This window comes from Meles meles, chromosome 7 (genome assembly GCF_922984935.1).
Source record: "Meles meles chromosome 7, mMelMel3.1 paternal haplotype, whole genome shotgun sequence".
Taxonomy (NCBI): domain Eukaryota; kingdom Metazoa; phylum Chordata; class Mammalia; order Carnivora; family Mustelidae; genus Meles; species Meles meles.
In genome coordinates this window covers 9,048,603-9,108,460 of record NC_060072.1, presented here as the reverse complement: position 1 = coordinate 9,108,460, position 59,858 = coordinate 9,048,603, and the positions used below count along the sequence as shown (strand labels likewise).

The 59,858-nt window shown below is 57.4% G+C and overlaps 1 protein-coding gene across 3 annotated transcripts; it reads right to left on the bottom strand.

The window, feature by feature from the left end:
* Positions 1–12,190: 12,190 nt before the first annotated feature.
* PDGFB (platelet derived growth factor subunit B) lies at positions 12,191–31,817 on the bottom strand. 3 transcript variants are annotated; one of them, XM_046013793.1, is made up of 7 exons: positions 31,687–31,817; positions 23,612–23,708; positions 21,232–21,324; positions 19,842–20,047; positions 18,346–18,490; positions 14,137–14,290; positions 12,191–13,772 (listed from the first exon to the last, which is right to left on the bottom strand). In XM_046013793.1, the coding sequence occupies exons 1-6, from the start codon at positions 31,747–31,749 to the stop codon at positions 14,163–14,165; spliced, it is 732 nt and encodes a 243-aa protein (XP_045869749.1). In that variant the 5' UTR covers positions 31,750–31,817; the 3' UTR covers positions 12,191–13,772; positions 14,137–14,162. The 3 variants fall into 3 exon arrangements, with proteins under 3 accessions (XP_045869749.1, XP_045869750.1, XP_045869751.1); XM_046013794.1 differs by having other exon boundaries at positions 12,191–13,630; XM_046013795.1 differs by having other exon boundaries at positions 14,137–14,287.
* Positions 31,818–59,858: the final 28,041 nt, after the last annotated feature.

Below are 59,858 nucleotides of genomic sequence, written 5' to 3'. Positions count from 1 at the left end.
AGCCTCCCCTGTCATAGGCCCCTGTTCCTCCCAGTATGCTCCTTTCTAGAATGGGGAGGGAAAAAAATCCTGTCCCGCAAGCAAGAGGGCTAGGGTTCGACCCCACCGGTTACTTGTAAGACTTTGAGTCTGTTCCCGCTCCCTTTATGGCTTCTGTTTCCCCATCTGTGAAATGGAAACAGGGTGATGACCTTCACAGTCCCTTTCACTACCAACCATATGATCTCCCCAACTGGCCTTCAGCTCCCCAATGTCTGTGTCTCTCCCCCACTCATGGTCCTCACGTGCACACAGTAGGTCTTCGGGAAACAGAGGCAGGACGCGGTTTCCGGGTCACCGACCCTGTGGCCATCAGGACCTGGTCTTAGAGCAAGCCGGTTTTCTCTGGGAGCTCTGGCCACCTTCATGGCTCCTGGGCCCGGACCCCTGAACCACAGGCAGGAGCTGCGTGACCCCATCACACCGTTCTGGTCCAGGGCGTGCCCAGAAGATTCACAACCGGCTCAGGGCCAGGAACCCTGCTGAGCTGACCCCGAGGTTTCTCTTCTAAACCCTCCTCTGTTCTTGCCTCTCCCAGTGTGGCTCTTGGACCCGCAGAGCTGGCGTCACCTGGGGCTTGTTAGAACACAGAGAACCCGAGTTGGTGCTTGGAGTTGAAGTGCTCCTCCTGAGTCCTCACATACCGTCTGTGTCCTTGTCCGCCCTGGAGGTCTGCCAGGGATTCTGTCCAGCTGTCCAGCTTATATTTTCTGGTATCTACATTTCCCTTCTTGTCAACATGTGGAACATTTGTCTGCTGACAGCCTCTGGCTCCGATCCCCTCAGAGGTGACGGCTGTGGTTCCGATGCCCCGGCCGAGTCAGAGGCTGCCTTCTGACAAAGCCCCTAGGGGATTCTCCCACACATTGAAGGTTCGAGAAGTGTCGGTTCGCAGCCAGGAAGCCCGAATCTGTCTACCCAGCCTGACGTATTTGTTCAGTCACTTAATTAATCCAACAGTGATAGATTTGCTACGTGAATTCCAGCACTTTTCACTGCTGGGCTGTCCTGTTGGGGAGAGATCTAGCACCTCCCAGATGAGCATCCAAGAAGCTGCCGGGCTCCCGTGTTTGCAGGGTCAGCCCCCACGGGGTCAGCACAGACCCAGGACCCAGACCTTACCCATCTGCTCCAGGGGACTGACCCAACCTGGCTGTGACAAAGTGGTCCCATCAGTTGGGGTCCAGCTGCAATGAGCTCAAATTTTTAGAGAGCAAGAGGGAAGGAGAGCACGAGTAGGGGCAGAGGGAGAAGGAGAAGCAGGCTCCCCACTGAGCAGGGAGCCCGAAGCAGGACCACGAGCCAAAGGCAGACACTTAACTGACTGAGCCACCCAGGTGCCCCAAGCTCTTTTAAAGGCCACAAAGCCAAGACATGTTTCCCCATCTCAGCTGAGCCTCCTCCCCACCCCCCAATGCACACACGCACGCACGCATGCACGCACACCCTCTCACACCAGGCCCTGGCTAAGCTTCCTGTGAGTCAGAGGGTGACTCATAGGCACGCCCCTCCTCCCCTGATCCTCAACGGGGAGACTGGGAAAGTGGGAGGGGGAAAGAGGTGTCTCGGAGCCAAATCTGAGAAAAGAGACTTTGGACCCAGCTGGGCTGTGACCCTGCCAGGGCCAGGGTTGGGGGTCTGGGCGTTCTGCCTGTGCTAGCCTGGGAAACAAGGCAAGTCACCGAGTCAGCAAGTCCTGGCTCACGAGCCCCACAGGACTGTGCTGGGGAAGTCACTGCAGCACAAGGTGGTGGGGGGAGAGGGGTGTTGGGTGGGGGAGGCATGAAATGGGGGGGTGTTGGGTGAAGAGGGGATGACATTGGGATAGGCATCAACCCCAGCTTCACAGGGAGTTCTTGGGGTGGGAGCCGTTCTGACTGGCAGCCCACTACCTCCCGTGAAACCCTGGACACTCCCACCCCAACCCCGAGGGACAGAGTCCTCCCATAAGGACCTGTATCCACCCAGGGGGGTGTTTGTCGGTGGGGCAGGGAGTCACTGTCTCTCCGAAGATGAATGGCTACAACCTAGGCCTGCCAGAGGCCAGACCACACTGGTTTGCGTATCCTATTATCCACCACTCCCCCCTGCCCTGCCCCTCCCAGGACATGGGTTTCCTAGAACAGGGGAGGGGTGGGCTGGGGGAATGTGGGACCCCAGGGGTGGGACCCTTGGAGTTGGGACACCCACGCCACTCACCCCCTTGAGACCTGGGACCTCCCCCCTCCGTTTTCCTATCTGGGTAATTTCCTGCCTTCACGGACTCTTCGGGGGCTCTTAAACCCGAGCTCAGGGAAGAAAAGGGGGGTGCCCTGAGGCTGCCCTTGGCAGGGCTGGTTGGAGACAGGGATCAGGAGGAGGAACCTTGGGAAAATTAATGCTTCCTCTTCCTGCCTGCTCCCCAGCTGCTGGGACAGATGCCTAAAGTCCCACTCCCCCACTCAAACCCCCCTCCACACCCAGGTTCACGCTCTGGGCTGAACCCTGGACCCCGTTCTCCCACCCAGCCAGGCATATCTGGGGAGCAGGTGAGCCATGCCTGACTGGAGACTCCTGGGCAGGCAGAGGTGGGCAGTGGGGTCGCCTGGATCTGGGAGCTTCTCCCTAGCATTACCCAATGGCTTCCCAGGCCCCGACAGGTGGCCGTGGAACAGAGTTGGGCGGGGGGGGGGGGCTCAGGCGGCCCCCACGCCCCTGCTTTCCGCTTGATTAGCAGAAACATTCCTACATCTGTCTCGGGAAGACAGCCTGCTCCCATCGTCAATCACCCAGGAAACGCAAACACATTCCGGCTGCGCCCTGACCTTCTTCCCACAAAGTCATGGGCACCCTCAGGGCTCCCCACCCCCACCCCAGAGCCAAGGGGACAGGTGTGAGGGAGAAGCCCGCCCCAACTCCCGCCCCACCAGACCTCAGCTTCTGCCAGAGCAGAGGAAGGTCTGAATCAGAGCCTTCACTACCTCGCCTCCCTCCTTACACACACACACACACACACACACACACACACACACACTCTTTCTCTCCCAGGAAAACACAGGGCTGCCAGCAAAGCACGGATCCACTCAGCCACGCCCACAGACAGCTGTACGCACACGGACACAGACCACCGAGCACGAACCACAGAGGAGGGGGCCAATGCACACACAGTTTTGGTCCCTGCCGGGCTGAGAGACTAGAGGGCAGCAATCCCAGCTCTCCCATATCTGGCACACAGTAGGTCTGCAGTGACCGGCACATGGCGCTGGGCACCTTTGGACCTTCCCTGGGTTGTACCTATTTGTTCCATTGTCTTCTCTGCCTCCTAGGACACACGTTCTGCCTGGATGGGATCTTTCTCCCACTCACAGATGCACCCCAGCACCGAGCACGGGGACTTGGCACATAGTAGGGGCTCAGTGAACATTTGTGAATGACTGGGCAGCCCTGCCTGGACACAGCCCTGCCCACTGTCCTGCAGTCACCACCATCTGACCCTACAACCCTCTAGCCCCATCTCCTGTCACCTCCTGACCCGTGTCCTAGGACGTGATCCTGCCCACCCCACCTCTGCCCCTGGCTGATCCACCTGCCACAGGCCAGCCTCCCTCAGGGTCAGGTTCACTCCTCCCTCCCTGCAAGGTGTCCTCCAGAATCATTCTGGGCCGTGCCAGTCTCTCCCGACCTGTGTGCAGAAGAGGATACCCTCAGTCCCTGTTGGTTAATCTTGTACATACACTTGTTTACTTGATACCCTATTCTCATTATCCCCCCTTTTCCAAAAGACGAATCCAAGGCACAGTGAGGCTACCACATGCCTGGGGGAGAGGCAGAGGCAGCTGGGTCCCAGAGTTTGAGTGCTTGATTGCTTGACCGACCTGTGGCATGGCTCCCCAGGAATCCCCCTCCTTCCCCGGGATCGGGCACTGGGGCTGGGGCTCTGCTCCCCATTATGTCTCCTGGCTTTCTTCTCTCTGGCTGCAGCCAACTTGTTCCTCACCCGGGGAGCCCTGGTCTCCAGGAGAGAGGCCCACAACAACCCTCCTTCCCAGCCGAAGCCCTCATGGTCCACAGAGCAATTTCACAGGCCGTGTCTCATTTAATCCTCCCAAGAGCCTGGGGAGACAGCTGTCTCTCCATCTTATACATGATGGGACATCCAGAGAGTCACACGTCTTGTCCGCGGGTGGAAAAGAATAGGAGGTCAGATCCAAGTGAATATTTATTGGGCTAAGAGACCGTGTATGCTATAGGAAGGCATCAGTTGCAAGTACAAGAAACAAAACTCCAACTGATACAGGCTGAGGGAAGAAAGAAAGTGGTTTCATCTTCTTCCATTCCAAGAAATTCGGATGGGGACCTTGGCATTGTCGGGTGGCTTGACGATGTCAGGGCTGGGGTTTCTTTAACATCCTTTTCACCTCCTTACTGCAAAATGGCAGCTGATTCCCCAAGCATCATGTCAACGTTCAAAGCAGGAAGAAGGGAGAATAGGGAAGGTGTATGTCCCTGTAATTATCTGCCTTTTTATTGAGGAGGGGCCCTCATTGTCACCTTCCTTCCATACCCAACGGATCTCCTCTTGCTCCCCCTCAGTCAGAGTAGGATCACGTGGCCACACTTAGACCAACCACCGGTTCAAGGGAATCAGATGTTCATGAATGGGATGGGCCCCTCACAGTCCATCTTCCGATGCTGAGATCACAGCATTTCTTTTCTTTTTTTTTTTTTTTAAGATTTTATTTATTTATTTGACACACAGAGAGAGATAGCGAGAAAGGGAACACAGCAGGGGGAGTGGGAGATGGAGAAGCAGGTCCCCTGCTAAGCAGGGAGCCTTATGCAGGGCTCAATCCCAGGACACTGGGATCATGACCTAAGCCGAAGGCAGACACTTAATGACTAAGCCACCCAGGCGCCCCGATCATTTCTGCTGATCCCATAAGCAGATCAGGGTTCTGTTTATCAGGAAAAGGGAGGACGGCCACCGGTCACGTGGGACAGGCAAGGTGTGCTCCCCCAGATACCATGCTAAGCAGTTTACATGTATCATCTCACTGGGGCCTCACACAACATTATAAATCTAGGACTCTTTATGCCAGTTCTACAAATGAGGAGACAAAGCTAGCGAGCACAGCTCTGTGCTGCCAGGTCGTGAAGGACTCAGACCCCCGAAAGCAGGAAATTGTTCGAAGGGACCGCTGTCAGGCCCCGCTCACCACCTGCCTCACCATGTGCCTGCCGTCCCCTGGCTACGAGTGTAGAGGGTCAGGGTGCCCGAGTGCGCACGTACAGACAGCTGACTGAGCCACTGTCTGGGGACGGTGGGCGTGTGCTCACATGGTGCTCCCTGTGGCCACTGTGCTCGAGGGAGCTTTGGCCAGGGGTGAGGGCTGCATCCCTACTTCTTTTTCCTTCATCCACCCAATGTCTGTGGTGCCAGGCACCCAGTCAGGCGTCAGTGGGGGTGATGAGGGGGGTACAGATTGGCGGCTCAGGCACAGAACCTGCCCTCAAAGAGAGATCTTGCCACCCGGTGTCTCCTAATTCAGGGAGGTCTGGGGTAGAATGTTTGAAGAGGTTCAGAGGAGAGAAAGCTCATTTCTGATCGGGAAAGCTCCAAGGGCAGTGGTTTTTTGCTCCTCCTCTTTAACTGGTGAAATACACATAACCTGAAATTTACCATCGGAACCATTTTTAAGCGGCAGGTCAGTAGCAGTCTTGTGCGTATTGATATCCTTGTGCAACCATCAGCATCCATCCCCAGCGCTCTTTTCATCTTGCAAAACTGAAACTCCGTGCCCATTAAACACGAACTCCCCATTTTTCCGTCCCCCAGCCTCCCGGCGACCCCCATCCTGCTTTCTGTCTCTACAAATGTGACCGTTCCAGGGACCTCACTGCAGCGGCATCAGGCAGCATGTATCGTTTTGTGTCTCGTTTATTTCACTTAGCATCACATTTCCAAGCTTCCGCCATGCTGGAGGAGCTGTCCGAGCTACCTTCCTTTTTAAGGCTGGATAATATTCCCTTGTAAGAATATCCTACATTTTGCTTATTCATCCATCTATCAACGGACAACTAGGCTGCTTCCTCCTTTTGGCGACTGTGAATAATGCTGCTATGAACATGGGTGCACCAATACATTTTGGAGACTGATGATTTCAGTTATTTTGTATATACACTCAGAAGTGGAGGGGCTGGGTCATACGGTAACTCTGTTTCATTTTTTGAGGAACTGTTGACTTTGAAGAGGGGCAGAGATTTGGGCTGGTCGACACACCCTGTACTAGCCTAGGAGAGATGAAAGAAGCCTGCTATGGAAGAGGACAGGCATTTGGTTTTTGTTTTGTTTTGTTTTCATCATTTTGCGGTGCCCTCACCTGAACCCTACTTCATGGGTCTTGGACCCATGAATCACCCTCTTGCCTAGAAACCAGAACGATCAGCCACCCGTGTTCTCTGACTCCCTTGCAAATGGGGCTTCAGAGCTCACCAGCCCAAGAACTGGAAACAAAACTCACGCTGGGAAGGAGCAGAGCACCTCCCCACTGAGCCCCTGGGACAGCAGTGCCCAGTGCTGGGCTTTGGGTGTGGGCTGTGCTGCTTGCAAGCGTGTCCAGAGTGTCGACCTCGTGGGTTGTCTGAGAGGATTGGTCCTGTTTGCAGACCACAAGCCCAGGTCTTCTGCTCACTTATGATTTATGAGTCACCCAACATCCTTTGAATATCCTTTTTGAATATCTGTTCTTTGAACATCTTTTCTGCGTAAGTTAACAAGAACTGGTTTCTGCCACCCATAAGGAAGAACGGTGCCTTATATAGAAATTGGTGCGCAGAGTGGTTGCAGGCGATGGATGTTGAAAGAGATTCAGAGAAGCTGGGATTGGGGATCTGGACTGCTTGGGAGCCAAGACACTAAAAATTCAGCACAATAGAAGGGATCAGCTCTGGAATCCTCTGGCAGGCAGAGGGAAACAGGAATTCAGAGTCGCCACCAAGAGTCACCTGGAATGAAGAGCCTGCCTAAAGCAAGACAAAGATGGAGTCCATCACCTTGCAAGAGATAAGGATGAGACTGTGCATAGGGGCTGCTGGTTCTCATGGGGCTGGACCACTGAGGAAACCGAAGATAAGCCCCCAAATCCTAGATTCTTGACTCAAGATCTGGATCACACACCGAAGAGGACCCTGAATGTTTGCAGCCCCCGAGCTGAGACAGCAAAAAATAAAACCCTATGTTTGAGCCTGCAGAATGGTGAGCTACCTCGGTGGCTGTGGCCACAGCCTCCCCGGCTCGGCTCCTCGGAAGTCAGGTCCTTGACAGGAAAAGAGTGAACTTGGCGTTTGCATGGAGCCACGTGGGAGAGTTTGGGGTTATCAGGAACCCCTGATCCCCGCCAAGCCCCCTTGCAGGCTGAAACAGCCTGTCCTCACTGTCTGATAATGCTGATCTTGCTTTAATGGGGCCCCTTTAACCCCCCATGTTTTCAGACCATAGTCAGGTCCCCAGACTGGGTGGGACTGAGTATCAACCCCAAACCAAAATCTGGGCAAAACGTTGCTGTTTCAGGCTCTCTGCTCTGCGGGGAGCCTGCTTCCTCCTCTCTCCCTGCCTGCCTCTCTGCCTAGTTGTGATTTCTCTCTGTCAAATAAATAAAATATTGGAAAAAAAAAAAAAAAAAACCACGTTGCTGTTTCATAGGATCAAAAATCTGGAGACAGTGTGTGAATGGATCCATTGAGCTCAGCTTATACCCAGCGGCCATTCTGGATTCCGGGTGTGGGTCTCAGCTGGGGGCGCCTCTCATTGTTTCCAGGGCTGGTTTTGGGTTGGCAGGTATGCTGCTGAAGGCTGACTCAGTGCCCGTGCTGGCTGGCATGGAGGGGACGGAAGTGCGCAGGCATAATGGAGAGACAGAGCTGTGGATTAACCATGGGTGACCCACCACACCGAACCACAGCCCTTTCACCAAGACGCCACAATCGAACCGCCTTGTGGCTGCAGTCCAACAGCTTTCAGAAGGCCTCAGGGTCCCGACTCCTCATTTCTCGGGTGGAAGCCAAGGCGCTGGGAGGTACAGACTCCGCAGCAGCAATGACTGCCAGGGGCCATGGGGGTGGGGGGGTGCACATCCTTCTAACAGTACCAGGACCAAGCGGCCGTCCCAATGGTCTGACCGGCGGGGACCCATGGGGCTAATGGATCACAAGTTCCCCAGGACAAGAATGGATCAGTGACCCCCAAGGACATGTGGTTTCTATAACCAGAGAGACCTGGATCTGGTAAGTAGAAACCTGGCTTGAGCCCCTCCCCCCAGCACCCCTCCCACCTCAGACAGATACATGCCATCCCCTCCTCCAACCGCAGACCGCGTCTGTCCGCTCATCTCCCTCACACTGCCCCACAGGGACTATGGCCATTTACAGGAGAACCCGGCTCTGGGGAGCAGGGGGAGCGGGCTTCAGCCTCGCCGAGTCCTTGTTTCCTCATCTGTAACACGAGGACAATAACATCTGCCCGAAAGGATTGTCGGGTTAATTGAGCGGAATAACGGGACAGTGGCTGGAATATAAACTCACATTGCCTGCAGCTGAATTTTAATCCCTCTGTGATTTCGTGTTCATTCTTTCGTTTGTTTCCATCTTCGCACCATTGAGCTATCATCGGCCCTGTGCCGATGTTCAAAACTTACAACCCCTACCAGAGACTGAAGGGAAAGCTTGTGGCCGGGGCAGGGCTTGGCCTCCGGGTCTCCAACCTAGGCAATAGCTCAGCAAGTTCGCATGGCAGGAGGTAGCAATGCTGGGATGGGGACCTAGTTGTGTTCTCTCCACTGTAGCACCAAGCTCCTCAGAAGTTACGAAAATGAGGTGGTAAATACAGAGCTTGGGACAAGGTGAAAGTGACGGAGAAAGAAGGAGTGGGTATGGCTCAAAGAGTGGGTGGATGGATGGACGGATGGTAGATGGATGAATGGATGGATGGACAGGTGGGTGAATGGATGGGTGGGTAGACAGATGAATGGATGGATGGATGGATGGATGGACAGATGAATGGATGGATGGATGGATGGACAGATGAATGGATGGATGGATGGATGGACAGATAAATGGATGGATGGATGGATGGATGGATGGACAGATAAATGGATGGATGGATGGATGGATGGATGGATGGATGGATGGATGGACAGATGGATGAATGGATGGATGGATGGATGGACAGATGAATGGATGGACAGGTGGCTGAGTAGATGGATGGGTAGACAGATGAATGAACGGATGGGTGGATGGACAGATGAATGGATGGTGAGTGAGTGGATGGGGGGAATGCATGGAAGGCGGGTAGGTAGGTGAGTGGATGGGTGGGTGAGTGGATGGATGCATGACAGAGAAACATAGACCCAGAGAGAGATAATGACTAGATAGGCTTAGAAGATGGATTTGACATGACCTCTAGCCCTCGAGGATCTTCCAGTCAAGAAAGAGGCAGTGCTAAGCATGGACCTAACTGGGTCCATGGGTGCATGGGTGCATGGGTGCATGGAAACATGCGCACTTAGTGACGCTCTCAGAGTCTGCCTTTTTCCAGCCACAACAGAGTGTGGGCTGCAGGTCAGCCAGGCAAGCTGTGACTTGGGACGGACACACTCGATCACCCCAGTAACAGACCTTTTTGCTCAGGGTACTGAGCCCCTAGTACCAGCCAGTATCCTCGGCTCTGGGCATAGAGCAGTGCTCAGAATAGCTCCATGTGGAGATTCCAGCATGTGTGGGGCGGACAACGATGACGTACTCGTAGAGTGAGCCCGATGAGGGTAAACACCATGAAGATAAACAAAGCAGGGCAAGAAAGGGGGGCTCTGGAGGACGGGGCAATTCCATTGGAAAGGCTGACACCTAGGAGGCCCGAGGGAAGGGAGTGAGGCCCAGATCTGGAAAGGAGCAATGATTGTCCCAGGATCACAGTAAGTTACACGGCTGAGTCAGACTAGAAGCGAGGTGATGACAGGTGTTGGGGTTCTGGGGTTCCTGATCTGATACTACAGAATGCGGGAAACACACCAGACCTGGTGTCAAGCAGAGGAGAGCGCTCTTGGAATCCAGCCGTGATCTCAATCCCCTGAACCCCTTTGCCATCATGTTACTGTTCGTTTTTCCCTCCGGTCCTTAAAACAGGCCTGTATTTTCACAGATATTTACTCAATTTCTCAATGTTCACTCGTCCGTTGTTTTCTGGAGGCAATAAATGCTGAGCCTCTAAAGAGGGTTCCGGTTCTGCTCTAGCTGAGGGAGGAGAGCTGCTGGCTGGGACACAGAAGTCTACTCGGGAAAAATGAGATCCAGGCAGGCCTCTAATAGAGGAAAAGCCTTCATAACATGAGGCCAAATGCCCAGACCAGCCTGGTGGCCACATCCTCTCTTTCCCAGAAAGAAGGGGGCTATTTAACAGGATTAGGTTCAGTTACAAAGGACAGAAAACCCAAGATATGAGTAGCTCAGACAGAAATTTCTTCCTTTCTTATGTAAAAACTCCTGGGACCTGGGGCGCAGCTGGCTTAGTTGGTAGAGCATGAGACTTGATCTCAAGGTCATGAGTTCAAGGCCCATGTTGAGCATAGAGCTTACTTGGAAAAAAGGGGGAAAAAAAAAAGAATAAAAACTCCTAAGCTAGGCCATCAGGTGGCAGGGACCCAGTCATTTCTATCTTGTTCCACCAATCTCAGTATTTGGCTTTAACCTCATGGCCCAAGATGGCTGCTTGAGTACCAGATAACGTGTTTGTATCACAGCCAACAGGACAGAGGAAGGGATAAAAAAAAGGGAATGTCTTCTCCCCAGCAGAGGGGTTTCTAGAAGAATGCCATTCTAGGTTAGCAGTTCTAAGACCCAGAGTGGGCCCACCAGGCCCCTGGAAAGCCCACAGGGTTAGCGCTGCTGCAGTCTGAGATGGCATCCAGGGAGGGGAGAGAAGCAGGCAGTTCTGCCTGTCTCCAGGGATGTTCCTGCCGTCATCCATGGAACAATACAGCGGTTGGCTGCGTCCAAGAAACCGCATGCATTGGGCCCTCCAGTGGCCCCCTAACTTCCACCTCCTACTGGAGTTGTCCCCCATCCTCCCAGCCAGAGTTTTCTCTGGTGCCCTGGGAACCCAGAACTTTGAGGGCTTGGGGGAAAGAGAGGATCCTACAGACTTGGGCAGGCAGGCTAAATTTCCAGCTAACCCCCTCTGACCTGTGCCTCCCACCACCACCACCACAGATAGACTCCAATTCCTCAGGTGTGGGACTAGAGTCCCAGAAGAATTTAAACCAGATTACCATAAAAGCTCATGCTAGGGACAGACACAAGGTAGGGGCTCAAGAAGGTGAGCGAATGAGTGAAGGAATAAATGAATGAGTCAATCAATTAACCAATCACTCAATCATGGTGTCATTCAGTCTAAGCTCAGCCAAGTTGTCACCCAGCTACCATTTGCATATTTCCAGTGATGGGGAGATCATTACTTCCGGGAGCAAATGGTTTAAGTTTTAGACTGTCCTTATGATGAGTCAGATTCGGGACCCAAAACACACTTAGAGGACCCAAATCTCTGCAGGCAAGGGAAAGTACAGAATCTCACAGCTGGACCTTAAAGGCCACAAGCCTCTTGGTCATCTTCTTGTGTTTCAGAAGAAGCTCTGACCAGGGAGGGGCTGGGACTCACCCAAGGCCGCACAGCAGGGTAAGGGCCGAGCCAAGATCGGACCCCAGATCCACCTTTCAGTTGTGTCCCTTCTGAATTTCACAGCCCCTCCAGGACCTCCTCCAGCTTTCCCCACATGGGGTACCCCTTTCCCCACAGCCAGCCCCACCCTATGAGGCCAAGGATCTGGTGCCCTTACAGAGATCCTCATCCTGGCGGAAACCGTCTCTTGTCACTGCCAGCGACAGGCACAGTGCTGAGACCTGTGCTCGGGGATCAGGAGCTGCCGCAGGACCAAAATCTACAGGCCAGGCTGTATGGCTCTTCCCCACCCCCGGGGACAGCGGGCCCACGTGTGTACACGCCCATGTGTGAGTGTGCGCACGAGCGTGGGCTTGCGCTTCCCGGAGCCAGAGGAACACGTGACAGGCTGTCAGTAAATCCTGCCAGTTTAGGAAGGGTGCCGACAGACAGAACTCCGGTGGATTCACTTGGTTTTCTTTTGTGGTTATTTTTTTTTTTTACAACTTTAAATACGGAATATAAATAAATTTACATTTAAAAAATAAAAGGAAAGCCCCCCCAAAAATATAATCACCAACTTTACAAACTGAAGGAAGCGGATTTTGGAGGGGGTGGGGAGTAGGGAGGAAAGTGCAGTCGAAGGCGGGGAGGGAGGTGGGAGTTCAGACCCCACTCCAGGGAGCTCTGGGGATCTTTTCCCTTTTCTCCCCAACTCCCAGCCCATGAGCTGGTTTCCTGGAAGGAGCCACCAGTAGTTGAACTCAAAAGAATCTAAATGGGGGGAGTGTGCAGGGGGAGAGAAGGGCTACCCCTTCCCTTGGAGACTTTCTCTTGGGTTTTTCACACCTGCCTGGGAGTTCGGGAACTGCTTGAGCTGAGGACTCAGGGAAACGGAGGCCAGATGGACAACAGTGTTGCCTCCCCACCCAGCGTGGGCTCGCTCTTGTCCAGCCGCTCCGAGCCATTGGCCAGGTCAGGGCACAGCCAGTTCACGTGGAGACTTTGTCAGTTAGGAAAAGGATCCCTTTCTCCAGACGTTTTTATCTCGTTCTGCCAGAAGACGGTCCTAATACAAAAACTGTCCACGTTCTACAGTGTGAACAACGATTCCTGCAGGCAGTGCCCTTGTGCAGTGCACACCCTGCACGAACCTACATGGCAGTCTTGGCTGGGCTGGGATATGACAGGCAGGCCCCCTGCTGCCCTGACCCCTGGCCTTCTGTCTGATGGAGCAGAAGCATGGGGCCCAAGAGACCGTTGGTGGAGCAGACTGAAGGCCAGGACAAGAGGAAGATACAGGGTGGAGGTAGAGATAAAACAGAGAAAGTGAAGGTGGGGGGAGTGGAAGGAGGCAGTGAATGCCCAGGTCACCGTCCATGTCAGCTCCAGAGCAAACTTCGTCTCTAACCCATCCGAGGGGGCACCTGGCTGCCTGGTGCTCGGGTCACGCCCACCCAGAGGAGTCCACACCGCCTAAGATCTCAGGTATAGAAAACCAAAGGAAGCCACGGTAAGCAGAGGCGACCAGGGAGAAGTGACTGGGCCTGGGCGCCGTGGGAGGGCTTTTCTCCAGTTCGTGCTCCCCCGTGTGGTCTCAGCCACAGGAGTACCAGGTACCCTGGCCTGCCTGGGGGGGTTCCCTTCAGAGCTGGCCAGGGGTCCTGGGACCAGGTAGGGACCCATATCTAGAGGGCCTTGGGGCCTTGTGCAGGGCTTCGGGCCAGTCCACAGCACACAGGTGTGACCCAGGCGGGGAGCCGGGGAACAGCGGGCCCACAGGTCTCTCTTCTGCTTCTCTCCCAGGTCGTCAGGGTCGGCGGAGGAAGACAGCCATGGAGCTCAGGTCCTCCGTTTCCTTCTCGAGCTGCTGGGCAAGGCGCTGGAGGCCAATGAGGGGACCCGCTGGTGGGTGGACGGACGCGCGGAAGGGGGGAAGCACCATTGGCCGTCCGAATCAGGCATCGAGACAGACGGACGAGGGGAACAATATTATCACTCCAAGGACCCCATGGGGGCGATACAGCAAATACCATATTAAATAACCCTGTGGGCCAAGCAGAGGGACATGGGGGGTCAGAGACAGCCTAAGGGCTCCATCCCACGCTCACACGCCTCTCTTGCCGGAGATGGGAAGCTGATTTCCAGCAACACTCGGGGCTGGGGGAGTTGAGGCTTAGACTTCCCATCCTCATAGGGCAGCTGGGACACATCCGGGCTGGGGTCCCCAAAGCCCCTCACCCACCTTCCTATGGGAAAATTCCGTTGACACTGGGCAGAGGGAAACCAGGCTGAGAGCCGGGATTTTGTGTGGGGAAATACCTCTCCCTGTCCCCTTCCACAGCCCAAGCCTCAGGCCAAGGAGGAGAAAGGCCAGGGGTCCGGGCCTCAGTTTCCCCACCAGGCCTCACCTGCCCACACTCTCCTGCAGATGCCCCTAGGCTCCGAGGGTCTCCTTCAGTGCCTTCTTGTCATGCGTGTGCTTGAACTTCCGGTGCTTCCCCTTGGGGGGCCGGCGGACTCTCACTGTCCGAATGGTCACCCGAGTTTGGGGTGCCTTGGCTGCTTGAGGAAAAGAAAAGTCTTGTCAGCAGGCAGACAGCCTCTGGAGAGGGTCTCTCGCTCTCAACCTGCCACAGACCTCTCCAGATCTTCTGGGCTGGAAGAAGGGGTAGCAGCCTGAGGCCAGCCCTCCTTGGGTTCAAATCCCAACTCCACTGCTTACCAATTATTGAACCACTCTGTGCCTCAGTTTCCCCACCTGTGATATGGGGATCGTAAGACCACCCCCTCACAGGACTGGTAAAATGAATAAATGGCAATTTATTGGCAAACACAGAGGGGAGTAGATTGCTATGGCTTCAAGTTCTTTGTCCTTATCCCACTGACCTTCCTAATTTCTACGCCCCTTGAGCCTGGCATGGACTCGGATCTGTTAACCAGTAGAAGCAGGCAGAGTGGTGCTGTGCTGGTTCTGGGCAAAAACCTTAAGAAGGCTCGTTGGCAGCTCCCAGAGCGCCTGGATGGCTCAGTTGGTTGAGGCTCAGATTTCAGCTCAGGTCACGATCTTGGGGTCCTGAGATCGAGCCCTGTGTCAGGCTCTGTGCTCAGTCTGCTTGACAGTCTCTCTACCTTTCCCTCTGCCCCTCTCCCTGATGACGTGCTCCCTCTCTCTCTAAAGTAAATAAATACATCTTTTTTTTTAAAAGAAGACTTGGCAGCTCCCCCCTTTTTGCCTTGGGGAGCCCTGCGCCACTGCCTAAGAAGTCTGGCTCCTCTGCTGCGGAAGGCGCGTGGGAAGGAGATGCCGTGGACTACAGGGAGAAGGACGTGGGCCCAGCTGCCCGGCGAGGATCGCAGGAGACATCAGCAGAACCGCTGGGCGGAGCCCAGTCAACCCAACATCAGGGAGAGATGATAACGTAGTGGTTGTGTTAAGCCACTAAGATCAGACTAAGGAGTGATCAGCAGAGGGGGGCTGCTCTTACTCGCTTCTTTCTCATTCCCTCGCTGGACTCCTGTTGAGGTTTCCTCCCACCAGCCTCCCAGCCCCTTCCAGTCCTGTGATGGGGGAGCCGCTGGGCATCGGGCCAGAACCACACACTCCCACCGTGGAGCTGGGCCTCCTCATCCCTGTGCCTGTCCTCACCTGGCCCTCACCACTCCGAGACGAGGCTCAGTGGGGGCGGGCCAGGGCTCTGGCTGTGGGCGAGACCGCCTGCACTTGAATCTGAGCTCTCCCGGGTATTAATGGTGTGCTTTGGGACAAGTCACATGAACTCCCTGTGCCTTGATTTCTGTATCTTTAAAACTGAGCGGGTAGCAGCTCTGGTCCTCGGGTTAGGTGATAACATGCGGAAATCGCCAGAAAACCTTGGGTGGCCCTTCCCGTGCACCTGGCAATGTTCTAAACTCATTTATCCTCACAGCAGATACAAGTATCTACATTTAACAGATAGGGAAACTGAGGCAGAGGCACTGGGATTTGAACTTAGGAGTCGGCCTCTGGAGCCCATACTTGCAACCACTGGCCTGTAAATCACAGCTCTCATGAGCCTCGGGCAAGGTTAGCACTTGCGTCTCTTCCTCCCGACCCTCCATGTCAACATCCTGCTGCAAAAGCTTTCTCTGCAAGCTCAAGGCCCATCTCTTCCTGGGAGCCTTTCCCAGCACCCCAAGCTCTTCGGGGCCAAAGCCGACTTCCCATCTCCCGGATACAAGCTCCCATGAGGCAGCTAGCCCATCTCTGCCGTCAGGCAGTATAAGGATGCAGACAGGTCTCAGATCTCCCTTGGAGGAGAGACACCTACAAGGGCCATTAAAGGGCCTGGAGTTTGGGCTCCAGAGATGGGAGTCATCAGCAGGACCCAGAGCTGGGCAAGTCCTGACCAGGCTCAAGGTCATTATGCAGCTCATGAATGACAGAGCCAAGTCTCGAGCCCAGGAGATCTGAAACTGGCATCGCACGGGCAACAGCACCAAACCATAGCCAGGCTGGGGCCGAACTGCTGAAACTGACAGGGGCAAGACTTTATGTAATCTACATATCGATCAGCTGGACGTGCCTTCCAAAATCTGGCTTGGAAAATCACATGAAGCCCCGGCACATGAAAGAACCCCATCCTAAACATAAAGGAGAATATGATCTTTCCTGACTAAATGGTTCCATGTTAATTCTTATTATTCCATGCTATTCGCTACCCCTGTGTTCTTCGTTAACTGTTTTAATAATTTACAACCGGTCAGTTTGAAGCTGTCAAATGATCAACACTCCCAGGGCATCCGGGCCACAGTTCGGCTCTCGGATCAGGACGAAGAGGCTAAGAGGCAGGCCTGCCTTCAGGAGGCTTCTAAGGTGTTCTTTCCTCTACCAATAGAAAGTTACTGAAAATCAATAGGTGATTTTTTTATGCTCATCTAAGCATATTAATTTAATAAGTCTTGATCCTTGGGGCTCCTGGCTGGCTCAGTCGGTAGAACATGAGACTCTTGATCTCAGGGCTGTGAGTTCAAGCCCCTTGTTGGATGTGGAGATTACTTAAGAATAAAATCTTGAAATAGTAATAATAATAATTCTTGATCCTTACTGCAAACATTCGAGGGAGAAAAGGCAGCAGGACAGCCTAAAGAATGCAGAACTAGACAGTACAAGATCTGGGTTCTGGGCTAGACTTCACCACTATGCAACCTTCATTAAGTCCCTTAACCTCTCTGGACACTAGGAGCCCCATCAAGAACACTAAACAACTGACTTGTAGGGTCATTTCTGTGGACCATTCTAGCTCTAACAATATTAAATTCTTTAAAAAAAAAAAAAAGGAAAATGACAAGGCAGGTAAGAACCGGTAACTGTTGTCAGGGTGAGGGAAGGGCCAAGAATAGAACTTTAGGACCCCTAGACTCCCGCTGCACCCCTGCCTGGGACTGGCTGTGTGACCTTGGGCAAGACCCTAGCTTGTCGGGGCGCCTGGGTGGCTCAGTGGGTTAAAGCCTCTGCCTTCGGCTCAGGTCATGATCCCAGGGTCCTGGGATCAAGCCCCACGTCAGGCTCTCTGCTCAGCGGAGAGCCTGCTTCCTCCTCTCTCTCTGCCTGCCTCTCTGCCTAGTTGTGATTTCTCTCTGTCAAATAAATAAAATATTAAAAAATTAAAAAAAAATTAAAAAAAAAAAGACCCTATCTTCTCTGAGCCTCAGGCACCTCCTCTGTAAAATGTGAACCAGCCCAATTGGATCAGATCATTTTTGGGGTCCCTTTCAACTTGAGTCAAACTATGCCCCTGAAATTGTGAATTCATGAAGTCTAAAAAGTAAAACAGAACTCCGTTTCCAATCTAGTGCTTGAACTCACATCACTGCTGCACGGTTGCCCAGTCTCTACCTACACATCTTCAATGACAGGAAACTCACTACTGCACAAGGCATACAATTCCATCTTGGCCCCCTGACTGATCAACAGCTTTTGGTACATGGAGTGAATCTCTCTCCAGTGGTTTTTTCCCACTGGTCCTAATGCCCCCTGAAAGCCACAGGAAATGAGTTTGATTTCTCGTCCCCAGGACAGGTTGTCAAATATCTGAAGATGATGTCCGTGGAGTCTTCTCTTGCCCCATAATTTCATGTACTCATTCAACAAAGTAGGGGACTATGGTAGTGAGACGGGGATGGGAGCCACTCTGGACAAGGTAGTCAGGGCAGACCTCTAGGAGGAGGTGACTTCTGAGTTGAGACCCAAATGAACACGAGTAGGCTTATGAAGAGTTGAGAGAAATGAATTTCAGATGGAAGGTGACATGTGCAAAGGCCCTGTGGCAGAAATGTATCTGGCCACTCGAGGAGGTCAGGTTGGTAGGGGTGGCATAAGTGAGGGGGGATGGGTGGGCAGCAAGGCCGGAAGGCCAGTCAGGGGCTAACATCTTTGTGTAAAGCCTTGCAGGCAGGGGAGGAATCTGGATTGTTCTCAGTGAGATGGAAAGCTTCAGATGAATTTAACCAGGGGCATGCCTGATTCAATTTCCACCCCACCCCCCCCCCCCCCCCCCCCCCCGCCAACCGCAGCTGCCACATGAGAAGGGAGCTGCCCGGCTGAGCAATTCAGAGGCAGACCTTGGACCAGCAGTTACCTCGCTGCTCTTGGGTACTCCCCGAGCTTCTGGTCACGGGTCGAATAGCCACCACTGTCTCACACTTGCATGCCAGGTGGTCCTCCAGGGTCACCGTGGCCTTCTTAAAGGTTGGCTTCTTCCGTACAATCTCGATTTTTCTCACCTGGAGGACAGAACCATCCAAGTGCCTCTGTAAGACCACACAGGCAGGGGCTGAGGGAGCCTGCCTGCCTGCTCTTCCCACCCCATTGTCCCCCCACAGGGATCTTTCCTCGAAAGCCAGCCAGCCGGGAGTAGAGAGGCACTGGCCCAAACAATAGCAGGACCTTGCCCTCTGCCCTTCTCGTAGCTTTTCCATCAAAACAAGCCCTCCCGACCTGGCCTCCAGCTTAGCCCCATCCCCCTTGGAGCTCCCAGAGAGGGAGAAAGGCATTTCCGGGTTGAGTCTAGGGCCTGTGGTGTCCTCATTCCCAGAGCGCCAGCCAAGGTCAGGGACTATGGCAGAGGCGGGAGACGGTTGTCTGGAAGGAAGTGGGGGGAGGCTTTATCCAGGAGGGAGGCGGGAAGGGGGAGGTCAGCTGTCAGGTGTCCATCCATGGAGCTGGAAACACTGGGGGCAGGAGATACCCTGACAGTGGGTGGTGTGGTAGCCGGTGACACTTGTGATCTTGGGCACAGGGCCCAGGCCTGGGATGGACGGTGGGCATGGGGAAAGGCCACAGCTGACCTCAGGGAAGGGAGCGAGATGAAGCAGGTGGAGCAGGTGGCGAGAACAGGGCTCAGCAGCCGGTGCTGAGCCCTAGGTGTGCCCAGCAGCTCTGCCCCTCCTGAGTTGCTGTGTAGGCGAGGCTGACCCAAGGGGCACAAAAACCTTTCCACAAGAATCAGAAGACAGCTGCGGCTTCTCTGACCCTGCCCTACCCAGCATGAGACCCGGAGCTCCCCAGAGCAGCCTCGATTCTAGAATTTGCCTTGAGTCAGCCTGCATACCTGATCTCTCCAGAAAGGAGGCAGGATTCTGCATTCTGACCCTTTGCTACGGGCTGCCCCAGCATTTGCTGTGTCTGTTGCCTGGAGGGACTCTGTACCCTCCTTGTTAAAGACAGAGCAAGGAACCCAAACCAGTTTGGAGGAAAACGGAGCAGCCCAGAACATTCTGAGTGTCCAGTAAATGCTTATAGAAAGGTGTCTTCAAGGGACATTTTGGGGTTTGATCCCTGCAAAATAGGAGGCGGCACCCTTCACTTATCGTCCCACACCCAGCCCTGCCTGGGGGGTCTGTATGCGGCTTTTGGGTACAGCGGCCTGGGTGGTCTTGAGGACTCACAGGTGGCCTCCTCGCACCTGCCCAGAGAGCCCTAAATGGACAGAGCCCAGGAGCCTGCCAGGAACGCCTCTCCACCCCTGCGGAAGCCGGGCCGGCGAGTCCGGGAGGGGAGGGGGGCGGGGACCGGGGCGGGGCCCGCGGGCAGCCCCGCCCACAGCCCACAGCCTGCGGCGGCGCGCCTGCGCACCTGGACGGGCCGCAGCTGCACCTGGGTGGGGCGGCACTGCACGTTGCGGTTGTTGCAGCAGCCGGAGCAGCGCTGCACCTCCACGCACGGCGGCCACACCAGGAAGTTAGCGTTCGTGCGGTCTATGAGGCGCCGCGAAATCTCGAACACCTCGGTGCGCGTCTTGCACTCGGCGATCATGGCCGGCTCAGCGACTGTCGGGGAACCTGAAGGGAGAGGGGACCTCCGTCAGGAGGCTGGGCCGGCCCAGAGCCCCCAGCAGGCCCGGCTGAGCAGGGCAGCTCGGGCACTGCTCTCGCCGGCAAATGGCCGACCAAGTCCCGCTGCCTTCCACCCCCGGGGTAGGGGGAAGGCAGGGGGGCGTCTGCGCGTCCTGGCTGTTATCCCCTGTGGGACCTGGACAGGTTGCCGATGTGCCCTGAGCCTCAGTTTCACAAATGAGAGCTACACCCAAGAATCGCTGTAAGGATCCAGTGAGATCATTGAGAAGGCTGGCCTGTCGTAAATGTCAGTTTCCTTCCACCTGCCCCCAAGTTCATTTGCGATTTCACACATTTCTGGGCTCCCCGACTCCTGGCTCCTAGTGGCTTATTATTTTGTAAACACTTAAATGTTGCCGGTTTACAATGTTACCTACACTTACATCCTTGCTTCTTTCAAAGACTTTCCTCATCCATGGCCTGGGGACTAACAGCACCTATACCCTGCACTTAACAGATCTGAGTAATGGGAGCGTCCCAGAGCAAGCCTGCTGTCCATGCTGGGGCTCTTGTATCGTTCTCATAGAGAGACACTGAGGCTCGACTAGCTGCCCAAATTCATAGAGGTCCCCCTAGCCACTGTCTACAGTGTTTGGGGGGACTAGAAGTGGGCAGAGAGGAGGAGGGACTTAGAGCAGGCTCTGGCCTCCCCTGGGAGACCTCCATGGGACCCAAGCAGGTGCCAAGCTATGCCTGCCGTCCCAGGCTGTAGGCCTAAGCCACGGAAGAGACACACACCCCACCAGGATGTCACTGGGTTCAAGTGACAAGCGCTTCTGGGATCCCAGCCCTGTCCCGGCTAGCTGTGTGACTTGGGCCATGAGGGCCTCACCCTCTCTGGGCCCCACATTCCAACTGTATAAAATGGGGCCAACGATCTCTAGCTCTAGGGTTGGAGTAACCCACAAATGAGTTTAAAAGCACTATATTTAGGAAACTGTGTCGGGGGATGGGGCATGATGACTCAACTCCTCAATATAGTGTTTTGAAGGACAGTTCTACTCTGAGTTCGACTCAGTCCTCAGTGTGGGACGAATAGGACGGCCTGGAGCCGGGGGCCAGGCGCCGACCCAGGTCTCCTAGTCTGGCTCCCACCCTGGAGCCGTCACCATTCTCATCTGTGGCCTTACCTAGGCTCCTTCTCCCTCGGGATAAACTCTCCTCCAGCTCGCCACCAGAATGGGATTGGGTCAGATTCAGGTCCAACTCGGCCCCATCTTCATCTGCAAGAGAAGGCACAGTCAGATGCACTCTGATAGCCACTGGCTGCTCCGATCGTGGGGGGGAGACTCCCATGGGGGATCTGGGGCAGGCAGGAAGGCGGCCTCTCCTCCCTCACTGGCACGCCACTCCAAAGAACAAACTCGCCTTGCAGGTCCCTGTAAAATGGAGGGTCCTCGCTCTGACAAGGGGCCCTCCAGGCAACTCCAGGGTGGTATTGGGGCTCAGGGGGTAGCGGGGCTTGGACTGCATCCCAGGGCGGCCTTCAGCCCCACTCGGGGCTCTTCAGCCACATTTTGGACAGAACCCATGTCAAAGGAGTTAAAAATAACCCTTCTCTTTTGCTACTGTAAGCGAACCCTCCTTAGCCTCCAGGGCAGGGCAAGGACCCAGAGCTCGGAAGGCCAGTTTCCAGTGCCCCTCCGCCCAGCGTTCCCATAGGAAGTGCTGAATGGAGAAATTCCCAGAATCCCCGGGGGGACCAGCATGCCCTGGACACAGCCCCTCTGGAGCCCCGGACAATGGCCCAGCTGAGCTGGAGAGAGGGAGGAGAGACAGGAATGGGGGTGGGGGCTGAAAGCAGAGGGGGTGGGGAGCCAGCCTGCTGGGATGGGGGCGCCCGTACCCCGAGCCCTTCCAGGCCTGGGTCTTGCTCCAGCTCCCAGAGTGTCCCTGTGTTTGCTTCTCCCCTCTAACCTTTGACCCGGTACCTGCCCTAAACTGTCCGTTGCTTCCTCAGGTCACAGACTACAGCTCCCTTCTCCAGCCCCGGAGGCCCTCATCTTGGTGTCATCCTTGGTGCTCCTTGGAGCCATCCCTCTCTCTAGAGGCAGCGGACACCACTGTGGGAGGTGAGGGCCAGACCGGAAGACTTTGAGCTTGACACTGAATCCTGGAGAGATCCTTCCAGCTCTCCGATGGCTGAAGAGCGAGCAAATAGACCTAGGGATGTTGGGGACAAACTCCCGCCCCTTCCACGCAGCCCTCTTGCTGCTCTTGCTGTCTCCCCTTCCCGCTGGCCCTGCCAAGGACAAAGCTCCTTCTCTTCTGTGTGGGCTCCCAGGGGTCCTGTTTGGAGGAGGACGGTCCCTACAACGGGTGCCTTTCCGTCCAGCCTACTGCTCCCGCGTCAGCATGTCTGTCTGTCCCTCTCGCTCCCCTCCTTTCTCCCTGTCATCTCTGGAATGTCTCTGGTGGAGAGGAGATGGGGGGAAAAGATGTGCTTTGTGGAAAGGTTAAGTTGATTAGGAAAAAATAGCCACATGGTTGCCTCCAAACAGGCCCGCTATTGAAAACCTCTGTCTCCAATCCCGACCCCCAGTCGGGGTGTGTAGGGGCTGTCCGAGGGTGGGGGCCAAGGGCCTTGGAAAGAAACTGCAGAAAGGCTAAATTTGGAAGTTGCCCCATTGTGTTGGCCAGGGCTGGCCAGTCGGGCATGGGGTGGGGGGTGTGGGAGACGTAGGGTGGGGGGCCTAGTGAACAATAGGGGTGCCCAGCTGGGGCCCCCTCCCGCCTGCCTCGCCAGCCCCCCGGCACAGGCGGGTTTGAAAGGGCCCGGGAATGCTTTTGAGAGGGAGCCAGGGGCCCAACAGGGAGAGGAAACAAAGACAGGAAATGCTGTCCCCCGTAGATAGGAGTCTGGGCAAGGATTACAAAGTGACAAAGAGACAAAACCCTAGAGGGAAGGGGAGCTGGGGGTGCAGGGGGGGGCTGCTGACCAGGGCTCCAGGGAACAGGCCAGAGGTTAGAATAGAATGGAATTTGCTCTGAAGACAGCGTTTATAAATACATTCCCGACCCAGCCCGCCAGCCCTGCCACGTGTGTGCCACCAAGCACGTGCCCATTCGCTGAATGCACTCTTAGGCTAGGGCATGGCTGCACGCTGGTCTGGGCCAGGTGTCCCCGGGAGACCTCACAGCCTGGGCGCTTGGCCAGGGGGCCAGGATATGGCTCCCTCGCCACCACCCTCCCTGGCTGAGTCCACACCTGGATACACTTTCTGCATATGCCCTGGGCACCTTCTCCCTGCTCCGCCTCCTCCCGGCAGCCCACCCCCTGCACCAAGCCAGAGCCACGTGTGGGTACTTCTGCCACGCCCCACGTCCCAGGTACCAACCCGTCCACCTACTCAGCCCTGCCCTGGGCAGGTGTGGCTGAGCCCTCCTGGGGCTGCCACAGGCCTCTAGTTCTCTGAAAGTCAAGAAAGTGAGGCTACCCCTTGCCCGGCCCCTCCCAGCCCCCCAAGGACTTAGTGGAGGCCCAGAGCCCTGAATGAGGGTTCAATTTACCTACGGAGGCTCCGTGCAGCAGGCGATGGAGGTCATCAAAGGAGCGGATCGAGTGGTCACTCAGCATCTCGTAGAGCTCCTCGGGAATGGGGTCCCCCTGCCAGGCAGACGCCGTGAGGTTAAGTGAGCAGGAGTCAAGGGCTTTCCAGCCATGGTCCTCTTCCCTGCCGCACACACGCACCATCCCACGGAAAAGCCCCACAGGGCCTCTGGGCCATGGGCAAATGGACAGCCTGGCAGGGGGCAGATTCCATGGCAACCAGAAGCACAAAGTTCTGGGGGCCCCAAACCTGCTCAAGCCTCTAAGACCCAAATCAGAGGCCCATCCCCCGTCCCAAATGAAGCTGCGGCTTGCTCCGAATGAGATCGGCTGGTGGACCCCCGTCTCCCACATCGCATCACCGGCTCCTGGAGACTCCAACCATCTTTCTGCTTTTCCTCCCTACCTGACAGCCAATGACAGCCAGCATCTGTCAGCGGAGATCTAACTGATCCCATTTTACAGATGAACAAACAGAATCCTCTAGCCAATTATCAGCAGAAGCTACATTCAAAGCCAAGGCTTTCCGATGGCAGAACCTGTGCCCCCAGCCTCCTGGGTACATGAGGGGGTTCCTAAGTGCTTGTGGAGCAGGACAGGCTCGGGGGCCCCAGGTACTGACAGATTTATTTAGTCTCTTGCTCAGAAGAGGAGAGAAGGGAATCCTCGGATACAGACATGAAACCTGAAAGCTTACCCGTGTCCCATGCCCAACCAAACCCTATTTTTAGAGCCCCTCTGGCCTGTTACCAAAAACACTTGAAACTTAATAAGTGCTTTAACAGGCCCCACTCGGAGCCGGGCTTCCTCCAGGGAAACCGCAGGCATCACAATGACATGAGAGCGGCCTGATAGGAAGGTCACGGCCACATCCCTCGTGGTCCAGGGAGACCTAAGGGGCTGGAGGTCAGAGGTCTTGAGGAGGAGGGCCCAATCTGGGCACCCAGCGCCTCGGGGCAAAGGAAACGAGTGAGATCCTGCTTCATGTCCGAACTCACAGCCTTGCAAACACACACACACACACACACACACACACGCACACATGGATGCAGGATGGCGCGGTCCTGGGGAGGGAGCCCTGGAGGGGGCGGCGGCAGACTTGTCTTACTTAAACAACTCTGTGCCTCAGTTTCTCTGGGTGAGGAGGCAGGAGCTCCAGTTCTAGTGAGTTCATGGAACACTCCAAGGGCCGGAGTTCTGATTGGCTTTGCAGGGGCCGAGTCCCTGCCTGATGGAGGGGGTTGCTGGGCAAGGAGGTCCTCTGCCCCGGGGCCCAGCCCCAGAGGGTTCTCCCCAAAAGCTGTTTGGAGCTTGGGGATGGATCAGTTTCTGGCTCCCCTAAAGGTCCATTTCCTCGATGGTTATCAGGGCATCTGGGGACACCTCCTCCGGGGGTTCTACCCCGTGCAACCAGCCCTGGCCACCTGGGTGGGCCTCGGAGCTGGGGTGGAGTGTGGGTATGTCCACTTTTTTTTTAAAAGGTTTTATTTTTATTTATTTGACAGATAGAGATCACAAGTAGGCAGAGAGGCAGGCAGAGAGAGAGAGAGAGAGAAGGAAGCAGGCTCCCTGCAGAGCAGAGAGCCCGATGCGGGGCTCGATCCCAGAACCCTGAGATCATGACCTGAGCCGAAGGCAGAGGCTTTACCCCACTGAGCCACCCAGGCGCCCCCGTATGTCCACTTTTAAAATGAATTCCTTGAAAGCCCTGAGCTCAGTTTTATTTGTTTGTTTGTTTTTTCATTTGAACACGGCGCTTATGATCCTGCCTGGTATCTAGACCTGCTGGGAGGGTCAAGGCAGGAAGGCTTGGGGCCCGAGCAGTAAGCTTATAAGTAAGCAGTAAGCGCCCCCCCCCCCTCCGCCCTCCCAGCAGCTGGGGTCTTCCCTTCAGGGTCCAAGTCTATGAAGCTGGGGAGTCAGGGGCTGCGGGCGCGAGAGGGGAGGGACACCAGCTCAACTGCCCCTCACTTTCCTCCCCCATGCCTCTGGTGTCCCCAAATGTGGACACAGGGCTCTACCCACAGACGGGAAAGCAGGCAGCTGGTCCCCAGTTAAGACCAAGGCAAGCTACTTCCCCTGAGGGTTTTGCCAAGCCCAGAACTGGTATTCCAGAGAGCTAAATTCTACCCTTGTACTTACTAACCACCCCACAACCTTGGGGGGCTCACTGCCCCTCTTTGGTCCTGGCCCTCATCTGTGCATCAGGGATCACAGACATTTGATTCCATTCTAATTCTGCCTGTGGTGGCAGGAGAGGCAGCAAAGGAAAGCCAAGGGTGAGGGTGCCCAGCCCTGCCCTCCAGGCTATCTGTGTGGTAATGATCCAATTCACCCCCCAGGAGAGGGCCCAGAGGCCCAGTACCAAATGGCGTAGGGCACTCATGCCAAGACCTCCTGGCCCATTGGAGAGCTCGCTGCAGCTGCCAGCTGGGGCAGAGGAGGCAGACCCCAGACAGGACGAGTGGATGCCCCAGACCCAGCCTGTGATCCAAGAGATGATGTTACCCTCCCAAGCTGAGTGGTGAAGAGCCCGGGACAGCCTGGGAAAGTGGGAGAAGTACACAGTAGGTGCTCAAGAAGTACTCATAAAATGCATGAAGGACTCTCCACTTCTCCCTGGGGTTCTCTCCTGTGTGATCCTCCTACCTCCTCCACCAGGAAGACCTCCTGGGTTCTTCCCCCCTCCACCCTCCAAACAAACTGCCTCCTGAAGAGTCCACTTCATTCTAAGCAGAGAGACCTTCCCTGGACGTGTTTCTAGTAACTTGGCTCCTGGCTGCCCAGACTCACTGAGAGCCGCCTGGCTTCGATAATAAGACCACAGCTAACTTTTATTAAGTGCGGACTATGAGCCAGGCACTGAGCTCAATGCTGTACTGTCCAGTCCTAAGGCTCTACATTTTTGTCCCCATCTTCCAGATGAGGAAGCTAGAGGCTTAGAGAAGTGAGGAAAGGGTTCCAGGTCTATACCACAAGGAGCAGAGCCGTGCCCCTCCCTCCTCCAGCCCACCATGGAGATTTCTGGTATCAGGTGTCCCAGAGCAGGGGCTAGACAGTCCTCAGGGGACACGGGCCATAGCTGAGGAGGTCACAACCAGAGCATAGCTGGGGTGGTCACAACCATCTAGTAGGTGGCGGCCAGTGGTCCTAATGGGCACAGGACAGTCTTCCACCATAAAGAATTAGCTTCCCAGGACGTCCAAAGAGCAGATGTCGAAAAACTCCAGTACACAGAAAAGCAGGGACTTCAGCTGCCAAGGAAACCTGGCCTCTTGGATTAAGCCTTTGAACAACCTTAGCTTCTTCGTCTTTTAAATGGGGCGAAGGACACCCGACTTGGGAGGTATAATTGCGCCTAGCAGGGCAGCCGGCAAGGAACGGGTGCTTAATGAGCTGTCACTGGCCCATTCAGTCCTGCAGGCGGCTCCTTCCTCCCTTCCTCGAGGACAGCCACAAGCAGCACGCTCGCAAGGCCGGGCATTTTTGAGGAAGACAGTTGGTGGGTGGAGAGCCGCTTGCCCTGGAGAGCTTGTGGCTTTGCACTAGCCCCCCTTCCCCGTGCCCCGTGCTGCGCCCCAGGAAGCGGCACCCTAACCCCCACTGGCACTGCCCAGGGCCGCGTGGGCTGGCGGGTCCCTTCCGGGGCTGGGGGCGGGTGAGGGATAGGGGAAATTCAGCCTGTGCTCGGCTCCAGGATGCAGCGCCCTGGGGGAGACTTGCCTGGGTACCTGCTGGGGGTCAGAGGCTCTTCTTGGTGTGGGAGGGTGAGCAGCCCGGGCCCGGGTTTCCTGGGCACACGTTCTAGAACCCTCCTTAGGTGGGCAGGGCAAAGAGCATGGCATCCAGATGCGGCTGCCCCAGATCTCAGGCCTGGGGTTCCTGACAGGGTAAGGGCGTGGTGAGAAGGCAGCTGGGGCACAGCCAGCGGTGGGAGCCAAGGCAAACAGCCTCCTCCCCAGCCTGCCCCACCCCCGACACCAGCTGCAGAAGGTAGGAAGGGCAGGAGCTACTAGCGTGAGGCCAGGTGAATTACCTGCTCCCAACTAGGCTGGCAGATCAAAGGGGCTTGGACCCCACCCTCCCCCAGGGCCCCAGCTGCACACACAGATACGCACTCCCCCAGCCCCTGCTCCTGCTCCTCGGAGGGAGATGACAGGCTCAGCCCGAGCAGCCAGGGGCGTTGGCTGTGGCTGGCGGAGAGAGAAGCCGGCGAGGCCTCCCAGCGCCCGCCTGCCTGACAGTCTCGGGCCTGATTTAGATTCAATGCCAAAGCCAAGCCCTTTGAAGAAGCCTTCTCTGGGCAGACCACAGAAGCCATCCAGAACCAGACTTTCCCACCTAGTTTCCCTTCCCTATTGCTCCTGGGACCCTCCCGCCCCTCCTGAATATTAGCCCAGCCCCACACTGGGTTGTCCACCTCTCCCTGGACCAGAAAAACTCTCAGGGCTGGAAAAGGGGCCAGTGTAGTAGCAGTTACCACTGGGCAGCCCATCTCAGTCACTGCCCCCACCCCCTCCCCCCGCCGGGGGTCCTACCCTCCACCCCAGGCTGGCCCAGCTCCCAGCACTGGGGCAGGGCGGAGCAGGAGTCTGCATTTTCGAGAAGCCAGGGAATTCCGCTGCACCTGGGGAACTCTGAGCCAATCCAACCTTCACATTTGGGGGAGAAACTGAGGCCCAGCGCAAGACACACAGAATCTTTGCAGTCTGATCTCCCTTCTGTTTCTTCCTCTGTCCTGTCCGATCTTGACAGCCCAAGCCCCAAGACATGCAACAGAAAGACAAGCTTGCCTCTCAAGATGGGGGGAAGGGCTCAAATGAGAAAGTCTGCCCGAGGGTACAGTAGGCTGCATTGCCCTGCGGGTGATTGAGGACTAAGTTAGGCCATGTTTATAAAGCACTTAGCAAGCACTAGACAGGCGTCTGGTCCTTCCTCCACACCAACCCCCCCCCCCCCCCCGCATCCCTCCCCACATCGACTATCCTTTCCCCAAATATTTACAGATTATCCACCTTGGACCAGGCACTGTTCCAAGAATGGGAGACGTGGCGACCAAGATAAACTCTCTGGAGGAATATAGACTAGTGAGGGAAAGCGGACAATAAATAAACCAGAAAGTGGAACAGCTGTCCTAGAAGAGGCATGGGGGGGAGGAGAAGACTGAGAGGGACCCAGGATGCCCATGGCAGACTCCTCTTTATCTCTATCGCTGAATCAAGCCCTCCTCCTCCCCCACACACACACAAACACACATATAGGCATCCAGTTCTAGGTCTTGCCCCAGAGCCTGAAATTCTGTTCGGTCCTAAACTTGCAGGCACTTCTAGGGCTGGGAGAGAGAACCCAGCAAGTTGGTCCCCCACCACTTTAAGGCCATTAGCAAGCCACTCCTTCCCGGCAGAAGGGTGCCGAGGCGGGAGGCATCACATGACAGTGGGAGTTACCCTCCCTGGAAGCCTGCTCAGCTGATGGAGATGGGACCTCCTAGGCCTCTGCGGACCCTCTGCCAGGCCCCCCATCAGAGCTCCCACCCCTCCTGTGCACCTGCTCGGGCCTCTACCTGAGGCTCGGGCCAGGGACCAGGCTGGCCCCAAGGCCATCTCCACAGCAAGCTCTCCTGTGGTCTCCCCTCCCCAACTGGCCCCCATGGTGATGGGTTTCCCCTTTATGTCTCCTCCCCCAGAGCCCCGCCACGGCTTAGCTCGAAAGTGCTTCTTTCGGAAATTGTGGCTTCCCGAGGGCCTTGTGTTCCAGGCCTTGTGCTCCAGGGCACTGTGATTACAGTGGGGAGCGAGGCACCAGCTTCCTTGTCACAGCGTTTCCCAAACATATCCGTGGAGCTGGGGAAGGAGGAGGAGGTGCTGGGGGAAGCTGGAACTGAGGAGGGCAGGCCTGGGAAAAAGCCTCATCCAGCTGTCATCCAGCCTCTCCCGAGCGGGCTGGCTGGGATCAGCAAAGGAGACAGAACAGCCAGGGGGAGCCCCTTCAGCGGAGAGGGTCCTCCAGTATTGGAGACTCAAAGAAGGGCCTATAGGAAGGGAGACTGCTCTGGACATCACAGCGCCCCCGGTCGCATCACTACTTTCCGCCTCCCGGGTAGTTGGAAAAAAGCAGTCACAGAGGGGTAATGCGGCGGCAAGTTGACCTGGGCCGGCAAAAAACAGTGGGTGCTGCGAAGCCAGGACCTGATGCGAGGGTCCCTGTTTCCCCTCCCTCCTAGGGCCCAGCAAGGAGATGTGGTCCCCACAGAGACGATGAGGTTCCGGGGCCCACGGTGGGCCCACCTGTTGCGCGGGGGTGGGCTCCTGGTGCCGGGTGTATAGGAGCCGTGCGTGCCCGGGTGCGTGCGTGGGTGTGCGCGCACGTGTGTTCAGGTCGCGTGTTCGGGGACCAGGCGTACGTGTGTGTGCGGTGCGCGCGCGTGTGCCCCGCGTGTGCACGGGCGTGGCGGCGGCGCGCGCGCGACCCGGCCGCGGTAGTGCGTGCCCGTCGCTCTGCGCGCCCGCCCGCCGGAGCGCAGCATCGCCTCCGGCCAAGAGTGTGCGTGCGTGGGGTGAGTGAGCGAGTCCGGGGGCCGGGTGGGGTGGGCTGCGGAGAGCAGTGGCGGGGACGCCGCGGTTCCCAGGACGCCCTGGCACCGGCCCCAGCCCCCAGGCCCCGCGGCAAGCCGAGGCGGCAGCTGGGGCCGGCCGGCGCCCCCCTCCCCAACAGCTGGCCACGGCCCGGGGGGCTGCAGAGAGGAGAGGAGGGGGCGTCGGGAGGGGCCTGCAGGCTGCTGGGCAGAGCCCTGCGGCCTCGCTCCCGGGTGCGGACCGCGGGGGGTTGGCCGCGGAAGGGCGGGGCCCCAGGGCGGGCGGCCGGCGGCCCTCGAGGAGCCCCGAGAACAAAAGGAGACGGCGACGGCTCCGCCGTGGTCAAAACAACCTGAGCTGGCGGCGGCCCAAGGTCTGGCCGCGGCCTCGGAGCCCTTCACCTTAACCCCTTCGCCGCCGCCGCCGCCGCCTTCCTGCGCCTCGCTGGACGCCAGGAGGGGCCGGCCCTCCTCGGGAGCCGGCGAGGTGCGGGCTCCCGGCCGCCGCGGAGTGGAGGCGGGACGGGACCCAGGCTCGCCGCGCTCCCGGCTGCCCTCTCCTCCCCCCAACCTCGCGCTTCCTCCCTGCCCCGCCCCCTTTCCCACCTGGATTCCGGGTGGACTTGCCAACTCACTGCTACGTGAGGCTGGGAGGGGTGGGGGGGTACTGATCCGACCTGATCGCTCCCGCAGACGCTTTTACACCCCACCTGCCTTGCAGCTACGCTTTTCCTGGCGCGCTCAGCACCCCGCAATCGGGGGAGAGAGGCGCTCCCTCTCGCAGGGCGCGGGCGCAGGTATGGCGGGGCCTGGGGCACACACCGCCCCAAGGGCTGGATTCTTTAAAAGCCTCTACTCCTCCCCAGTTCCCGACTGCCCAAGACCTCTCTCTGGGCAACCCCCGCACCCAAGACACAAGCTGCTGCGGGACTGCGCTCTAGGGCTGAACATGCCCTGCGCTGGCCCGAGGGCGCCCGTCCGGACCGGGAGCCAGAGCCTGGGAGGGGAGGCAAATCCCCGCGGAAGGCTGGCGTAGCTGCCTCCGGTGCGCGAGCTCGCACCTCCCGTGCAAGCCGGCTCCTGGACAGAACGAAGCTGCAACCAAAGTGGGCTTGGGAGAACGCGCCGCCTTCTGCACCCCCGGCGCCACCCCCACCCTCTCTCCCTGCCGGTTCCTGAGGGGTGGGTGACAGGGCCACACACACACCCTCCCCCGACGCTGAAAGGGCCGGGAATCTGGGATCGCGCCCTGGGAAAGAAAGCTGCCCCTGCCCCCTCCCCTTAGAGCCTGGCACCTCCCGGACCTCGCGTCCCAGCCCTCGGAGGTCACCTCGCGCCCGGCGCTAGGCCCGTGGGCTGCAAAGGTCCAAAGTTCACTGCAGGGAGGGGAGGGGGCGACTAAGGGGCGAGGGTGGGGGTAATGAATGAAGCGAACCAGCCCTGGCAGCCGTCGCAACTCACCTCGGCGCTGACCAGACGCAGGTAGCAGCAGAGAGACAGGAAGAGCGCCCAGCAGCGATTCATGCCGACTCCGGGCCCGGCCCCGCGGGGCCCCGGACGCGTGGACCGAGCGCGCCGCCCCCGCGGCCAGGGTGGGGGGCGGGGGCTGGGGAGGAAGGTGGGCTTGGCTCGGGTCTGCGGCGATCAGGCGCTCAGGCCGCTGCAGCCGCCGCCGCGGCTCACCCGCATGGCCCCCGGGCGCCGCCGCCCCCGGCCCCGGCTCCGTCGTTGAGGGGCTGGGGAGGGCCTGGGAGCTGGACCAGGGTCCGAAGCCGCTACCTGGGCGGATCCCGAGCCCGAGTGAGCATCCACGACCAGGGGTCTGCGTCGCGAACCAGCCGAGGCGTCTAGCCGTGTGGGGGCGCCCAGGGGACTCCAACCTCCAAGAGGAAAAAGAACACGGCAGTCGATGGCTCGTCTTCACTCGCCGACTATAGGCGTTTTCCTCTGCCCGCCGGCTTAGCTTTTTTGCAACATTTTCTGGAAAGGCCCCCGAAGTCGGAAAGTGCAGAGCTGGGCACCTCACGGCCAAAGTCTCCCAAAAAAAACTTTTTCCAAAGTTGGCTTTGCAGCGGCGGCCCGAGTACCCGGGCAGGGAGAGGTGCAAACTCCCGCCCGGGCTGGGGGGGGGGGGGGGGGCGGCGCGTGTGCGCCTTGGCGCGGGGCCCGCGCGGCGGGCACGGCTGCTCCGCGCTCGCGGCGTGCCCGCTGCGCGCAGTGCCGGGCGCGGCAGACAGGTGGACGCGGCTCGGGTCCGTCGGTCCGTCTGTCCGCGCGCTCGCCGCTCTGGGCGTCCTCTGCGGGCTGTGAGCTGCGGCTGCTCCGGCTTCTCTTTGCAACGAGGCTGGAGGATGGGCCTTTTTTTCCCCCCCTTTTTTGCGCGTGTGTGTATGTGTGTGTGCGCAAAATATCTCTATCTCGGGAATGAAAGATGGGCGCGGGCGGCCAGAGGGGAGCCCTCAGGGAGGCAGCGGGGGAGGCTGCGGGCGCGCGGGGAGACAGGCGGGCTGCTCCCGGCGGCAGGAGGAGAAGTTGCCACCCTTTCAGCTGTTCCGGCCTTTATAAAGGAGAAGGGAGAGCGCTAGAGGTGGGTGGAGACTGCCTTTCCTCTTCTGGCCCAGAGTCAGCTCCGGGAAGGGGGGGGGGGGATCTGGGAGGGCTTGGGGTGGGGGGCGGGGCGTTCAGGGGTCTCTAAGAGCCCGGCAGCCCCTCTGTCCAGGATCTGGCCCGTAGGAAGGGAGAACTAGGGGCGACCGAGCGCCCCGCCCCTTAGCACAGTGACCGTGGCCTGATTTCTAGCCCACGTGGTTGGGGAATTGTCTCCGGGACCACCGCAGGGGGTCTAAACCCGCAGCCCCCCGGGGCAGCACTTGCACCCTGACCCAGGAGGAGCGGTGAAGGACTCAGGCTCTGCAGCCTGGTTCCCATCCCGCCCTATCGCTGAGCAGCTGGGTCACCTTGGGCAAGTCACTTCCTTCCCTCGCTCTTCCCTCTAGCCTCTGAGTGGGATGAGGTTCTTGGGAGGACCTGGGGCCAGCACAGAGCTGGGAGCCAGCCACAAGGTGATCACACAGACCCTGCAGCCAGTACCATTCAGCAGAAAGCTGGGTCGGTGTCTCCGCCTCCTCGCTGGTTGCCTGGCACACCACAGGCACCGCCAGTGTGTTGAACTGCAAAGTCACACAAACCCCCACCGCCCTGCAGCATCCTTGCAGGGCCGCCATCGCAATCCCACAGTCCCCCTGGTGTTTACTACCTCCCTCAGCCCCCAGGTTTTGAGGCCCGGGGCCGGGGGCAGGGTGGGGGGGGACACCCACCGGCATTCACACAGTTAATGCCTTCCACCCCCAGCGCCAAAAGAGCTGCGGTGGCCCCGCAGTCACACGGTCACAGTCACAGAGTCACACACACGCCCGCCCAGCCCAGCACCCACCACGGGACCGCAGCCTCATTGTATCACCGGGCTCCTGGCCATAGGGCACCTTTCTCTGGTCCCTTGCACTCTCTGTTGTCTGCCCTTGGTACCCAGACATCCATTTGGGGTGCCAGCCTGCTCCTCAGGCCTCCGTCGCCCAGACAGGCACACCCGCTGTCTCTTCAGAAGCCGTCTTCTTGGACCCAAGCAAGGGGGGCCCAGAGGAGGAAGGATTTTGCCAGGTGGGCCTCTTTACAAACAGCTACAAGCACTCCCACTCCCCTCTACCCACGACCACCTGGGCAGCCTGGCACAGTGGCTGGAAGGCAGGCTGGGGGCAGGTCACCTTGGTTCAAATCCTGGTGTGGCCACTTGAGCAGATCAGGTGTCTCTGGGAAGCTTCACCTCTCCGTACGTCAGTTTCCTCCCCCTGGAAGCTAGAAATAAATCTAGAATTGGAGGGAGAGAAGGATTTCAAGATGCCTGGGAAGATGTTAGGGGCAATGGGGATGTTTGTCAGCTTTGCTGGGAACAATGAGTTCACGGGTATCTACCTACATCAGAACTGATCTATGCATTTTATTATACCTCCACGCAGTTGTAGAATTCTTAGCTAGCTCCTGAAGCGGTCTGGAGGCTCAGAGGAGATAATGCATCTGGAAGGACGGAGCACGATCCCCGACACACGGAGTGCATCGTTCCTTCAACACCGAGTTTGAGTGTTCCCCAGGGGCCAGGCATTATTCCAGGCGCTGGGGAGAACACACGAGGCTAATACAGGCTCCTGCCCTAGCAGAGCCCCTAACCAGAAAGACAGACAGATGCATAAACAGATAAATCAGGAGACAGGGTGACAGGGGAGACTGAGGGGTGGGGGTTTGGGAAGATAATCCCAAAACACAAGACTTGAAGTCCAAAGACTTAGACATAAAACCACAGGACACTAGGTGATGTTGACCTTGACATTGTGGATCCTTATCCATAGAAGAGATGAGAACTACTCCCATTATCATCGAGGGGACCGCGTCATAGGAGTGTTCTTTTTACTCCTCATGTAGCCTCTCGGTACTCTTGTTAGGTGTGTTGCTCCCATCTTAACAAATGGGGAAATTGTAGCACAGAGAGTTGAAGCAATTTGTTCAAGGTCACACAGCCCGTACAGTGGTAGAGCTAGACTCCAACCCAAGCATTCCAGCTGTGGAGCCCACAGGCTTAAACCACCATGCTATGCTGCCTCTTAGCAGGTGTTGACTGATGATGAGAATGAGGACACATTTTACACTTTTGTGATCATCAAATCCATGAATATACGTCCAAGTGCTTTGCCGACTGAAAGTCCTGTACAGACAGCAGTTCTGACTTACACACAAAAGTGCTGGAGGAGCACAAAGGAGAGAGCACGCGGCTCAGCCTCAGGGGAAGGATGTGAAGGGGGAGGCTATGGGAGCTGTATCACTGAGCACACACGATCTGCAGGCCCTAGAGGAAATGGAAGAAAGCAGACCCAGAGCCGGGACTCTGCGACCTACCAGGCTCTCGAGTGAGCTAGACACAGATTATCACGGTCCAGACGTCTTTGTGCACTGGCTAGAAGTGGCAGGACCGGGACAGCAGAGGCGGCCAGAACCACAGGGCACCCGGCCTGAATGCCTAGCTCAGGAGAACCCCTTTCCTGTGCCCGCTCCTCACAGACACCGTCCCAATGCAGGGGTCTTTCCACACCAGCAGTTCTCTAAAGAACACCTCCTCCTCTTCCTCCTGTGAGACTTGACTTAACACCTCCTCCAGGAAGCCCCCTGGGCTTGGAACTTGCTCTGGGTTCCCACAGCATGTGCCGCATGGTATTGTCATTGCCCATTTATCAGTCTAGCTCTAGACGGAGATCCGGGTGAGTAAGGGCCTCATTCCAGCCCCCACAATACTGCAGTTGCTCAATAAATATCTGCTAAAAAAAAGAATAAATGAATAAATATCTTGCCTTTTTGTTCCTCTGAGTCCTGGCCTTGTGGTGCAAAGATGTCATGCCCTGCCTGAGGGGGTGGAAGGGCTCGGGGAGGGGATTATAACATGAGCCTCTGAACTGGACTCTACAGAGGCACCTCACAGACCTGGAAAGACCCTGGTCCATGTTCGGCAATGGGGCCCTGAAGAATCAGGCTTTCCAGTAGTTCTGGAAGCTGTTTATGTGGACTGGAAGCCACAGCCCATATCTCTCACCCCCCACCCCCTTGATACGTCTGAGCCCAGCAGAAAACCAAGTGGCCACAGCCCTCCGCTAATTGCTAAGGCCCCCCCCCCCCCCGCCCCCAAGGCCAGGCCTTTTTAGACTGTATGTCTAGAGCAGTCTAAGCTCCCCTCCATCAAAAACATCTCATACTCCGGGAGTGGGGGCTCAGGGCCAAGGAAGGAGCTGGCTTCCATCCCGGGGGCAGCCTTGGGCCCTCAAGTCCAGAGTGGGTATCCCCGTTCTCCTGAGAGAGGCCTAGCAGGCCCCATGCCAGGCATGTTTGCTTTTTTCCAGCTTGGTGGGGGGCAGGGAGGAGGTCAGGCTCCAAATTGGGGGCAGTCCAAGGCCAAGCCACAAATGGCCGGAGGCCCCAGCCTGAGGCTGTACGATGGCAAAGCAGACATCTGGCCCCACACCAGGTAGCTGCAGGCAGCTGGGCCCTCACCCCTCCGTGCCCTGCCCCTGCCTCCCGGCCCCCGCCTGCTTCACCCTCCCCCAGGAAGGCAGGTTGGTTCTCCTTTCGTGGGTCAGGAACTGGAGGCTTCCCTGCAAAGACAGCAGGGGTTCAAAGCCTGCTCTGCCATTTACTAGCCCATGACCTTGAACTTCCCCTTTCTGAGCCTCGGCTTTCTCATCTATATAACGTGGATAAAAGTAGTGATCGCCTCCCGGGGTTAACGCATCCTCCGTGTTGAAAGCATGGCCTATGCGCGCGCGCACACCCACCTGTGAGCTCGGGAGACAGGGCTTGGGGCGGAGCCCAAGGCGGGCCAGGCTACTGGTCACATCACCTGGAAGGGGGGGGGTCCTCACAATGAGCCCCCCACCACTTCTGTTGGAGATGCCCACACACTGGTGAGGCTCTGGCCATTGTGGATGTGAGGACCAGGGAGGCAGGAGAGAACCCCAGGAAGGCAGACAGACAGATCCCTCCCCCCCAGGCCGAGGGCAGCCTGGGGGAGCCCACCACACTGCCTCTGCTGCCTTGGGCCTCGTGTCCTGTATACAAAGGCAAGGGAAGCTCAGTGTTTGTTTTGCTGGGGCTGAGTTATGCATTTTTAGCTCCTCTAGTCTCCAGACAAGGAAGAGGATGTTTGGACGGGACAGCTCAGATCTACCTGTCCTGAAAGCTGGCTGGAAATGGAGCAAAGCCCCCTACCCCCCCCCAAACATGCTGGGAGATGACTCCGCCCCGGAGCTGGTTTTGGGCACCCCTAACCCCTGGCTGCTCCCAGGCTGGGCCTCTGGTCACCAGGATGCGCTCCCCTACGGAGCATTCGCCCTGAGCCAAGCGCTCTGCCTGAGGAGATCGTAGCAACTGTCACCATTCTACCAGCAAAGGAACAAGCCACTTCCTGGAGGGCTGGTGCTCTTATCTTCTTCATCCCTGGGGGAGGGGGCACTGAGGCTCAGAGAGGGACGCTCACTGGCCCAGCATCACCCAGCAAGGAAGCGGCAGTGTCAAGATTTGAATCCAGAGCCCTGGTGCCAAAGCCCAGACTTCTCCCGTCTCCCCATTACATCATGCCCACTGTGTGGCCTGGATTGGAGCCGCCCAGCATTTCATGTCACTTTCCATGCAGAAAATTCAACAAATTAAGTGAGCTACACAGAGGAAACTGAGCAGGGCTGGAGGCAGCGGGCCCCAAGACCTGCCCACCACCTCAGGGCGGGGAGCCATTTGTGGCCCCGCAAATGGGAAATTGTGTGCTAGATCTGGGTTAACCGGTCCTTTCCAAATCAGAATGTCCTTGCCGCCCGTGCTCTGAAGATTTGACTGGGATGGTGCAGGAGGGAGAGAAAGGCCGGCAGGCCACAGGCAGCCCCTCTTGGTGGGGATACAACAGCCCACAGACCCTCCCCAGCTCTCCGGAGGAAGATATTTGTAACTGCAGGAAACACGACAGACCTGTCCAAAGGATGGGATTTGTCACAGTGACAAAGTCACAGATTCGTCCTCAATATTCCTGAGAGCAGATGAGCCCAGGTTTTTAGGTATATTCACCCAGTTAAGCTTCACAACCTGCAGAGCTGGAACTTGAACCTGGACAGCCTGGTGCCAGTATCATCCTCTGAACATCTGTCCCTGTCTGCCAGGCCAGCCAAAGATGAAACACAGCTGCCCAGCCCACCTGGACACTGCCCGCCCTCACCCACTGGTTTTGCCTTCGCTCCACCCCTACATGGGGAAGGTCCTCTGGTGGGCACTGGGCTGGACCCCTGGCCAAAGGAGCCTCCTTTCTCTGCCATGCGTGGCGCCGCACCACGATGGGCTAATGCTGGACAGGAGAGGTCGCTAGAAAGGAGACACAGATGGCAAGTAATGGGTGGTCATTGCCCTCCTCACTCCTTTTCCTCACCAGAGTCCCCATCTCCTCCCACTGCTATTAGGAAGCCCTCCTTGGGGAGAAAGTCTGACGCAACATCGATGTCCACGTCCCCGTCCCTGCTGTACAAGCCAAGGCTGTTCGGAGGGGATACCTGAGGTTCAGAGACAACACGTGACTTGCCCAAGATCACACAGTGAGTCAGGGACAGAAATGAGCAACAGTTTTGCCAACGGCAGGGACCCCCAACCCTCTCCAGCTAGTGGTGGTCAGCGGGCAAGGTCCCCAGGGTGGTGAGTCTGAAAGTGTGGTCAGTGAGAGAGGGAGGGAAACAGATGGATATGAGAGAAGGTTCTGGATGAAGCTGGAGTTGACAAGGAAGAGTGGATGGTTAACTTTTACCCCAGACCACCCTTTTACTTGTGACGATGCCCCTCTCAGTTCAGCCTTCACTCTCTTCTCCAACCACATCTCACCCACTTTCCCTGGAGTGAGTTCCCAGAAGTAGCAAGTTGTCCCTTCTTGCCACTACCAAGAGGCTGCTTGAGGAGGCTTCTGCGTCCTGGATGTATCTTGGGCCCCCACTCACCACCCCACCCTGCTCAAAGACCTGCAAGCTTCTCCAGGGCAGGGATTGTGAACCTGCGCGGGGGTTTGGATCCATGGACAAGGCCCTTGGAGGGTAAGCCCTGCAGGCCTGGCTCTGACACCCTCCTGTGCCAGTTACTGGCTGTGTGTCTTTGGGCAGGACACTGACCTCTCTGAGCCTCACTTTTTTCAACAGCGGACTGGGATAACTACCTTTGCCTTGCACGGTTGCTGAGAAACCAGATGTGGGGATGGGCGCCTGTGGCGCCCGCCCAGTGCCTGGTGCACAGTTGCTCAGCCTACAGCTCAGCCACTCCCTTTCAATCGTTGTCCAGATCCCCACCATTACTCCATAGAGTGTGGTCCCCCGACCAGCTGCTGCCGCCTCTGGAGGCTTGTCAGGGTGCTGGGCCTTTCCCAGACCTGTCAGCTCAGCATCTGCATTTTAAGAAGACTCCCAGTGATCCACGGGCACAGCAGTTTGCGAAGCCCTGATCTAAAAGGAAGGTCAGAAATGGTCAAGCAGCGTGATTTCATGTGGACCGAATGAATACGTCGACCTCCTTGAGCACCCAACGATCCAGAGAGAACAAAGTATTTTATCCCCATTTTATAGACAAGAAAACTGAGTCCTGGGAGATCACGTGACCTCCCTGATTTCACACGATCAGGGGATCACCAAGCCAGATTTGAACCAGTGCCAAAGGCTTCGGAGCTACTAATCCCTGAGTGGCTGTCCTGGACTGTCCAATGTGGAGCTGGGAGGAGCAAAATCCAGGAACCCAGCGTCCTCATCTGTAAAATGGGTTCCCAACACGATCTGATTGCGGGCATGGTGTGCAGACAGGCCCTGCCCAGTACCCCAGACTTGTCCTCATGAAGGATTGGGTGTTACATTGCCAACTCACCTCTCTGGAGCCCCCTACCCTTGAGGGGCATACAGGCTGAGGCAGGCAGGTGGCAGACAGACAGAAAGACGGAGAACTGTACAAACACCTTCAGGCGGTGCTTACATAAGTCAATAAGCAAACAGGGCAGTCCAGTGGGAGTGACTAACCGTCTTAATGGAAACCACCACCACAGCAGACGTAACGCTCGTTGGGCACGGATGCGTCCCCTGACCACCAGGGCACGTCCCTCCTGAGGATACAGCGTTGTCATCAGTGGTCCCAGGTGGGAGCACGAGGCTAGAGAAGCGAGATCTCCCTCATCCACCTCCTGCTCCTCCCCTCCACCTCCTCCCCTCCTTCCTCCTCCCCTCCCTTGGGGCTCTGACAGCACCTCCTTCATTCTTCCTTGGAGGAGCCCAGAGTTCAAAACCAACCCCCACCACACCCCGGCTATGGAACCCTGCGTGAGTCCCTGCCCTCTGGGCTGTAGCTGAGGATAATTCTCAAGCTAGCACATTGGGTGACAGGATTAATCTAGCGACTGGAGATGCTTAGCACATAGAGGGCTCTCAGGAAGGGGGAGCTCTGGCTCTCCCTTGCTCGGATGAGACCCTTCCCACTGTTGGCCCCCGAAGAAAGCGGCACGGGAATGACCCCTATTACGGATGAGAAACTGAGGCTCCAGAGAGGAACCGTGGCTTCCCTAAGGTCGTCCTGCTGGCCATTGTTGGAGCAAAGTCAGAGGCGAACTTACGTTGTAGGACTCCCAGAGCAGTGCTCCAGGGGAGGGAAAAACAAGTAAGTCAGGAAGGCAGACCTCCCAAGTCCCGCCCACCCAGGGTGAGATCTTTTCTCCTGTGGGATCTGGTGGTGGCACGTGGGGGTGAGCGAGTGTGTCTGCGATGTGCAATGTGCGTATGAGAGGGATAGTGAGAGGGGAGGAGGAGGAGGGACATGGGTCTGTGCGCACGTGGGTATCTGTGTGTGTCCGTGAACGTACACAGGCCTGGGAGGGAGGGGATAAAAACGTCCCTGGGCGGCCAGGGATACCCACAGCGGGGGCACCCAGGGCCAGCTGAGGGCCAGCGGGCCCTGTGTGCAGGTGCCCCAGGCCTCCCCTCCCTGAAGACCACCACAGGGGAGAGGATGCATCTCAGCCTCCGCCCGTCATCTCCCCATCCACCCCCCCCCACCTCCCCCAGCTCCTTCCTGTTTTGATGGAAGGAAAAAATTTCAGCTTTTTCCTTCTTTATTTTTCCAGACGGGTGACTCGCTCGGGAAAGGAATTCCCCCCTCCCCAAACTATCATAATACCTATATATCGATGCCATAGATCCAGGCCCATCCTGTTGTGCTGGGATAGTCACGGTTATTTTTGGGTGTTTTACGGGGGTGGTACCCCAGGGGAGGTGATACGGGGGGTGCTCAGCTGCCTTCTCCCAGTCCACATCCCCCCTCCTCCGAGATTCCTCCCCACCCCCTCCCAGTCCTCCCTGCCTGAGTTCTGGGAGGAGGGAAGGAAGCCTGCTAAGCCAGGGTATAAATAACTCAGGTGGTTACTCAGCTCCTGAGAACATGATAACATGAGTCATGATGTGAAATCAAGAGGAGCAGCGAATAGCCTTGGGCCACCGCCCGGGGCAGGGCAGTGGGGCTCCAGGGAGTGGGGGTCTGGAGCCCGGGCACTGGCAGCAGGCAGGCGCCGGAGGACAGGCGAAGCTAGAGCCCCATGTATGGTGTGAGACAAGCCTCATCCGGGCTCAGACGCTCTGGTTACTCACCTGGAACTGTGGGCGGGGGGAGGGGACCTGGGCTTCGTTCCCAAGGCCCTCCCTGAATCGGGAAGAGGAAAGAAGACTGGGCCCACAGTGAGCATCCTTGGTCCTTTCCTTGTGCCTGTCACAGGTCAGTGGGAAGATTGGGTCCATTGTAACGTCGAGTCCCTGCCCCCATGTCCAAGAGCAGGTGGCCCAAGGAGCGCCCTGGGCCCCAGTGGGACCTGCAGGGAAGGACTCGCAGCCTGCGAGGTGGAGGAAACAATTTCTTCTCTGTCCGGGGGTCCGGGGAGAAGGCCTCGGATCTAGGAAGATCCTCACCCTCTTTTGGATGCCTGGCCGAGGTGTGGGCACGAGGTGTGGGTGTAGAAACGGGACACCGTCAAGGAGCCCTGGCCTAGTGCTGGCCATGTGAGGAACGCAGGCAGCTGCGCAGGGCCGCGGACCAGTCTTGGGCTCTGGCAGGCAAGGGTCAGAAGCCAGCTCTAGCCCCTGCCCACTCACCCAGGGAAATCCTCAGTTTCAGGCTCGCCTCCAGAGCAGGGCAGGCTTGGACCCCGGGGTTGCCATGGCAACGGGTTCTGGAGCCTGCTTGGGCGGAGCCACCCTTCTCTCGTGTCCCCCTGCAGCTGCCTGGCCTTGCGGGGAGCAGGCTTTGCCAGGGTGAAGGCCCGTAGCACCTGTCCTGGTTGGGAGGGTGCAGGGCTCCGGTATAGCTGACGGCTGCCGCCCCAGGCTGGGCATCAGGACGCGGGGCATCTGTGTGGCCCAGGGGCGGCTCAGTTTGCTGGGTCTGAGCCTCAGGCTCCTGGCCTGTAAAATGGTAGCGTAGGGAGGGAGATTAATGGCTGTCTTGGCCATTGTGAGAGTCACACAGCTGAGCAGTAACCGCCCAGAGCCCCATTCCTTTGCTCGAAGGCATCCTCCTTCCCACCTTGGGCCTCAATCCCAAGGGCAGAGGCCCCAGAGCTGGCACCCACTCCGCCAGGCTCTGCCCCTGGGACCCTTGACCCGGCTTCTCCCCCAGCAAGGAGTGGGTCGCCCCCCCACCCCTACCACCTCCCACCCCCGACCTCGGCTTGCCCAGACGGCCTGGCATGGCTCAGACCCAGCCATTCAACGGACAGCCTGCCCTCTGGCCCCTCACGAACAATGGGGACTCCAGGAATATTGTCCCGCCTGAGCTGAATCAAACGCTCTAAATTTAGCTCATCTGATGCGTCCTCAGCTTCCTGCCCCTGCTGCCCTCCTTTCAAGGCGATGAGGTCACCCCGGAACTGCCTGCCCAGCAGCAGGACCCAGGGGGTTTCCAGGTTCAAGGCCAGACTCCTGCTCTTGGGGAGTGGGCGGCCCGTGATTCAGGGCCGTGGGTCTTCCCACCCCGCATACCCTGCCCCTCGGGCCGCCGGGCCCTGAGCTGAGTCCCTGAGAACTTCAGCACCGGCCTGGGTTCAGGGAAGCCCAGAGGCAGGCGTGGGCCAGCTCCCAAGGAAGCAGCACATGGTGAGGAACCCGGGGCCTGGGGCGTGCAGGAAGGTGCACGAGGTCTCTAGTCGGCCACTGAGAAAAGACAGGCCGAGTTCGAGCTGCATGTCCGGCCCAGCGCTGGGGACAGAGCGGGCCTGCCCTCCCAGAGTGGACCGTGCCGAGGACGAAAGACAGTCAGCAAGTGAACCGACAGTCAATGACCAAGATCGCTTTCATTCTGACACATGTTATGAAGGACATAAATCAGAGAGATGGATCACGACACCGGCGTGGCGTGGCTGGCCCTGATTTAGAGAGAGGGTCAGGAGAGGCCTCTCGGAGAGGCGACATTTGAGCTGAGACTTGGATGGCCGCAAAGAACTATGCGAAGGGTTCGGTGTGGCTGAGCCCTCCAGGCCAGAGGAGGGGCAAGGGCAGACTCCAAGAAGAGAAGAAACGTGTCTGGTTTGGGGGCAATCTGGAGGTCAGGAGTCCACTCCCAGGAGAGAGAGGGGCAGGAACAGGGGTCAGGAGGCGGCAGGAGCCAGATGGGGAAGAAGCCAGGGTAGCATTCTCTGAGCGAGAGGAGGTGGTGCCCTCCCCGAGGGCGACGAACAGGGGAGCCCCAGCCTCCCTCAGATTTTAGAGGATCTGTTGGCTTCTCTGTGGAGAGGGACCCGCAGGAAGCCCGGGGAGGAGACTAAAGTCACAGCACCTTGGGATAATAAACACTGTTTGCTGGAGGGCACCTTCAAGATTTTCCCACTTCAGCCCTCTCATGAATCTCTCAGGCCCAGAGAGGGCACGTGTCTGCCCAAGGTCATACAGCGAGTGGGAACTCTGTCTGGAAATCCTTTTATAGAAGGTAAGAAGAGGAACTTTGCCACGTGAAAAGGATGTGTCTTTTCAAGAAAGCCGTGTCTGAGATGCTGCCCTCAGTGTGGTGAGCAGGGCCAGAGACGCACGGTCCCTGGGAAGTGGCCGGGGGCGGGGGGTCCACCATGTTTCTGTTGGGGGATCTGCCCCATCTCTGACCTGGTTCCTCTCACCTCCTGTGGACAGGTGTTCTGACTCCGGCCCCTCCCACAATCCTCCCCGACCGCAACCCCCCACCCCCCACCCCTGCTCTGCCAAGAATCTGAGGTTGGCAGGGAGTTGGGGGGGGGGCTCTGGAATGTCGCTTTCCGGAGCCAGCACCAGAATGCCAACCTCGCCAGAGGCCTGGGGGGCAGACGGGGGATCACCGGATCTTGTCTGGACTGGGGAGGCTGGCAGCCCTGAGCCCTCAGGGAAGGGCAGGGCCCTGCCAGTCCCATCTGAGGTGGGGGGCACCCTGGGCTACGGGCCTGCAGTAGCTGCTGACCATCTCTCCAGGAGGGGGGAGCTGGTTCCCTGGCAGCCGCCCATCCCCCTGCCCCCATCACACTCTTCCCTCCAGCTCCCCAAACCCTCAGTGCCTCTTGGTTTATACTGGAGCCCTGCTGGGGGCGGGGGTGGGGGGTAGGGTTCTGGGCTGGAGATTCCTATTAACCCTTCAGACACTGAGTGTGAGGAAAAATGTTGGGGGCTGAGGCTGACCTAAGTTCAAATCCCATCTCGACCATGACTGTCTCCCTGGGCCTCAGTTTCTTAATCTACAAAATGGGGACGATTCCCCTATGCAAGGGCTTAGTGTAAGAATTGAATAAGGAAACACCAAGCTCACCCCCGACCCAGGCCCTGGCATACCCCAGCGCTCCTCGTCTGTCGGTTGCCTCCCTCCCTGACCCCCTGGGAGAAGTAGACAGCTTCTTGCTTCTGCTGCCCAGGATGGGGGCCTGGAACCAGAGCCTGGGAGGAGGTGGAGCCCTGGAGTGGCAAGGGACAGTGAGGCACCTGGTTAGGACCCTGACTCAGTAGTCAGACCTGGGTTTGAGCCCTGGCTCCTCCACAGGCCAGCTGTGTGGCCTTGGGCAAGTGACTAAACCTCTCTGAGCCTCGCTTTTCTCGTTTGCTTAATGGTAGTAACAGTGCCTTCCCCACCAGGGCTGTTGGGACACAGCTATTATTGTCGGTATTATCAGCTGGTGGGGGAGAGAGGGTGCTGGGAGGAGACTTGGGTCTCCCCAGGGGCCCCAGGTTGTTGGAAACTTCTGGTAAGTGTGATGGGCAGCCCTGAGTGGCCGAAGTGAAAACAGGACAGACAGTACCAGGTACCCTCTGCCTGCGTCTCGTCACAGAAGCTGAGGAGCTGGCAAATTCTCTGGGGACCCCCCCCCAGCTATGCTGGTGGTGAAGCTGGGTGAGGCCTCCTTTTCCAGCCAGATGCCCTTCAGGCCTGGGGCAGGGCCACCCCCTCCCCTGCTCTGCCAGCAGGGCCCGGGCCAAGATGCCTTTATTTTTAAACCTGCGAACAATGCCTGGCCGTGCAGCCTTCTACAGAGGACGGGGAGCGCGAGAGGGTGGGCTGGGAGCCGCGCTTCCTGGGCCGACATTCCTCATCTCCAGACAGGTACCCTGCTTAGGTTTCCCCCTTCCCTGGCCTTGACCCTGCTCTCCCTGGGGTTGTGGGGGCAGGTCTGGATGCTAGGGTCCCCGTCCTCTGGCTGGGACAGGCACGGATGAGGCACGCCTGCTGTCCTCAGCGCCCTGCAGGGGCCGGACCCAGAACCCAGGACACCGGGCCCCTCAGACCACCCCTCCTTCCCCTTCACCCTCCAAAACTAGGTTGGCTCTTCTGCCTCCTCCGGAAGGCTCCTCGCCCTGCGCAGTGAGGGCCCTCTTGCCTCCTCACACCTCTCCTTGTTCACGGCTTTCCAGAAAATTCCAGAGTCTATGCAGCAGGAGGGCAGCGATCAGCGGGTCAATACCCCTGGAGAGCAGGGCCAGATGGGGAGACCAGGAGTCACGGATAAGGGGTCCAGTCCGGGTTCGGCCATCAACCCCTGTGTGACCTTGACCGAGACCCATCACTGTCGCATCTCAGGAGGGGAGAGGGCTGGGTCAGCCCTGAGGTGCAAGGCACACCTGGGGCCTCCCCAAGAGCAGGACACCCTGCAGACAGGTGTCCCCAACACCTGGTGACCTCCATGGAGAGCCGCAAACGCCAGAGCCCGGAGCCAGCCGGCCTGGCTTCCGATCCCGCTCTCCACCGTCCCTGCAGTTTGGGGGCAAGATAACTAACCCCCCTTAGCACCTCTGTGTCCCCACACAGACACATCTGTGAGATGTGGTCACGATCGTGCCCACCTCGCAGGGCTGTGGGCGAGCCGGAGACAGAGCCCGTGGCGAGTGAGCCCGCAGCGAGCAGCCGCCCGAAGCACGTGTGCAGCAGAGACAGGAGGTCGGCGTGCACGCGCGCTCCCACCTGTGTTCGCCCGGAGAGCGCGCTCCCGAAGAAGGTGGAAGCCCTCGAACGGGATCGAAAGAGAACAGGCACCAAAGTCGGGGTGTGGACTTACACGCAGGCCAGAGCCCCGTGTTCGAGTGTGTGCCCCAGTGTCCGAGGACAATGTGTGCGCCGGAGCCTGGAACGCGTGTGTGCCGAGGGCGTGCTCGTGAGGACTTGAAACGCCTTATGTCCCCTCGTCCTGCCATTGAGGTGGGAGCACCGGGGCACGTGTCCCATCCCACTGTCCTCTGCTAGTGAGACAGGCAGCACCAGCCATTAGGCCCCCTTCTCCCAGAGCCTGGCCGCACGGGGCTGCTGGGGAACAGCCTGAAAGGGAGACTTCTGGGAGGGGGCGGTGGAGAGGGGACAGGTCGCTGAAGGCCTCGAAATGAGCTTGGTCCCTCCTGGTTCCTTGGCCCCTTTGATTCTCCCCTCGCATTGCTGCTTGTTACGTCCCCTGTAGTTCTAACTCGTCTGCCCCCGACCAGCCCCCCCATGAAGGTGGGGGTCTCCTCTGCCTCGACCCCCGCTTTGTGCCCCGTGTCCAGAACAGTGCCTGCCACACGGCAGGGACTTGACAAGCGTTCGGACAGATGAGGACCCCGGGAAGGTTTTGTTGTTGTCGGCTTAGCAGGGTGGAAAAGTCAGCAGGTGTCAAAACTTGAACAGATGGAGTCGCGTCACTCCCCACCCGGAGGGGACACGGGGCGTGTTCTCCACCCCAAACATTCCTTCCTGCACCTGGCCCTGGCCCTGGCCATCACTGACGGGACTTCTAGCTCCACAGTGTCGCCCTTTCTAGAATTCCATGCCTGCACCTGGGAGGGCTCTGTGCCCACATGGGCCCTGGAGAAGAGGCCTCCCTGGGCTGCAGAGTGGAGCCTCTGTGGCTGGTGAGACGTGGGCAGGAGAAGCCCACGGTCACCAAGTGCATCCCTGGGGGAGGCACGGCTTGCGTGGAAACCCAACCTTGGGATGTCTCTGGTACCCACGCCCCCTTACAATTGAGGAAGCGGAGGCGTGAAGAGGCCGAGCACTTTGGTCACGTCACCCAGTGACAGCACCCAAATCCTGCCTCTGCAGTCTGTGACAGGTTGCGTTTTCTAGAGAGAACCACAGCGGTCTCTCCCATCTTAACGGCGCCCTGACGATGCTCATCCCATTCCTCTTCTTGAATCTGGATAGACTTGAATTTGCAAAAGGGATGCTCTGTGGCTTCCGAGCTAGGTCAGAAAAGGCAAGGTAGCTTCTGCTTCATTCTCTGGGGACCCTGCCTGAGGGCTCTGGGCCGCCATGCTGAGAGGAAGCCCAATGAGCCCATGCAGATCCAACAGAGAGGCCGCGGCTGGACCGAAGGAGGGGACAGATGCCCAGCCCGCCCCGCCATCCCAGCTCCAGCCGCTGACTGCAGCTGCTCGCGAGACCACCAGGCCAGACCTCGAGCTGGGCCTGTCCCGAATTCCTGAGGTACAGAAACCATGAGAAAGAACAAAATGGTTCTGATCGTTTTAAGATGCTTTGGGGTTTGTTGGTTAGACCGCGGTAGTTCACGGGAACATAACCCATTGCAAGTCCTGCTGGACCGATATTCAGAATAATCCAGGATCTCGAACGTCCACCCCCCACCCTAATCCGGGCGGCCATGATCTCTTGCCTGGACGCCTGCAGTGGCCTCCTGACCCGTCTCCCTCCTTCGGCCCTTGAACTGTGGTTCGTCTCTGCACAGCTGCCAGAGCGAGGACTGTGTAACAGAGATGCGTCTGCTCAAAACCTCCAGGGGCTCCCGTCTCCCCCAAGTCCTGACAGCAACCAACAGGCCCTCCACAATCTGCCCCAGGCCTCTCTGAGCTCGGCTGCCTCCACTCTCCTCTCGCACGCTGCCTCTAGCTGGTGCCCAAACTCAGCTGGCTCTTACCTTAACCAATGCTGTTCCTTCTGCCTCAGGTTTCTTTTCCCTGCACACCTGCCTAACTCACCCTGGCTCCCCTCGGCGTTCAGCTCAAATGTCACCAATTCAGTGAGGTGTCCCCCCACCCAACTCCGTGCCCCCCAGACTCCCCCATCCCCTTCCTGCTTTGTTTTTCTCCACTGGTTCTCCTGCCTCCTGATGCTGACGACCCATTGTATCTCAACCGTTCTGTGGGCTGCCATCTTCCGTCAGGCGAGCTTCCTCCCAACAGACATGCTGTTTTGACTGCTCTGTCCCCAGGGCCTGGCCCATGGTTGAGCCTCAGATGTCTCTTGAATGAATGAATGAGTGAATGAATGATTCCAGTCCAATAAAACCCCTGATAGGTGAGAGAAGGGGCCTCTCAAAGCGGGCTGCCCTCCAGCCTGTTCAGGGTACATCTTCATGCTCCGAATGGGGGAAACTGAGACCCCGAGAAGGTAAATCATTTGTTGGAAGCTAATCGGTCGTTCACATAGTCAACAGATGATTTGTAACATCCAAACCTTGCAGTCTTTTACTTTTTTTTTTTTTGGACAGAGAGAAATCACAACTAGGCAGAGAGGCAGGCAGAGAGAGAGGAGGAAGCAGGCTCCCTGCGGAGCAGAGAGCCCGATGCGGGGCTTGATCCCAGGGCCCTGGGATCATGACCCGAGCCGAAGGCAGAGGCTTTAACCCACTGAGCCACCCAGGCGTCCCCCAAACCTTGCAATCTTTTAGCTTGAAGCCCCAGCCCCACTCATGTGCCTAGCCATTCCAAGGCACATGTGAAATCCCTATTTTATATTCCTAAGCATATATGTTTTCCTTAATGGTCCCAAGATTAATTCAGCTTCAGGCCTCACCAACCCAGGATTGGCCCCTGCCCACAGAGTTTCCAGAATGAAGTAAGTTACTGCCCATAGAGCTGTGTCTAGTACATAGTGAGTGCTCAATGCCATGTTGGGGGGCCCACTGGGTGCCAGGCACTGTTCCCAGGAGCTGGGATTCAGTGATGAAACAGATCCACCAAGCCCCCCGTCCACTTGAGCTTATGTCCTGAGATGGGGACAGACACTGAACAAGTAAGTTAAGTGGGCATGAAATGGCACACGGTGACGGGCAATAATGAACATTCAAGTGGTGCTGGGGACAGGAAGATGGACAGGGAGGGTTCAGTGTGGTTTAGAAGCCTCAGGAGACTTCTTTGTGGTCTGCCATTTGAAGAGGTAAACGATTAAAAGAAGAGAGCCACATCAGGTGGAGGGAAGAGCAGGTACAAAGACCCTGTGGCAGGAATGAACTGGGTATATTGGAGAAACGACAAGGCCAGTGAGGGAGTAAGGAACAGAGCAGGGAGCTGTGGTCAGAGAACCCCGGAGGCTACATCTTCTTCCTTCTCCCCCTTCCCCCCTCTGAGGGTCTAGCACTTTGCAGAGCTGCCCCCAGGCCACCTCTGGGATGCTGCTCTACACCATCCCTCCTGCCTTGTGACCTCAGCCCCACCCAGTCCAGCCCCAACCCCTACTTCCCCTTCCGGTTGTGACCCAGGAAGTCAGGAGCCACATCCTTTCCCTAAACTGGACCTCCCCTTCCTGCACTCCCTCCCAGCGGGTGGGCCTCAGACTCCTGGCCTGGACTCTGGGTCAGTGGCTGACCCCCTCCGGACTCCCCAGCCGCCTTCCCCCGTCACCCACCCACCGGCCCGGCAGTGTCAGGCCTTAGCAGCCTCCTCCCCTTCCCCTTCACCAACCTCCCAGAAGCCATGGGGTTTCCCCGAATGCATCAGCCGTTCCCTAGTCCCAGAACCCCCTTTCTTCCCCCCTGCCTCTGACCGAATCTCAGCAGTCACCTCCTCCTGGAAGTCCCTGGGTTATGAGCCGCAGATGGGTCTTGCTCATCGCTATCCCCCCAACGGCCAGGCATAGGGCTTGGCACCAGGAAGGATCGCAGTGGATGGACGAATGAATGGAGAGTTATTTGGGTCCAGTGGGCCCATTACCCACCGGTCTGCGTGGCAAACACCACGCTGGGCCCAGGAGCCAGGAATGACAGACCCGCTCGCAAAAGAGCTCTTACCCCAAGGTCAGGGGTCTGAAGCAGTTCTGGGCTCTGCACTAATTTGCTGTGTGACCTTGGGAAGTCACTGACCCATGCTGAGCTTCTCATTCGGCAAAGCAGCAGCTGGAAGAGACTGCGTGATCTCAAAGCATCATGGTCACAAGTGTGGGCTCTGGCCAGATGGCCTGGGCTCAAATCCTGGCCCTGCCCACCCCCCAGCCGACTGTGTGACCTTGGGTGAGATTTTTAACCTCTCTGAGCCTCCGAAGCCCCATCTGTAAGTGTTGGACTGCAAGGACTCTGTGGGAAGCCTAGCCTGGGGGGAGCACCCGACACGCGGGAACCTGAGGCTAATTAGATCATAATGAGGTCTGCGGTCCTCGATCTGCATCTTCCGGGGACATGATTGGTTCATGTGAACCCAGCCGCTATGTGTCAGAGCAGAAGGCCAGAAATGTCTAGGACTGAGGTCCTAAGGGTCCTTGTGGCACCAGGACAGGGTGACTGTCACCCCAGGGGCCGGGAGTGTGGTGCAGGCTCCATGTGATCAGGTGCTCTGTCTGGTTACACACTGTCTGCCCAGAAGCAGCCCTACCCTGCCCTCCACTGGGGGACCCTCTAAGGAGCCAAATGCAACAGAGGATATTGAGGGAAACTGAGGACAATCGCTTCACAGCAGACTGAGCTTCCAGAGACCAGCTGGGAAATGTCCTTCCACCCCCCACTCCCCTGGGAAAAGACTATAAGAAATGAGGTCACAGGTCACCCATGGGAGCTTCTGGGGACCCCGGGCTATAGGGGCTGTTTCTCAGACTCCGGTGTCCCTGCTTCGAAGGTCTGGGTTCAACAGAGAGAGGTCAGGAACTGTAGTAGTCTCTGGGTCCAAAGCCTAAGGCACAGGGGAAACTGAGACCAGGAAGCCTGAGTGACTTGCTCAAGGTCACCCAGCTGTGGGGGAAGAGCTGGGACCAGATCCTAGGCCTCTAACCCCCAGCTGTGCGTCTCTCCCACTTGGTGATACATTTCTGGAAATCACCCCAGTTCTACTTTCCAAAGTGAGTCAGGAACATCTGTACCTCTGGGGGCTGGAAATATTCCCAGGGGCTCCCCAGCAAGAATGCTGACATTTTTCAAAGGTATCTTAAAGCAGAACTGGCCTTCCCGGGAACTGATAAGGACGGTACCATTTCTGTTCATTCAGTGAGAATTCCCAAAGGCCTTACAGGGCCTTGTTCTTGTTCTTGTCCTGTTCTCCCTCCAACCCTATGAAATAGGGGACAGGGCCCTATTTGATGGGGAACACCACTGAGGTGCCAAAGGCAGAGAGATTTGCCCAGAGTCACACTGGTGGTCCTGGTTCTGACGCTCGGGGTGCCAACTCCAAGCCCAGAAACCTCCCTGATACCCAGGAGGCGAGTCTGACCTTCCCTGCCAGAGACCTGGGCCGATCTTAGACAGCATCAGCTCCCACCCCCGAACTCTAATTTTTTCTCATTTTTTATCCTCTGACTATGAGAGCAACAATACATGTTCACTTACGAAAATCTGAAAAATGCAGAAAAGTCAAAATAAGGAAGAAAAATCACCACCCACAGCCCCGCCACCCAGAGACAATCATTGTTAAGGTTTGATGTATTTCCTTCCATAGTTTTTTGTTTGGGGACTTTTTTTTAAACGTGGCTGAGATCATACTGTATGTTAAAAGGAGAAAGAAAAACAAAACGGTAGTATCCTGCCTTTCGGACCTGCCATTAGAGCGTGGGCGCTCCCCGGCTAGTTTTCCTCTCACCTTTCTGTTCCCTCTCGCCTGACCTCAGTTTTGTTGGCCGCCTCAGTATTTTGTCCGGTGGAAGTTCCATAGTTGACTTAGCATTCCCTTATTATTGGGCAGCTCCGTGATTTCCAGTTTTTCAGCACCATCTATCATATATTTTGGGAGATCTTTGCACAGGATGCTTTTCTTTTTTCCATATTTAGGGATATCTCCTTGGCTGGAATGGAATTACTGGGTCAGTAAGTCATACACGTCTCTGGCACAGTGGAAAGGGCCTGAGCGGCGCCCACTCTCCAGATGAACAAAGAGAGGTCGCAAGAGATGACATTGAACTTTGCAGTCAACTGAGCCAGCCGGGGAGACCTGCGGTCCTTCCTCTACCTTATTGACCTCCGTTATTATGGGGCCCTCTCATCATTCCCTCCTTCATTCACCTAGGTACAGGCCAAGGCCGTGGAGATCCTTTGATGAACAAAACGGATAAAACACCCCTCCCGCAAGCGACTCCATCCCAAAGGCATGGAGGGAAGGGGCAAGCAGGAGGGAAGGGCAGGCCCACTGCTCCGCGGCTCTATGCAAATCAAGGTGCTCATTTGCATAACCTTGGGCAGGTGAGGAGGCAGAGAGCGGAGACATCTTGCAGCCCCCCCAGCCCCGTTTTCCTGGACCCTCAGTCGTTTTCTAGAATTTGGGCTTCCCTTAAAATGTGGGAGATTTCACAAACGTCTGGATTCACGGCATCTCCTGAAAATGCTGCAGACCTGGCCAGTTCCCCGGTGGTCCCCGGGGCCCCTGCTCAACCCAGTGCCCCACCACCACCACCACCATCCAGACCTTACCTGCCGCCCTGCCCCACACAGCGCTCAGCCCCTTGGTTGTGCTGCCACACACACTCAGTCCATGAGCCTTGTGTGATGTGCGCTCGGCTGGAAGCATTCAGCCATAAGACCAATGACAGTAGTCAGGCTGAGACACTCAGGCCAGGTGACAGAGCCGCAAGGGACGGAGGCTGGATCTGAGCGGGGCAGTCAGGCTCCTGAGTTCAGTGGGGAAGACCGGTATCAGAAGGCCCCCCCAGTTGAACAGACAGTCCTGCCAGAGGAAATTTGGAGGGGCCCCCAGGACAGCAGAGGCCCAGGCAGCCAGAGAAAATGCACCTGGGAACTGGAAGTAAAAAGTCAGACACTAGAGATCTTCCCATTCTTTGCGGGTTTGGTTTTGTTTTGTTTTTCAGTAGGCTCCATGCCCAGCCTCGAGCCCAACGCAGGGCTTGAACTCACCACCCTGAGATCAAGACCTGAGCTGAGACCAAGAGTTGGACACTTAACCGACTGAGCCACCCAGATGTCCCTGTGTTTCTTCGGGCCTGGGGATCCTCCTGCCCAGAACACCTGCTCCCCCTCCCCTTACCTGCTTAACACTTATGTCTCCTTCACTGAGATCCCATCTCCTCCCCGAAGCCTTCCCTTAACCAGGGGAGGGTTTGCAGCTGGCCCCGGAGCCCTCGTCCAGACAGGGAGAGAGCAGAGAGCTCCAGCAACATCCACGTCCTCAATTCCTGCAAGGAGACGGTCACTCCTCAAGCCCCAATCTCTGATCCAGCTCTCCCCCCTCTGCTGCTGGGGCCTGGGGTGGGGGTTGGGGGCAGGTAGGAGAGAAAGGGAGAGTGAGCACTGAGACAGGACTGTGGGTGTGGCGGGCGGTGTTGGGCGCCCCGGCAGTCGATTCCAGGGCATACCTCCCAGCTTCATGCTCGGTTTGGGTGACCTTGGGCATTCCTGACGCTCTCTGTGCCTCTGCTTCCTCACCTCCAAAACACACTGTAAGGGGCTGCCTTGCGCCTTCAGGAGCAGACCTGGCGTGGATGCCCCAGTGAGCGCTTACTACCTCTTTGTGGATGAACAGGGGAGCACGCACCCTCCCGAGAGCCCCCGCCCCACTCTCACTTTACATCGCAGAAGACCCAGCCCAGAGAGGGAGGAGGCCAGACCTTCAACAAGAGTCCCTTACCCTCACCCCAGTTGCTGACACCAGCTGCCCTTGGTCCTGGGTCTACCCCCGCCCCGAAGAAAGGGTGTCTGATAAAGAAACTCCAAGCACTCGGTCCCACCCCAGCTCCTCCCTTAAAGGACCAGCTTGTGCCTTCTGGCCTGGGCCCAGGAGGGGCCTGCTCCCTGGGCATTCACCTCTCAGGGAAGGAACTTTCCCCCCATAGACCGCCTTCCCTGGCCATCAAGGGAGGGGGTGGCTTCCTGGCCTGAACAATGGGGCCGGGATGTCCCTTGGCCTCTGGCATGCAGGGGTGTGGGGACAACTGATGAGGACGCCATTCCCATTCTGGGAGCCCAGAGAATGTGGACTCAGGGCAGGAGAGGGGAGCCGGAGGCAGCAGCGGCATGGGAGAGCACTCCCCAGCCTTGGCCTTCTGACCTCAGGCAAGGACGTCACCCCATTAGGCCACTTTTCCCCCACCTGTAAGACGGAGAATGACAAGAACACCTAACCTATGGGGTAGTTATGAAGTTAACCTACTCGTCTGTGTAAAGGGCCTAACGCGGGCTCAGCATTGACACACAGGGTGAAGCGGGCAGTGAGGGCAGAGCCCACACATGCGCGCAGTCGTCGCCCGCCCAGCCCAGCGTCCCACTCTGCCCCATCCAGCTGTGTGGCCTCGGGCAAGTTGCTTAACCTCTCTGGGCCTGTTTCTTCACCTAAAATGGCGATAGTAGTCCATCTGTTAGATGTTTGAAGAGGGATGTTTGAACAGTCACCGAGTTAACGCATGTAATCCGCTTTAAGAACGCTGCCAGGCCCCTTCTGAGAGCTCCGCGGAGGTGGCGACGGTCACTGCAACCTCCTTACCGTCCCCATGAGTCTCCCGTGGCCGCTGTAACGAATTCCTGCAAGTGTGGGCTCTTAACACAACACAGTTCCGCTTTTGGAGATGCGGATGATCCAGGGTTGTGGCCCCTCTGGAGGCTCTGGGGAAGAGTCTATCTCCTTGCCTCCTTCAGATTCTACAAGCACCTGCAAGCCTCGGCTTGTGGCCCCTTCCCCCCTCTTCAGAGCCGGCAACGGCAACGTAGCATCTTCTGAGCTCCTTCTGCAGTCAAATGCTCTACCCCTGAGCTATGCCCCCACTGTTTCTGTTGTCATGTCTCTCTGCCTTGGGCCCTCTTCCCTTCTCTTCTGTTCTTTAACCTTTTTATTTAACTCATTTGAGGCTTCTAGAAGTTATGAGGGTAATTCCGAGAGCTCCCACGTGCTCTCCACCCAGATCCCCCCAATGGTAACATCCACCATAACTGGGCTGCGTTGGTCAGAAAGAAGACGTTAGCAGGGGTCCAACCCGGCACACCACGGACGATCTCAGATGGCACCAGCTTTGTCACCGATGTCCTTTCCCTGCTCCAGAACCTGTCTCGGATCCCACGGGGCATTTGCCCTTCGGTTCACCTTGGTCTCCCCCGTTCCTGAAGGTCTTCAGTCTTTCCTGACATTGACCTTGGGCTCCGTAGAGTGTCTCTTCGCTTGGTTTTGTTGAACGTTATTGAGATGCGATTCACCCGCCATACGACTCCCCCATCTGAAGTGTGCAAGTCACTGATGGGGGGTTTGTCACATTACGAATTTCCTCAGATTGTAATAAAGTACATCTAACACAACATGGGTCATTTTTACTAGTTTGATGTCTGCCTCTTCTAGAGCCCCTGAGATGACCTGGGCTCCACCTGGGCGATCCGGGCTAACCCCCCAGCTTAAGAACCCCCACTTCGGCCCACCAGCTAAGCCCCTTTTGCCCTGTAGGATGACACGGTCACCAGGTCCAGGGCTTTAGGACATGGTCATCCTGGTGGGGGGCAGGGGTCTGTTATTCACGTGCCATGCTTCCTGAGGAGCCACAAGCCGCCACATGCCGGCGGTCGCCTGTCTTCCACCGGACAGGGGCTCCCGAGTGCAGGCCTGGCCAACCCTGCTCACTGCTATGGCCCCAGTGCCTAGAAAGAGGCTTGGGAAACCTGAAATCCTCCATTATTCTGCGCTCACTGCAGCCAAGAATGAGAAATGGCCATGTTTATCCAAGCTGGGCAGAGAGCCGCACTTCGAACCTCGCCAGCACTGGGAGCTTCCCGGCCCTTGTTTCCCCCTCATCGATCTGCGCAGCAACAGCCACTCGCAGCCCGTTTCCCAGACAAGAACTCCAGGCGCCTCTGGCCCCAGGCCCCTCACCACGACCCAGCAGGCTGGGAGGCACCAGGACTTACAGGAAGCTAAAATCCTGAAATATACCCAAGTCAACATACCTAGCTTCTGCTCTAGGCCTCCAAACGCCCCACACCTGCCCAAGCCCTCCCTGGGGACCCCCAGACCTCCTCCTGACTAGTAAGTAGTGTGCACCCCATATTCCAAAAGGGGATCCCGGGTCCCTCCCCCACTCCGTCGCCTGACTGGCCAGTGCCTGGACCATACCGGGCGTGAACTCCTTTAACTCCCTCCACCCCTGCTCTGGCACATGGCGAGTGCCCAGTGAGTATGGAGTGATTGAGTGAAGACTGAGGTGTGAAAACCCTCCAGGCCCCTCTTATTTCCTGCCCGATTCTCTGGTCTGGTCCCTCGGCCTCATTTCTTCTCCCCTCCCTGCCCATGGCCTCAGGGTGGCATCGGTGCCTCCCCGCTTTCCCAGGGGCCAGTGAGTGTGAGGGGGGCCAAACAAGAGGGTTTTGAGGCAGCCCTATCTCCGGAGGGAAGTGGAGGAGATAACACGGCTTCTCACTTTCCCGGCCTGTCCCAGACCAGAGATAACCCGGGGGGAGACGGGGTACCCGAGCCCTCCTAGCAGCGGGCCACCCACCTGCCCCCCGGGTCTCCCACGATCCCACTATCAGAAACCCCAGGCTGAAATCTGAGAAGCCACTCGGAAGAGCTGCCCGAGAAGGCGGATGATAAGTGGGCCAGAGCTGATGGCGGGGGGTGGGGGGGGACACACAAGTCTCCAGTGTCCCTGAAAAGTGACCCAAAGGCTACAGCCATCCTTCCCCAAGCCCGGGTTTACCCATACCTCGTCAAGGAGCCACCCCAACCCAGCCCATGCTCTCCAGAGCTGCCCTAAGACAGAGCGCCTTCAAGAATATGCAGCCCAGCCCTCTTGCTGACCAAGGAAGAATCTGGTACCAGAGAAATTGGGGGCCTTGCCCAAGTCACAGTGAGGGCTCAAACCTGGATCTCCCGGCTGCTGCAAGTTTCTCTGCAGCACACGGGACAGCCGTCGCAAACGCTGGTCAGAGACTGTGAGGTAGGAGGCAGGGGGGACAAAGCATCAGGTCCGAGTTCTAGAGGGTGGGGTGGGGACGAGAGGAAGGGGCTACAGGGTGGGAAAGGGACACCAGGTTTCTGCCCCCAGCTCTGCAGCTAACTCATCGGGGCCCCTTGACCCAGTCCCCGCCTCTGCTCCTAGCCTCAGTTTCCCCATCTATAAACAGAGATGATATCGGGTTTGTCACAGTGTCCTGCATCGTGAATTAAATGACTTTACTGGTTCAAGCGCCGTAGGGCGGTGCCTGGCCCCAGCAAACACCGCAAGGAAGGGCTGTGATGCCGCATTGGGTTCTCTTTCTGTCTGTCCTGCTCAACCAGAGCTCCGGGGGGCAGGGCTGGGGGTGTGTCACGCACAGCACGGGTCCCGGGCTCCCGGGGTCCAGCCCCTCAGCAAGTCTCCTGAGACGATGACCGTACCACGCTCAGACTTCTAACCGGAAGGCACCGAGGAAGGCCGGCACCCAGGGCCGGACAAAGAGCTGATGAGTGAACGAGCAAGTCCAGCCTGACCTCCTCCTCCCCTTCCAGCTTCCGGCCTCACCCCCGCCCCCCTAACCTGCCCCCCCCCCCCCCCCCCCCCCCGGTGGAAGCAGCAGGTGGACAGCGGGGAGGAGCATTCAGCCACAAATATGCTGCTTCCCGCAGACTAGAGCCCAGGCACCGACCAGTTGCTCTCGGCTCACCACCAGCCTGAGCAAGGTCTTCCCTGCAGCCCAGACCTCCCAGCATCTGCAGCCCAAGGGCACCGGCTGGCCCAAGACCCAGAACAGAGGACCCCGCATGCAGCCAGCCCCGGCAGGCCAGGGACGGCAGGTGACCACCCCCCCCCCCCAGGGGGTTGGAACCTCCAAGCCCCTCATCTTGCTCTCTGTGAATTTATCTGTAGCCCTGAACCTGGTTCTCATAGCAGAATAAATGTTAGATAGGGAAACTGAAGCCCAGAGCCGGAGATGTCTTGCCCAAAGCCACAGAAGGAAACAGAAACAGACAGAAATAGAACTCGGGGTTTGGTTCTTTGTTCCTGAAGCCCCCCAGGTGCAGTGCGGGGAGGGCAGATCCTAATACACCTTATCCCCACCATCAGCTCTAGTCTCCACTCCAATGATTTTGTAATGCATGAGGCCCGTCTTCCCCAGACTCGGTTACCCAGCATGGTGACCCAGAGCTTGCCAGCCCAGTCCCCACCGTCTCTCATGAGATCCCCTGAATCACAAATCTCGTGATGTCGTCATGAGGGTTAAATGAGATCCTGCCGTTTGGGTGGACACTTCTCTGAAAAATAGGTATGAAAGATGACCACCACGATTCATGGTTAGGGAAATCGAAATCAGAACCGGGGGCGCCTGGGTGCCTCGGTCCTTTAAGCATCCGACACTCGATTTGGGCTCAAGTCTTGGTCTCAGCGTTGTGGGTTCAGGCCCTGCGTCGGGCTCCGTGCTGGGCATAGAGCCTGTTAAAAAAAAAAAAAAAAAATCAAAACCACACGAGGTACCACTTCACACCTGCTAAGATGAGTGTAATCAGGAAGATGGACTGGAAACAAGTGTCGGTGAGGATGCAGAGAAACGGGAGTCCTCGTGCATGGCTGGTGGAAATGTGAAATGATTCAGGGGCTTTGGAACATGATTTGACAAATCCTCAAAATGTTAAACACAGTCATCGTCTGAGCCAGCAGCTCTCTGCCTAGGCATACACCCAAGAGAAATGAAAACATATGTCCACAGAAAGCCTCGTGCGGGAATGTTCATAGAAGCATTCGTCATAATAGCCAAAAAGAGGGAACAGCCCAAGTGTCCACCACAGATCAATGGGTAAATCCGATGGGGTCAATCCATGCAAGGAAATATTATTTAGCCATAAAAAAAAAACACAAAATGAAGGGCCGACCCGTGCCACAGCGCGACGCTCAGTGAAAGAAGCCAGTCGCAGGAGACCTCCTGCTGTGTCCGGACTCTTCCGGAAGTCCAGAATATCCATAGAGAGTATGCGGGTGGCTCCCGGGGCAGGGGGAAGGGCAACGGGGTGTGCCTGCCCGAGGGGATTGGGTTTCTTTCAGGGACAATCTAAAATTAGATTATGGTGATGGTTGTATGACTCTGTAAACACCCTAAAAACCATTGAATCACACGCTTTAAATGAGTGGGTTCTATGGGATGCAAGTTGGGTCTTCGTAAAGCTGTTCTGACAAATGAGAGGCAGCAAAGGGTTGGAGCTCAGGAAGGGGTAACCCGGGCTCCAGATCCCTGTGATTGGCACCGGCATCCCTTTCGCGGCTCACAGCAACCCTGGGACGTGGGCATTTGGCAGGTGCCGCTCAGTGAGGCTTGGAGAAATGGGGTGTCCGACAGGGGAAGCAGGCCTTCTCCCTGGCCTTCTGGTCACACGAGAGCAAAAGGGGGTGCTGTCGAGGCAGGCTTTCCCGGGGAGGAGGGCTGGGGCGCCTCATGCCGCATTCTCACATGCCAGGCTCTGGCATAGACTGGGAATTCGGTGGCG

Bases quoted from the DNA above. Each gene is read 5' to 3' on its own strand.
- PDGFB (XM_046013793.1), bottom strand. From the start codon at position 31,749: ATGAATCGCTGCTGGGCGCTCTTCCTGTCTCTCTGCTGCTACCTGCGT. The intron at 23,709-31,686 runs GTGAGTTGCGAC...TCTGCCTGGCAG, and splicing joins TGCGTCTGGTCAGCGCCGAG to GGGGACCCCATTCCCGAGGA. The intron at 20,048-21,231 runs GTAAGGCCACAG...CTCTCCCTTCAG, and splicing joins CCGAGGGAGAAGGAGCCTAG to GTTCCCCGACAGTCGCTGAG.